The sequence below is a fragment of the Sander vitreus genome, chromosome 17 (assembly GCF_031162955.1).
Source record: "Sander vitreus isolate 19-12246 chromosome 17, sanVit1, whole genome shotgun sequence".
Classification (NCBI taxonomy): Eukaryota; Metazoa; Chordata; class Actinopteri; order Perciformes; family Percidae; genus Sander; species Sander vitreus.
In genome coordinates this window covers 1,721,448-1,793,536 of record NC_135871.1, presented here as the reverse complement: position 1 = coordinate 1,793,536, position 72,089 = coordinate 1,721,448, and the positions used below count along the sequence as shown (strand labels likewise).

The following is a 72,089-nucleotide window of genomic DNA, read 5'->3' as shown; positions in this document are numbered from 1 at the left end:
TAGGACATTATACCTAATTGAGTTAAAAAACAAACAAAAACAGAATTAATGAATTATTTAGACTAATATTAAAAGGCAATATAATCCAGTCCCTCCAGAAAAACGTCTGGAATGCAGTCGCATAATCAGCCAAAGTCCGCATTTTTATGCGGGGGGGCGCATTTTTTCAAATCCGCCGCAAAATATGCAAGTTTTGCATGATTTCATAATCCCCGCATTTTCGTTACAAAATAGGCACATATCTTAGCAGAAAGTTGAAAAATGTTGCGTTTACTTCACACAATAGCAGCCATTTTCCCTTGTTGCCATGGGAACGTTATGAAGTGATGTAATTACGTGACGTGAACATCGAAAAGCTGCAAACCCCGCGATGAAACCGCAAGTTCCCGCAATTTCATCGCATAAAATTGCATAAATATCCATCGCATTTTTTAAGAAAACGTGCCACATAATCAAGGATTTTTGCCAACAATCACAATCATTTTTCTGGAAGGACTGTGGAATGTCTTTTGTAGCTTGAAAGAAGCTAGCGCAGACCGCTGATTATCTTAAATGCTAGTATTCCGGGTATAGGGAAAGTAAAAACAAATCGCTATTTTATACCACTAAAAAGGCTCAAAATATCACCAAACTTCAACGGTAGCATAATGACGGGTCCCAAAATGTTAACCGAAGCATTGAGAACTGTGTAAGTGTACAGACAGTTTATTGAAAAGATAGATTATGAAGACACTCCCGTTCATGTTTACATGCCGCTGCTGTCTTGAAAACCAGTCATGACTTACAGCTGGCGATGCAAACTAAAATCAAAAGCAATTTGCTCAATATATCTGAAATAATGGCACCGATGTAAAACATAACTTGTCTAGTGTACTTACTCAGTGGATAACTGTCCATCTGGTCCCTCTGGTCTGGGTCGCCGTCTTCAATTTATTTTTGGGACATGGAAAAAAAGTTTCAAGTACAGCCCTGTTTATCAGAGAGGGGAAATCTTCAGACTGTACAAAACACTGTGTCTCTTGGGTGTCGCGACGCAACAGGTCCCACTCCGTGCAACACAGACACTCCTGTTTGGTGGCCATAGCTTCACAATGTCCGCAGGTACACCACCAGTTTCCTGAAGTACGAGGCTGTGTTGCAGCATTGACTACCGGTAGCTCTCTCTCTCTCGTAGCCCTTTCACGGAGCTCCCGCAGCTCTTCGTTCAATAAACTGTCTGTACACTTACAAAGTTCTCAATGCTTCTGTTAACATTTTGGGACCATCATTATGCTACCGTTGAAGGTTGGTGATATTTTGAGCCTTTTTAGTGGTACAAAATAGCGATTTGTTTTTACTTTCCCTGTGCCCCGAATACTAGCGTTGTAAGCTAATCAGTGGTCCGCGCTAGCTTCTTTCAAGCTACAAACTCATTGGATTAGCATGAAAACATGTCCCAGAGAACGACAGAGTGGGTACACATCTGTTAATAACCCCTAGGTTCGTTTTGTGCCGGAATTGTCCTTTAAGCAATAGCTCACAAGGCAACTTGATTTATATAGCACATTTCAGCACAGGGCAACTCAGTGCTTTACATAAAACATTAAAAAGCAAAGAGCAAGATAGGAAACAAAAAATAAAGTGAAATATTGACGAATACAAATATAATACAAGAATAAAAATCACAGTTCAGTATAAAATTACGAAATAAAATTAACAGTTAAATATAAAAATTAAGAGTAGGCAACATCAAAAAAGGTCTTTAGCCTTAATTTAAAAGAGTTGAGTCGCGGCTGACCTGCAGCTTTCTGGAAGTTTGTTCCGAATACATGGAGCGTAAAAACTGAACGCTGCTTCCCCCGGTTTAGTTCTGACTCTGGGGACAACAAGCAGACCTGTCCCAGACCACCTGAGAGGTCTGGGTGGTTCATAGTGCAATAACAGATCAGAAATATATTTTGGCCCTAAGCCATTTAGGGATTTATATACCAGCAGAAGTATTTTGAAATCAATTCTTTGAGGCACAGGAACTGAATGTAAAGACTTGAGAACTGGACTGATGTGATCCACTTTCTTGGTCTTAGTTAGAACTCGGACAGAAGCATTTTGAATCAGCTGCCTGATTTTTTAGGGAGACCTGTAAGGACACTATTACAATAGTCAAGTCTACTAAAAATAAAAGCATGGACAAGTTCTTCCAAGTCCTGTTGAGACATAAGTCCTCTAATCCCTGATATACATTCTTTCACAACAGGCCATAGTATGATTATATCACAACATAGGGGCGTTCGGGAGGACGAAGTGGAGGCACTCTAACCCCCTTAGCCAGTGGCGCCGCTAGCCATAACCCTTTTCGTGTGTATATTTATTTTATGTGAGACATGCAACACATCTAATGATAACAATATGTACAGGAGCAGCAGCAAACAGCAGCTCTGTTCACAGTAATCATTTTCTCATAAATTATGTTATTTCAACAAACCATCCACTATTAATCATTAACGTTCATTTTTATGACTCGTTCCGTAGATAAACTGGTTGCTGAGCATCGCTAAACCCACGGACGGAGCTAGCATGTTGTTGAATCATTTGTGTTAACATGGACATGAATATTGCGGTTATGAGGCTTATCCTGTTTTTGATCATATTGGGGATGTGATGTTTACATGGCACAGGGGGAAGCAGGTGGAGTCCAAAAGATTTGATGAAGAAAAAAAAAACCGTACAGGAACAAAGTCCAAAACTGAAAGAGAACTTAACAAAATCCCAAAGAACTAGGAACCCTAAGAAACAGGCTAGACTACAGCACACAAGGAAGTTGCCGGAAAAGACGACGATCACGACAATTCCTTCGGCGGCTCTGATCTGATGATCTTCGCGTCAGCAAGCCATGTTACATTTATGTACAGCAGATTTGTGCGTCTGATAAAAATGACATTTGGCACACCGTCAAAGCTGGCTAGCTAAACATTGTGCCGTTGGCAGGATTCAGGTTAGGCTACCTAACATTAACGTTAGCTAGTGGCTACCTAATACTGGCGACTTTTCTACAGAAAAGTCACCAGATTTGTCGCCAGTCACTTTTTTGAAAAAAAAAAAGTCGCTAAGGGGGTCTAAAAAGTCGCTAAATCTAGCGACAAAGTCACTAAGTTGGCAACACTGACTGCAAGTGGGAGTACAAAGATGTGGTACAAGTTCACGGGTAGTAAGCTACGGGTTTGACTGCCGTTCCAGGGCACTTTCACGGGTAGAAGGTTGTGAAAACACGAGTTACGGGTTGCCTGGAACACAGCAGAAGAATAGAAGCACTCGCGGAAACTAAGAAAGGAAAAAAGGAGCGGGCATTCCTTTGACATCTAACATGCAACATATAGGCTATACCACCTTTAACTCTCCTGAGTGCTCGGTTTGTTTCAGGAATGTATTATAAGTCATTTAGTTTGGGTTTGTTTACATGATGCTGAGCGGGCCTGCCTCCATCACACAAATATCCATCTACTGACGCAACTGTCAGGACCGGTGTCCAAACTGCGAACGGCTGATCTGCGCCCTCCAGCCAGTGTCGCCACTCCTCGCGAGCCAGTTTGACTGGCAGCAGTTCGCGGTTCCCGACATCGTAATTCCTCTCTGTGGGGGATAAACAATGGGACAAAAAAAAAGCACAGGGGTGAAGTTTATTATCCTCGAGGGACCGCTGGGACAGAACAGCTCCGATACCCACATCCGAGGCGAAACCACAAAACTGTCGGGATGAGTCAGGCTGAGTGAGAATAGGGGCTGAGGTGAACCTTTCTTCAGCTCCGAAAAGGCTCCTTCCGTCTCGGAGGTCCAGTGAAACGGTCTAGCAGGGGAGGTAAGTGCGGTTAATGGTGCAGCAATGCGGCTGTAATTTCTAATGAAGTGTCTATAGAAATTGGCAAAACCCAAAAATCTCTGAAACTGCTTCCTCCTCTCTGGCTTGGGCCAATCCAAGACCGCTCTCACCTTCTCGGGGTCCATCCTCACCTGACCCTTGGAGATGATGTGGCCCAGAAACGTGACCGTGGAGGCGTGGAACTCACACTTCTCTGCCTTGACAAATAGCCGGTTTTCTAGCAGCCGCTGGAGGACTTGATGAACATGCTGGATGGGTTCTGCTTGGTTCTGGGAAAAAATTAGTATATCATCAAGGTAGACAAAAACGAATCTGCCCAGCATCTCTCTCAGCACATCATTAACCAAGCACTGAAAAACTGCTGGTGCATTGTGAGGCCAAAGGCCATAACCAAGTACTCAAAGTGCCCAAGGGGAGTGTTAAGGGAGTCTTCCATTCATCCCCCTCACGGACCCGGACTAGGTGGTAGGCATTGCGCAGGTCCAGCTTAGTAAAGACTGTTGCCCCCTGGAGGGATTCAAAAGCAGAGTTCATGAGAGGAAGTGGATATTTATTTTTTACTGTAATGTCATTCAAACCTCTGAAGTCGATGCAAGGCCTGAGCGTTCCATCTTTCTTGCCCAGGAAGAAAAACCCGGCTCCAAGAGGTAATGAAGAGGGACGGATGATCCCTGCCGCCAGCGAGTTGTTAATATACTCCTCCATAGCCGCCCGCTCTGGCCTGGAGAGGTTATACAGATGGCTACGAGGAAAGGTGGAACCAGGCAGCAGGTCGATGGTGCAGTCATAGGGTCGGTGCGGGGGTAAAGAGAGGGCCTGCTGTTTACAAAACACTTCAGGAATTCCATGGTACTCAGCGGGGATTAATGACAAGTCCGGCCGGACTGGTTCAGGTTTCTGGTGGATTACTGAGGGAGGCAGAGCAGACCGCAAACAACTGGCATGACAGGTGGGGCTCCAGTTACTTATTTTAGCTGTTTTCCAGTCAATGTTAGGATTATGTTTAATCAGCCAGGAGTGCCCCAAAACCAGTGGTATGTATGGGGAGTTAATTACAAAAAAGGAAATGAGCTCAAAATGGTTACCTGACAGCTGGAGCTGGGCAGGTGCGGGTGGTGACTCGAGCCAGCAGTCTCCCGTCGAGTGTGTTAGCCTCCAGCGGCTCCTCCAGTAGCTCAGTAGGCAACCCCAGCTGTTTAACATGGTGTCTAAATAAAAAATTCTCATCGGCTCCCGAATCAATGAGCGCTAGGAGCTCCAGAGTCTGGTCCCTCCAGCAGATGGATTGGATGGAATTACGACGCTTCTCCCGTCGCCGCTCACGGCATCGATTGTCTATACGGATTGTCAGAAATAAAATTATCCAAGTCATTAGGCACAGGATGCGATACTAGTTCATCCTTTAGTAATTCACTTAATCCATTGACAAACACTGCCTGCAGGGATGCCTCATTCCACCCACTCTCTGCTGCCAAAGTCCAGAACTCAATGGCGTATTCAGCCACGCTCCGAAGCCTTTGGCGGAGAGAGAAAAGCCTCCTGGAAGCGTCTTTACCTTGGACCGGGTGGTCAAAAACCTTAGTCATCTCGGCAGTGAAGGCTGCATAGGTGGTGGTGGTCTGATCCTGCTTCCTCCAGTGAACCGAAGCCCACTCCAACGCCGCTCCCCGCAGCAACCCAATCAGGTAGGCTATTTTAGCCTTTTCCGTAGCGTATGAAAGGGGCTGGAGATCAAAGACAAGACCACACTGCATGATGAATGTTTTACATTGACCTAGATTTCCATCGTACCTCTCTGGTGGGGAGACCCAAGGTTCCCTGGCGGGGTTAGCAGCAGTGGGTGCAGCTGCGGCGGGTACTGGGGGAGGGTTATGCAGTGCGTTCTGGAGATCAGCCATGCGGGTCGATAAGTTTTGGAGTCCTCCCATTATCTCCTGAAGCGCGGTGCTGTGCTGGTCCAAGATCGCTCCCTGAGTTGAGACGGCATGGGCATGGCGGACAGGCTCAAAGTCTGCTGAGTCCATTCTGGCCGGATCATTCTGTCAGGACTGGTGACCAGAACTCAAATGCAGACCAGAGGTTAGTTGCAATAAAGGTGATTTTATTGAACTGAACAAACAGAATGTGGTTTGAGAGGCAGGTGGTTCGGATGAGTCAGAGAGAGGGAATGGGGTCCGGGCTCCAGAGCTCTGGGTCTAGCGGTGCTGGCAGGTAGATCAGGTTCCAGGCACAGGGCGAGATGGTAGGCTGAGGTGAGACAGGACAAAACAAGTTAGCAAAATGTTATTCACAATAGTGAAAGTGTGTTTTTTTTTTTTTTTTTGATTGGCTGGTGTGTTATCATACAGGCTGATTCAGCAATCCAGCAGAGACTGGAAGGTTGGCCTGGCTTATAAGGGGAGTTGATAGTTGATTAGGAACAGGAGTGCTGAGTGGCGTGATGAGCCTCAGGTGTGTAAGCGGGAGCTCCCGTACCACGCCCACCTGTGGCTTCCAGAGCATGAGGGAGAGGGCAAAACACAGAGACGGACGCCAAACCAAAACACACCAAGCATACAGCAAGCATACAGCAAGCACACCAAAAGGGGAAAAAAGAACACAATAACTACATTCACATACATACTATGAAGGAGGCCAAGGTCACGGTCAGCGGGCCGTGACAGCAACGATGGTTTCAGTGTAGTGTCCGATGTGGTGTAGCCAGATATTACTCCACGTTACAAGAACGTGGTAGAAACTACAGAGCACCTGTTTTATACGTGTGATATGATCCAAAGCTTATGGAAATCATTGCATGGCTGGCTAAGATCCCAAATCCATAAATATAGATTATTTTTATTTCAAAACTCTCCAGTTAGAAATAATCTTAAAGCACAAGAAAATTTGAATTCTTGGTTAATAATGTTATAATAACTAAATACTATATACACAAACGTCAGTTTGCAAAAACTCCCCAATTGTGGAGTTCACTAGGCTACAAAACAAACTTTTTATGCTCAAAAAATGTCTACACTTATGTCTGAATTTAACTTTTTCTAACCCCTTGCTCTTTTATGTCTATTATTATTATAATTATTATTATTATTATTATTACATTATTAGTAGTGGTGTTTTTTTCATGTTTTATACAGTTGGATTGCACATTACTAACATTTTTATTTATTTTTTATTTTTATTGACAAAATGCCATATACAGAGAATCAGGTAAACAGTAATAGCACATGAACATCAAGTGTACAAACTTATGAAAATAAAAATAAAAACATACGAAGCAATACGTATACGAAAACATATAAATGTACAATTAGTCAGAGGTTTCAGGGGGAAAAAGCTCTACAGTTTCCATTACTAACATTAGTGAGAGTTACGACAGCACCCAGATGTCGCAGTGAGTGGCTGGCTGCCGTATGGTTGCCGTAAACACGTGGTTCTTACGACAATGCAATACATCTTACGGCAAAACATGGCGCTACACTGATGAGATCGGATGAGATTGGTGAAATGAACGAGTCATTAAAGTAAAGACTGTTGGCTTCTTCCTTTCCTTTCCTTTCCTTTCTCAGAGCTCCATATACAGTACAGCGGCGCAGTGCCGAGCTCAGGCGGGTTAGTGAGGAGCAGCGGAGGGGCTCGTGCAGTGAAATGGCGGCGCAGGGAGGCATCCTGTTCCAGGAGAAGGTCAGCAGGCTGCTCAGCAGAGAGAACGGGAAACCAGCGCTGAAACCAAACCGGCCTCTGGTTCTCAGAGACGCCGTAGCTAACCGCAAACTCAAGAAAGGAGGTATGAAGACCAGGGTTTCCCCCAGGGTATAGCAAACCTGGTGGCCCCTTACCCGCTCCTAAGCCACTGTGAATTAGTCTGAATCACTTTATTCTTTATTCAGGACACAAAAAAACGGTCCACAAATACAAGACAAAACAGAGTCAGTGGTGTAGTCTAATGTAGAGCTGGGCAATATTTCAATATTATATCGATATTGTGATATGAGACTAGATATCGTCTTAGATTTTGAAGGATTGTAATATCGTTACATGGTAAGTTTAGTCTTTTCCTGGTTTTAAAGGCTGTATTACAGTAAAGTGATGTCATTTTCTGAACTTACCAGACTGTTGTAACTGTTCTATTATTTGCCTTTACCCACTCAGTCATTATATCCACATTACTGATGATTATTTATCTAAAATCTAAATGTGGAAGATATTTTGTGAAAGCACCAATTGTCAACCTTACAATATCGTTGCAATATCGACATTGAGGCGTTTGGTCAAAAATATCGTGATATTTGATTTTCTCCATATCGCCCAGCCCTAGTCTAATGTATATGTAAATACTGTATATGTATGGGCCAGGATGGGGGGGCCATATCATAGTGGGGGGTCTGGGTGTCCTCCCCCAGGGTTATTTTAATCGTCAAAGACTTCATTTCCTGCGTTTTGATACACTTATGCACCAATTTACGGTGGAAATAGCTTTAATTAGCCTATGCGAAGAAGAAAAACAGATGGCAGTTCAAAATATATCAAAATAATATGTTGTTACATGTCATTGCGCATTTGTAAGTGGGTATATGGAAATCCTGGAGCTTTCTTAGTGAGTATACTGCGTATCATGTAGACTACACCACTGGTTTGAATCTATTTTTTAAGACGTGTTTTTAACTACAGTTACAGTGGGGCGGCTCCGTTGGAAACTTAGCTAGACGTTGTCATATTTTCAAATCTCCAGTAAGCTTTTAGCATTGACTTAACGCTAATGTAAGGCCCATATGGAATCTGTCTTTGAAGTTTTTTAAACTCTATTTCATGATTCCGTTATAACAGAAACTATTGGGGTCTACATTAAATCGCAACTCTCGCCAAAATGCAACCTAGGGTCTTTTTGTGAATGGACCCGATCAGACTTTCGTTTAAAAGCATATTTAGGACGGAATCACCACTTTTAAGATTTACCGTATTTTCGGTCAAATGGCCTTTTGAATGGGAGTAATAAGGGGCACTTTTATGCTAGCCTCAAAATATCTATTTTTAAAACACTAAGAAGGCTCGATACATCATGAGACTTTGCTCCAAGTATCACCAGGGACTCTACACATGAACTCCAGCATTGAGAACATTGGTTGTGTTCCCAGAGTTTATTAAAAAAGGTTTTGAACAACTCACCGTAGGTCTTGTTGTTTCCGGCTGCTACCACCTCGGCAGTCAAAACTAGTCGATATCCGAATGCGAATGAACGGACTCCATACGAGGCTCCTTTTTCAACTACGAGGTCAATATTGTTTTTCAATAATGACAAAACAAGAAATAATCCGTGCATTTATACGGAACTAAGCTTTAGGAGCTTTCCATCTTTACTCTCCTCCCTGTTACGTTGCATTCGGAAATCGATTATTTTTGACTCACAAAATGGCTGCGACCCAAAACAACAACTGCTAACGTGAGTTGCTCAAAACCTTTCTTTTTAATAAACTCTGAACACAACCAATGTTGTCAGTGCTGTAGTTAAGGTGTAGAGCCCCTGGTGATACTTGGAGCAAAGTCTCATGTTGTGTCGAGCCTTCTTAGTGGTTTAAAAATAGATATTTTGAGGCTAGCATAAAACTGCCCCTTATTACTCCCATTCAAAAGGCCATTTGACCGGAAAACTAAAATACGGTACATCTTAAAAGTGGCGCTTCCGTCCTAAATATGCTTTTAAACAAAAGTTTGACTCGGGTCCATTCACAAAAAGACCCTAGGTTGCATTTTGGCGAGAGTTACGCTTTAATGTCGCCATCAGTCTGTGACTGGCCCGAGTCAAAAAGACACTTGATGTAGACAGCCAATCGAGAGCCTGTATGAGCTGGCCAGTTATAAACAGGATCTGCCTATTTTCTGCCCTGCTGTACAACAGCAGCTTTTCATTTCCTCTTGAGTGGCGCTGTGTCGACCCAGTAGCCAGCTGACAGGAAGGGGACGGTTGTGACAGGGGTTTTATTTGGGTTTTCTTATTAATTGTGATGTCTTGCCCATACCTCCCTCTGAAGCTGAGCTGGGATTCCATATCCCATCGATGGATTACAAGTAGGGCTGCACCATTTGAAAAAAGTCAAACTGACATTAACAATACTGCGATGGCGATATAATGGTATCATGAGTCGACTTGCTTGATTATCAAGGAAAATGCACAAAATACAAACATTTTGAAATGTGTATTTCTCAACTTGAACATACGAAGTTAAACGAGCATAAGAAGAAATACATAAACAAAAAATGTGCAATACTTTTTTTTTAAATAACTATATTTTACAAAATGAAATGCTGTGTGGACTAGACCCTCCTCTGCAGCGCTGTGGAGGAGGGTCTGGAAATGCGAGACACACCAGACAACAACTTAACATAAGTGAACTACAGCTGAATAAAAGCGACAGTTGTCATCATACACGGTTAAATCAATCTTTCAAGTCCTTCACATTGTTAAGATGCTGTTGGTTATGCAAGACATGAATCAAATAGTTGTTAAAGGGTAACCATGACGCTTGTTCTCCACAGAGGCCACCTGTATCATAGAGATGTCAGTCATGATGGCCTGTTGGAAGCAGAACAACTTTGTGGACGGCCTGTGCTCTAGTGAGATTAACGCCTTCTACACTTGTGTTAACAAGGCTCAGGTATGTGTACGTACAGAGCAACACAACTGTAAATTCTATAAATAAACAGATATTAAGGTCTACTCAGTTCTGCATTTCTGCTGCTTTCAGTATTCTGCTAAGATACAACAAATTAATTGTTAAACTTAAAACAAACGAAAGGAAATAACTTCCAACATTCTTTTATTGAACAAATTCAGCATTGAATTAAATATAAAAGGCACCACTAAAAAAAAGTGAGACGGTTTCTTTTTAAAGTGTAATTTTTTTTTTTTACTGATATTTTCTTTCAACTAACACAAAGAATGTCTTGGGTGTCTTCCGCGATATGTACATGTGGACCTAGTTAAAAGCGCGTGTGGTAAAAACCAATCAGGGATCATCCCTTCAGTTGATGATATACGATCTGATCGCCAATTGGCACAAGCCTTTCCAATCCGCACACTTGGAGTCTTCAGCATTTAAGTCCACATACATCCTGATAGCGCTCCGAGGCAGCATACGGAGTGAAGTATATATCCCACAATTCACTGCGATCTACTGCAGTAACTTCATTTAATTGCTTTATTAAGTATATTCCTCCTCCTCAGCTTCTGAAAATGTTTTTTTTGTTACTGTCGTCTAATTGTAACTTTATTGCCTCAAATCCAAAATGTTGCCATATATAAAAAAAACAACAACATGAACTTTCTAGTAATTAAACACAACTTACGCCATTCCCCCAACCCAGCGCTACCAAATGGGATCTCCTTCATGGACACTCAGCTCGGCAGTAACCAGTATAGCTTACTACCTTTTTAAGGAGATCAAAGTTACTTACAAACTTTGCAGAACCAACATGACCCACGCAGTCCTCCATCCGAGGAAGGGGATTGCTGTCTGGCTTGGGTATGGCATTCACTTTACGAAAGTCCGTACAAGCTCTAAAATTGAACAGACTAGGATGTTCACAAGCAGCTTCAGCAACAGCAGAGCTGAGCGGTTCAATTAATTTACAAACAGTCCACTGGCATTGAGTGTCTGCCTTTTGCTGAGCGGTGGCAGATTTTTACACGCTAAACTGCCTGTAAAAACCCAGCGTTAGAACGTAAACGTATGAAAATAAGTTTTGTTTAATTCTCTCTGCGCCGCCGCTCTTACTCCCTCTCTCTGGCAGGAAAACACCCGTCTCCAGCCTGCAGTTTAGTGCAGCCGCTGGGTAGCCAAATTTACTTCTAATGAAATTAAACAAAGAGAAATGTTCTCCCCTTGTCTTAAAATAGTCAAAAATCGATACCAGAGTAACCTACTTCCTTGTCCAGCTGCTGCAATAAATATGCAGAGGAGAAATCAGTCTGCACAAAATCTTCTGAGAAGTGTTTGCTGGTTATTTATTTGTGCTTTACAACGTAATCATTGCGAAACAATCATACAGTAAGCTTTATTTATCTCTCTGTACAATGAAAGATTCAAGTAGCTACAAAACATGAGTTCTGCTGGTGTACAGCTGGACGGGAGTGTGTGATGTTGACGTAAAGCCCCGCCCATTTCTAGCACTTAAAGGTGCCCTGCCACACACAACCGTTTTTACTGGTATTTGTTGAAATCTGTTAGGTCCATATGTGTTTGTGTTATGTGGTGAATGTGAAAATGAACTGCTACCTCCTCTGTCAGCTCTAGCCACTGAACAGAAATAAGTGGAGAAATCAGGCCAATTCCAAAAGCTGGTCAGTCTGACGTGGTGTTGCCTGAGCTCATTACTATTCATGAGCTCACCCAGTTGTGCTGGGTAAAGGATGCTGATAGCAAGGCTCTCATTGGCTAGCTGTTAGCCAATCAGAGTCAAGCAGCTTGAATATTAATGAGAACTGGCACAAATCTCGTAAACAAACCGGGAACTATATTCTCAGAAAGGCTTGCTGCAAAGCAAATCACTCCGCCAAGTAGCAGAAGTAGCAGAGCTTCGCCTTCTGAGAATATAGTTCCCAGTATGTATACGGTTAGAAGATGGCTGTGTCTCATGTGACCTTGTTATTGGTACACGCTGTGACTATACAAATCACAACATGTAAATAGGAACATGTTGGCGTTATTTTGTCACTTATTGGGAGCAGTAGGATCCTGGTTACCTCCAGGATCTGTGCTAGGCTAAGCTACCGGTGGAACCGTCAGACAGAGTTACAACACGCACGGACACGAGAAGGGTATGTATGGACTTGTCTAACTCTGGGGGTTACGGTGAATAAGCTTAAGTCCCAATAAGTCGGCGTGTTCCTTTAAACTGATCTAGGAGCAAGACGAAGCACTACAGAGCAGTCTAAAATCTCTTTGTGGAAATGGCCCCAGACCTTGGAAAGTCTCTCCACAGAGGAAATGTTAAGTTTGTGCTCAGTACAGAGACCTCCCACCTCATCGTTCACATCAGACATTTAGATATCAACGTTTTCTGACCTCATCTTGCAGAGTGGTGAAGCTTACCATTCTGGGCTGCCAATGTGCAAAAGTGTCCTAGTTGTACTTCTTAAACACATTGCTCATTAAAAAGCACTGGTAACAAATCATCCTTCTCTTTCTCAGGCCGCTATGAAGAATAAATCTGAACAGAGCAGCCTCCAGGGAGGACGTCTGCACCCAAAACAAGCCACAGCCCTGCTCAGGAGATATCCCAACCTGCGCACTGAGATCTAGGAAACAAACTTTTGAATGCATAACTTGTACAGACTTGAAATGTGCAGGTGAAATCTTGGAGTCTTGGAACTGGATTTCATCATGTTAACGAGTTGTAAGCTACTGTATGTTTTAACAACAGAATATCATATACATGTATTACATTATAAAAAAGGAAGGAACAGAACACCGAAAAGGGGATTTCAACGCAAACACACTGAACCACTCCTTTTTAATATGTAAGGTTAGTCAATCATTTCACATCACTGACTAATACTCTGTAATGGGACAGCCTTTGTATTCACAACACACTGCCTTTTATGGTCTGAAATATAATGTGACTTTCCCCTTGTGTCCTCAATTGGCTCTGATGAACGTGATGGCATTTATTCCTAATCCAATTTAGCAGAGTGGTCTCCTTCAGTGCAGAGATGTTATTACTGGATGTGATTGTTCTTCTTGGGTTTCATGGCTCCTGGCTGGCAGCTTACTGTTATCACTGAACTTTGTAAATGCCTCGTCATTCCTGTGGAAGCTGAGATTGGTGGTTAACAGATGTTGAAATAAAATCTGCCTAAAGATTACCAGTAAGCAAAGCTCAGTGTGGTTGATATGGATATTCCTAAATGGATTTCCTGTCAAAAAATGTATACGTTATTTTCTCGGACTGTGCCCATTTATTTCCATACTACACACTAATTCAAAGCAGGTTTTGAGTCTGTAGTGTGTTCACAGTATTAAATGACCGTATGATTACTAAAAACCTGCATTTTGTTGAATGTGCACTGCTGTTCATGTACACCACATGTGTCAAACTCAAGGTCCGCGGGCCAAATCCGGCCCCTCGCAGATTTTGAGCCGGTCCACGTGTCAATTAAGGTTCACAATAAATTTTGGCCAGCCAAGTTTTTGTCACTTTTTCCGACGTTTTGGATGCTTTTTCTACGATGGCTGAGGAACTTTTTTGGGACTTTATGTGGACCAAGCTGTAAGTGAGAAGACTATGTGAGACATGCGATAATACAGTCAAAGATATTTGACTTTTTCGATAAATAAATATAAGCATGTCTGGTCCCTGATATGATTCTCATTATCCAGTGTGGCCCTTAGTGAAAATGAGTTTGACATCCCTGATGTACACCCTTCTCCCATAATGCCATCTACAAAGGAAATGGAAGCGGCCAAATGAATGTTTTCCCCATAGACTGTAAATAATAGACGTAGCATCCGTGACGTCACCCATTGGTATGTGGACTGCCGTTCCAAAGCCTTAAGGTTGGGGGTAGGAGCGTCGTCATCTTGGTTTTATGCAACAAAGCGTGAAGATTTTTGATGAGATCAACTCTTCCAATCAAGAATAAAACACAGACGACACCCTAAATCAAAAAGTTCAGAGCTATTTTAATGTACACCGTGCCATGGTTAGCATTGCTAAGGCTGCGTTCCATTTACCTCGGAAATCGGAAGCCAGAGCAGGGCATGATGTCACACCTCCACAGCGCTGCGGAGGACGGTCTGGCTAGTCCACACAGCATTCTGAGATGGGAGAAAAACCTGCTCTGGTTTATTAGCATTTTTTTTTAAACCAATCACAAGCTAAGCGCTGCTACAACGACGGTGCCGCTGCAAAATAGTCTCGGGAAGGAACTTGTTTTGAAATGTGTACGTTCAAAAGTAGTTTTAATCGTGCAACAGAAAACAGATTGGACAGATAGGCTAGCTAGCTGACTGTCAGCTGAATAGAGTTGCTCCTAATTTCCACCGGTTGCGGACCGGCTCCGCTGCGGAACGGCTCCGTGCTCCGCTGTCCGTCAATACCCACCAGGTCCAGATTTGTTGCGGCACGGCTGCGGCCATGACTGACAGCTGTAGTCACGAGGACCCACGAGATCTCGCGAATTCACGTAGACTAGAACCACAAAACCAACACCAGTTAGTTTCCATCCAGAGGAGTAGAGGGGGAACAGCTCTGTGCTGTGTTGTCAAGGTGTAGTGCAGGGAGATATGATCTGCCGTGAGCACGGTGTATTTTATTTTGAAAATTAACCGGATGTTTATTTTGTTTCTGTGCTCGACTTCCTGTCCCGCACTATCTGCCGTGTTCTGAACTGCTGCGGACGGCGTCCGGCAAAAATAGAAGCTCTGCGTATCTGCTCCGGAGGGCTGCGGACCGCCAGAGCTGGGACGGAGTCGGAACGCAGCCGTTCTGCAGTCAGTGGAAATACACACACTGACTTTAATGGAAACCTAATGACTCCTACGCCGTTCCGCAGCCGGTGGAAATTGGGAGTTGGTCTGTGCCCATATATGATCAGTCTCGTTATTCACAAAAATATATATATTTCAAAACAAGAGCTATACAAAGACTCTCAGGTGGATGTGAGTTTGTGAACACAGTCTGAGAGTGCACACTCACTCACTTGTTTAACTACACATCTACTTGCATTTTTCTTTTGAATTAAATTGTTAATTAAATTAAATTAAAATAAATGATCAGTGGCTGATATGAGATTTTTGGACCAGCAGCAATGAACACATACTTTTCAATTCCTGTTCAAATGCGTCCTCATATGACAAAACAGGACATCCAACTGGATGTAAATCACAACTTTGGAGGTCTTGCTGTCTTTGCGCTAGACTAAACTATATATTTACTGGATGCAAATAGCATACATGAAATTCATATCACTCCTCTCATCTGACTCGATAAGCAGTCAAATTTAAAGTTGGACTCTTCTTTTGATGCTTTATGACTCACCTATATTTTCTTATAATTAGTTTATTTCTGGCAGACATTGACGTTTAGTTAATGACGTTTCATGTTTTGTCTAAGGGACAGGAAAGAGTTAGTGCTATACTTGCACCCAGCATTGTGATAAGGTGGTATGTTGATGTTTCCTCATTTATCTGCCTGTCATTATACAGAACCATTTCCCCACCCTGCTTATCACTTCCTCCCAAACATCAAGGCGGCAGAGGAAACTCCTCCACAACCACTTACTGTTACATACACTTCTCCTCTCATCAAATTGAATATGTTTTGATTTCTCAATATTATCTGATGTTCAGAGAAAATGTTACTCTCCGTGACATCCATCTCCTGAGTCTGGAAGCATCTGAGGCCTCTGCCTCAAGAGGCACACTGAAGAGTTTTTATGATACAATCAAGGTCACGCTTTATAATCATCTGTGTTTGTGAGAGGTCACCAGGAAAAACAATCAGTGCCGATCAAAGTCGCCCAATGAAATCCAGCCTAGCAGGCCTTTTTATTGGTAGAACGATCGTGGACTCGCCCTGCTTATCTCAGTCTAGATCGTCTGAGTGCTTGGTCAGTGTTTCCAGTGACAGGATGTTGACTTCCACTGCTTTTGTTTTCAGAGCCTACATTGTTCCCCAGGTGTCAGATTGTCACTATCAGTAACTGTAACCTGTCCAGACAAAATATTAGTTTAACAAATTAGGACCACACCCTACTTGATAAGATACCTATCAGTTTTTTGAAAGATTATTTTTTGGGGCTTTTTCCCTTTATTAGATAGTGACAGTGGATAGACAGGAAAGTGGGGGGAGAGAGAGAGAGAGAGAGAGAGGGTGTGACACGCAGCAAAGGGTCGCAGGTCGGATTCGAACCCCATTCGGACCCCAGATTCGGTCGCTGCAAAGGACTCAGCCTACGTGGGGCGCGCACTCTACTGTGTGAGCTAGAGGCCGCCCCCTATCAGGTTTTAAAGGCCAGCATGTTCTGTAGCAGCAGTGGCAATTAGCGTTGTAGTCTTAAGTACTAAAGTAGTAGTAAGTAATCGAAGTTACTGTGTTTTACTGCATTACACTGAGAGGTTTTTTTATATCTATGTATTTCTGTATAATGCAATACAGTTTAACAGCAGGACAGACTGCAGCCTCCAACATGAGCAGAAAGTTGCAAGGCAGGGGTCTTCAACGTTTTTTAAGCCAAGGACCCCTTAACTGAAGAAAGACGGAGCAGGGACCCCCCTACTATATATATTGTATAACATTAAGTCACATATTAAACTGGGCCTACAATAATGCATAGGGCAGCCTAATGTTACAGCCTTTATACATACTTGTTTAGTGCATAGAATACTAAGCTATTAAAATAATAATAATTGTTGGCATGATTTCATAAATCATGTTTTATTGTTAATCATACATGTGGCACAGGGAATCTGTATCTGTGGATGACTACCTTGCCTATATGCTAGTAAGCCTATCATCAGTGGGGTTTTTTTTCACAAATAGGCTGATTTATATTTGCCAATAAAATGTTGGATTTATGTTAAAGGAACACGCCGACTTATTGGGACTTTGTCTTATTCCCAATTTATAATAATAATATATTACCGGGAGGTAATTTGATGACAGTGAAGCTGGGGAGGATGACGCGCCCAAACCATTGTTGTTTATGGTTGCATTGGTCTGCGCTAAGCTAAACGCTAAAGGGGGAGAGTTGGCATTTTCAACCCTCCTGAAGCAAGTCATTCAGCGGAGATTTACCGGCTGGTATACACAGTCCTCCGGGTACTGCCGCCATCTATCTGTATGTACGGCAGTACAGAAAATCTGCAAACATTCCCTTTAAGTTACCCCCTAACGCTAGCAGTAGCTAGTTAGTTTGGTTGGCAGAACGCTGAACAAGACATTTTTAGGCAACCAAATGTTTTAATAAACTTTGATGAAGTGAAAACACACAGTGAGAGGGTCAAAGTTTAAGACGAAAACATGGACAACACCCACAAACAAGTTGAGGTCTATTTTAATGTCCACAGTGCCATGGTTAGCATTGCTAACCTTCTGTCCTGATTGATCATACATTTTAAAATAAATGGGACCATAATTTGCACAATCATGCTGTATTGAAGAAGACTTCAAACTAGCGATTGAGACCATACGCTCAATATGAAAATGTTTACCGAGGTAATAAATCAAGTGAGAAGTAGGCTCATTTTCTCAGAGACTTCTATAGAAAGAGACTTCTTGTTGGAACCAGTGGACTCACCCCCTTATGGAAATTATCTAGAATGCTGGTTAAAGGCACTTCCACATTGACTTCCCTTTTCAGTCCTGGAAGCTTTGTCCATTATTTTTACATCCTATGTGTCCAACAGTCAAATGTCTCTTAATTATCTCTACCTCACACAACATTTATGAACAAACAAAGTGTGAAGTTGAACTACACCAAGTGTGGTTAGGTGTCACCATATCTGTATCTCCCGCCCCCTGGATGTCACCTGCACAGCCCTGCGTGGAATGAAATGATGTGGATAACACCCCACAGCTGGGTCTGTTTGTCTCTGGTCAGAGGCTTTGTCTCTGTGGCTGGGACTAACCACAGGACTGGGACTGCTGGGCAGCTGCACTGGGGACGGCCTGCAGATGTCTCCTGTTGCTTTGCATCAATGGTCCATTGTCCATCTTTACCAGCTAAGATCGTGGCTCTCTACACCTGCCAACGACTTTAGCAGGTTTTCCAGCCTTTATCACCATCCAGTTTCACCCTGACGTCCATTACCTATCTCATAAACCTGCCCTTAAGCCTGTTAAAGGTCCTATGACATGCTGCTTTTTGGATAGACCTTTGTGGTCCCCTAATACTGTATCTGAAGTCTCTTTTATATAGGCCTTAGTGGTCCCCTAATACTGTATCTGAAGTCTCTTTTATATAGGCCTTAGTGGTCCCCTAATACTGTATCTGAAGTCTCTTTTATATAGACCTTAGTGGTCCCCTAATACTGTATCTGAAGTCTCTTTTATATAGGCCTTAGTGGTCCCCTAATACTGTATCTGAAGTTTCTTTTATATAGACCTTAGTGGTCTCCTAATACTGTATCTGAAGTCTCTTTTATATAGGCCTCAGTGGTCCTCTAATACTGTATCTGAAGTCTCTTTCCTGAAATTCAGCCTTGGTGCAGAATTACAGCCACTAGAGCCAGTCCCACAATGAGCTTTCCTTAGGATGTGCCATTTCTGTGTCTGTAGCTTTAAATGCTATTGAGGAGGAGAGAGGGGTGGGGCAAGGTGGAGGGTGGGGGTGTGGCCTTGACCAACTGCCATGCTTCGCTCGTTTGCAAGCCATGGTGTCTCTCTCTTTCTCATGGGCGGGCCAAATTCTCTGGGCGGGCAAAGCAGAGAAAGGGGAGGTAACCTTTCCCCTTATGACATCATAAGGAGGAGATTCCTGATTGGCCCATCTGAGCTTTCATTTTCTTAAAGGCAGAGCAGGATACCCAGGGCTCGGTTTACACCTATCACCATTTCTAGCCACTGGGGGACCATAGGCAGGCTGGGGGAACTCATATTACTGTTAAAAAAAACCTCATAAAGTGACATTTTTAACGCCATTTTTTTAATGACTTGATGGCTAGTTATGCTGCCATAGGTTTAGGCTGCCGGGGGACTTCCTATGACACCGAGCTCCTCTCTTCTCTTCTCTTTCACTCTGTTGGTGTTACACATTACACACAGGCCCAAAATACACACATGCACAAACAGGACCTTATACATGCACTAAATGTATAGATGTCAGAGTGAGGGGGCTGCCCATAACCCCCAATTTCCACCGGCTGCAGAACGTCTGCGGATCCGCTCCGGAACGGCGTAGGAGTCATTAGGTTTCCATTAAAGTCAGTGTGTGTATTTCCACTGACTGCAGAACGGCTGCGTTCCGACTCCGTCCCAGCTCTGGCGGTCCGCAGCCCTCCGGAGCAGATACGCAGAGCTTCTTCTAGCTTATATTTTTGCTGGACGCCGGAGAGCTCCGCAGCAGTTCAGAACACGGCAGATAGTGCGGGACAGGAAGTCGAGCACAGAAACAAAATAAACATCCGGTTAATTTTCTAAAATAAAATACACCGTGCTCACGGCAGATCATATCTCCCTGCACTACACCTTGACAACACAGCACAGAGCTGTTTCCCCTCTACTCCTCTGGATGGAAACTAACTGGTGTTGGTTTTGTGGTTCTAGTCTACGTGAATTTGCGAGATCTCGTGGGTCCTCGTGACTACAGCTGTCAGTCAGAGTGACGGACGGCGGAGCATGGAGCCGACACGCAGCGGAGCCGGTCCGCAGACGTTCTGCATTCGGTGGAAACCCCCAGTTAAAGGCGCCCCGAGCAGTTGGGGGGTTTGGTGCTTTGCTCAAGGGCACCACAGCAGTACCAAGGAGGTGAACTGGCACCTCTCCAGCTCCAGTCCACACTTAGTCCGTATGGGGACTTGAACCAGCAACCCTCCGTTGGAGCTTTTAGAATGCAAGGCACCTGTTTTAACAGCCAATAGTGAAGTCAGTAACTGTTTGATATCTATGAATTGCAAACTGTCAACTGGTCGAAATGGCAGTGTTGGACAGTTTTCTTTTTAGGTCGGGTAGAATCTATCTCCCTTGATCCTGTTCGTTTGTTTGTTGCTTTCATGGCTGTACTAATGTTGCAGCTGGGTTTATGTGTTTACAGGTATATCTGGCAACCCGGCCTGGCTGTCAAATTGGGCAGTTGATACCAACACACAGGCCAAAACACAGACAGACATTCTCTCATGGAACGGAAATTTCAAAAGGAGAAAATACTGGCATTAGCATTGTTGTCAGAAAAGATAGTATTTCAATTTAGCATGTTTCCTTAATATCTGATGACGCAGTGGGGTCATTTTTGGATTTAATACTGTAAATATATTACATATTGGACCTTTAAATTGTCAATTGCAAAATAAATACTCAAATTGTATGACAACATTTCTAATTGAATAATATGTCATTTGAATAAAGAAGCCATGTTTACAACCTCTGGCTCCGCCCTTGCTCAACAGGTTTCAGTCTCATGGTTTTCTCAGTCATAATAATTTGAACTCCTTTTCCTCTTACTGTTGACAGCTCTGCTGCTCCTCATGTGGTCTTCAAGGACCTCAGGGCTTTCCTGTACTCTGGCGCGACGGCTGCTCATATATCTGGCACCTTAAGACAGATTATTACACACTCACTGTCATAAGACTTGTAACGCGCAAAGATCAATTATTTACAGAGGCTCTAATGTCAGTCCTTGGTATAAAGGCTAAGTTTGAGGGCTTCACACCTCTGATTTAGGAAACCGAGAGAGAGAGAGAGACAGAGAGAGAGAGAGAGAGAGAGAGAGAGAGAGAGAGAGAGAGAGAGAGAGAGAGAGAGAGAGAGAGAGAGAGAGAGAGAGAGAGAGAGAGAGAGAGAGAGAGAGTCTCGTTTCCTCGCCAACAGCGCGTCATTTTTAGCTCCAGAGCGTGTTGAATGTCTGGAGTTGAGTTAAGAGCGGAGCACAGCCGGGGTCTTTGAATGTGTTTACCCGTCAATTTCTCATCTAATACCGGCCGGAGAGGACAGATTATCAGCCATCAGAAGGCGGGGTGAGCCGGTGAAGGTGTGGAGGAGATGGTTCCTTCTGCAGGATGGACCGGAAGAAAGCCGTGCCCGGGTTCGTCCCCTGCTGTCTCTTACTGGCCCTGTGTGCGTCTGCAGAGGTAAGCAGGCTCCTGCTGCTGCCAAATATAAAGATGATGTTTACGATGTCTCATGTAGCCTGGACCGGCCTTTGTCACGGAGGACTGGTTTAGCTTGGTATAGGCTCTAGTGAACCGGACAAACTGTAGCACTTTATTCTAGGGCTCCGTAAGTTCCTTATCATTGTATAGAAGGTTCCCTGAAAAGAACTGTGCTCTGCTTGCCTTCTAATTTAGAGCTGCAAAATGAGTTTATTAGTTGTCAACTATTAAATTAATCGCCATTATGATAATCGATTAATTGGTTTGAGTCATTTCTCTGATGTCAGCTGGTTAAATGTGAATATGTTCTGGTTTCTTCTCTCCTCTGTGACAGCAAACTGAATGTCTTTGAGTTGTGGACAAAACAAGACATTTGAGGACGACATCTTGGGCTTTTTGGGAAACACTGATCCACATTTTTCACCGTTTTCTGACATTTTATACAGCAATAAATAATCCATTATTCGAGAAAATAATCAACAGATTAATCGACAATGAAAATGACCGTGACTTGCAACCCTATTCTAATTAGGGAAAATAGAGACAATAATCTGAGGCACCTTGAGTTTAGTAAACTGGGTCTGTCAACAAGCCAACAGTAGACCCGAGTGCTTGACAGTTATTGAACACTGGATAAAACAAATAAAAAGGAACAATACGATGTGCATGTTCATTAGTCTGTGCATGTATACTAATGTTTTACCTACTAAAAAGCAATGTTGCTACAACCTGGTGCAATGAATCTCTCCTTGTTCTTACACAAGGTTCATGTTTAATTGTACATTGTTCCAGTGGTGTATTCTAATGTATTGTAGTGGGTATACTGTAATGTATATTGGCCAGAATCTGCATTTGGGGGAGGGAGGGGCTATATCATAGTGGGGGGGGGGTCTGGGTGTCCTCCCCCGGGGAAGTTTTGAGCATCAATGACTTCATTTCCTGTATTCGGATAAAGTTTTATGCACCTTTACCTATGTGAAGAAGAAGAAAAACATAGATGACTATTCAATGGGAGCTGACTGTAATGTAATTTGATTTAAAACAGGGACAAGGCAGTGGTGTAGTATACGTGATACGCAGGTATACTGCGTATACCTGCGTATCACGTATACTACACCACTGCCTTGTCCCTGTTTTAAATCAAATTACATTACAGTTTGACTCACTGTGCAGCATAAGTGAGGGCATCCAATTTCCTTTCCAGGAATCTTTAGAATAATTTACAGTGCCATTCGGTATGTTACGTCCTGGGACTGGAAACAATAAGACCTGTCAAATAATGCAGAAAACATCCTACACACAGTGTTCCAAACTTAAAACAAGTTAAACAGATAGATCCACGTCAGATCCTCACTCTCACTCAGCAGCAGATGAATAGATGGAACATACTGTAAGTGGAACATACGTGTAAAGTTGATAAATCCCTTCTGGAAACCAGAGTCGGGTTCTAATACAACCAAAAGCAGCAGCTTCAGCAGGGGAAAAGAAATCCATGCGCTGGGGAGGGCACAGTGGGAACCCTTGTAACAGTGGTGTAGTCTAATGTACTGTAGTTATATATATTGGCCTATATATATGGGCCAAGAATCTGCCTTTGGGGAAGGGGGGGCATATAATAGTGGGGAGTCTGGGTGTCCTCCCCCAGGACGGTTTTAAGAAACGACTTCATTTTCTGTATTCAGATACACTTTTCTGCACCAATTCACGGTGGAAATACCTTTATTTAGCCTATGCAAAGAAAAAGAACATAGATGACAATTCAAAATATATCAAAAATATAATGGAAAGTATGTTGTTGCGTGTCATTGGGCATTTTTAAGTGGGTATATGGAAATCCTGGAGCTTTCTTAGTGGGTATACTGCGTATACCTGCGCATCACGTAGACTACACCACTGCCTTGTAACCCTTTTACCACCTAACCCTTACCCTTCTCTCCATATCTTTATAGTCTTAAGCAGGCTCAGATAACATATTGAAGAGTATTTACTTGGTGATGTGATCTCCAGCTTCTATTGACTATGTCATACAGATTGGACTGCCAAACAACATGTGCAAATGAAAGCATTTCAGAATCAGATATTTGACTGGGTTGTCATTGTTGCAGATGAGCTGACTTCTGGCTTGCTCCTGATTTAAGTTTTGAAACGAGTCTGTGCTACACACACCTCCCCGCCCTAAGACCAGTAGACTATAGACATGCACATGCAACAAGTGCAGTAGTAATAAGTAAGTAGATGTGTTCTACTTACTTTCTTGTTTCGTGTTCTTCTTGATAATGGATGAGTTGGTTGGTCTGTAAAATGTCAGAAAAAATGGTGCAAAATGTCAATCAGTGTTTCCCAAAGCCCAAGATGACGTCCTCAAATGTCTTGTTTTCTCCACAACTCAAAGATATTCAGTTTACTGTCCCAGAGGAGCGAAGAAACTAGAACATATTCACATTTAACAAGCTGGAATCACATAAGTAAGACTTATTTCCTTTAAAAGTTACTCAAACCGACTAATCGATCATCAAAATAGTTGGCAAATAATTTAATAGTTGACAACAAATCAATTTATCTTTGCAGCTCTAGTAAGGACACAACATTGTTGCATACATTTCAAATTGTGTTTTCCAGAAACTACAGATCTGTGTGTGTGTGTGTGTGTGTGTGTGTGTGTGTGTGTGTGTGTGTGTGTGTGTGTGTGTGTGTGTGTACAATGCAGTCTGTAAGTATTTTAAAGGGTTGACTGTCAGCCTTAAAGTGTTTGAGGGTGTTCACATGTATAGTGGGTGAACAGTGTAGGACATGTACCCATGTTTATACATAGTCCCACATTGTTGGAATATGGTGACAGGGCTGTAATTCCTGCAATTTTACCCAGTATTATAAAGCTTATAAAAACTTTGTTATGGGTTCTTACTGTAAGTCTGTTGGAAGTGCATCCCACCACACAGCACCTTTTAGGCATTTTTCTGTTGTTTGCTAGCAGACGGAATTGACAAGCACGCACCTTTAGGCAATAATAAAGTCAATGGAGAGCGATACATTTTTTTCCCCTCCGGTGTGGATGGAACCTAAATGCCCCCTGTCTCTATGGACTGTCCCTGTTCTAGTGTACGTGTGTTTTAATGGTTTTAAAGGGTGTGTATTTATTTGATGTGTGTTTTAGTGTTCGTGTGGTAGGGTTAGTGTGCACTAGTGTTGTGTGTGTACAACAAGACCTGTGTGTGTGTGTGTGTGTGTGTGTGTGTGTGTGTGTGTGTTGGGTGAGTGAATCCTTCCACGCAGCTTGCCACAATATTACAACCAAATGAGAGCAGCAACCAAAACAAAAAAGAATATGGAGCAGTAACACCAGTGAGCCTCGGCAAAATTTTACACTACAGCAACTAACATTAAAGGAATACTCCTCCAAAAACATAAAACACTCAACACCTGCAGGCTTGAACAGCGGCTCTGAAAAGTTTGCAGCTCGCTCGCACGTGAAAATGTCAGCTGTAGTCAGATTGGTATGAACACAGTTATAATGGATTACAATGGAGACCCAGCTTCTCAGCAAGACGTGTCAAAACATATTACTGCATGTATAGAAACATCTTAAACAACTCATGCAGCATATTGTAGCACCTTATGCGCTGACCATCTGTATGCTTACTATGTGCCAAACATATTTTTTATATAAACTCCAACTCCATATGTTCTTTGTCTTTATAACATTCACAGGCATAGACAGTTAAAGATAACCTATTGTATGACTTTTTCTAGTGCTCATTCCCAATTCCTATAAATCTCTCCACTCTAAATGAGGACTCAGTTGAAAGGTGTGTCATGTGGCCGGGTTGGGTCAGTGGGTGGGGTGGGCGCGCATGTGCTGAGGGGTTTGTGCCTCGGTGCGGGGGTCCAGGGTTCGGGTCTGGCCTGTGGCGATTTCCTGCATGTCTTCCCCCTCTCGCTCCCCTTTCTCACCTAGCTGTCCTGTCAAATTAACGGCGGAAAAGCCCAAAAAAATAATTTTGAAAGGTTATTCAGTGGTGACAAACTCCTAATACATGGCTAACCCAAACTGGCTCATACCTATAGTTGAGGAAACATTGGCATAGTCAGTTCTATAACATATGTATTAAAAGAAGGAAATTCTCGTCATATGGGCTCCAGGGTCTTCAGTCCCTTAGACGAAAGTTGGGTCTGTGGCATGAAAACAGTGTAAAAGTCTCGCAGTATAATAAGTGCCATGTGTTTGCTGCTTGATAACTCCTCTGCATTCTGCTTGTCAATCATGATTTCAAACTCTTATTTCTTCCATGATGTGGTATTTCTTCCACAGGTCACTGAGGTTGGGCACTTGAATATTGTGCAGAGTGCAGGTAAGTGTTATGTTTAAGTCTTTATTAATGTGTGGTCTCAATATAATAATATAATAATACATTTTATTTGTATAGCACCTTTAAAAAGAATAGTTTACAAAAAACAAAACAAAAGCACATACAAATCAATGCACATACACACATGATTTGTGATTGTTTAATTATTAATATGTATTTATTATTTATTTTTCTCAACCCCTGTTCAGACCAAACTGTTTCTGTTCTTATCCTGCAAGTCGTACCATAATTACTAATAATCGACAGTATACTATAGCCTTCATGCTCCTTCTGTCCGTTGTTCTTTCCAGCCCTCCCTGTCCCATCAGCCATCATGTCCTCCAGTCACAGCACGTCTGTATACAATAAACCAGTATGGTTTACTGTTTTACCACCACCACCGGCAGCAGCAGCCTGTGTATCCATCCTGTGCCTATAGCTCACAGTCACAGTTAAAGCAGTGAAGTCCCTTTAGATTACCTGATTTTCATGCTTCATGATTTATGGCAATGAGGCTCCACTACTAATGGAAACAAAAGCCCAGTGACTTCATGCCTGTCAGATGCTCCCATTGAAATATGGATGAGTTGACTGTTTAGTATTTTATGCTTGGCAGCTGTGTTGGAATCTACAAGAATCTACATGTGCAAATGTTGAGTGATTGACTGTAGGAGACTGTTTTGAGTAAATCAGGGTTGTTCTTGCTCTTGTCTGTGTGTGAACTAGTCTCATAATGTCTGCACAGGAAGCAGTTTTATAGATCAGTTTTACAGTTGGCAGTGCTTCTGGTTGCCATTAGGTCTCTCTACCTGCATTTCAGCATTGTCTTGTTAAACCACCATCTGCCCACCAGATGGATGTGGCATGTTGAACATGTACTCCAGCATCATAGAACTTGTTTTTAACAATCACTTCAGGTTCCCATAACCCGAGGAGGAGTTCGAAAGCTGCTTCTCATCCCACTGATGAAATGTGAAAACTGAGAATCCTAATGTAGAAAAAAATAAAAAACCTAATGGAGAAATGCTCCGAGTTAAAAAGCAGTGATCATTTGAGCAGCTGAGCATTTAGTTGATCCCAGACGATCATGTAAATCAAATAAAAACATTCATTAGAGGGGACAGAAAATTAACAAAGCTAAAATAGAATAAGACAGTTACAGTGAAGTGTACGAAAAGTATGTCAAGTAAACACAGCAGTAAAGTCTGTTGTAATTTCTCTCCAATCTCGGATCACATATTCCTGCTGGAACATGTCCGGCTGTGTAGTTTTTGTTGGCAATTTTTTCACGATGGAAAGTGCTCGCTAATCCATTACAGTCAGTCTGTTAAATCATGTTGAAGCCAAAGTGTTGACGCCTGCGCAGTATGCCGGTGTTGACGTCCACACGTCCAGCAAGGGTCATCTAGCATCTACCGCTAGTTAGTGCAGTTGGACACACAGATACACACACACACAAAATGCACTTGTCACCGTGCTGATCAACTGGTCTCAGGGATTATAGTGATTTTTTTAATAACATTTTAGTTTAATTTAACATTGGCGTGAGAGAAAAAACAATCGCCGATCATTCCTTTAGTCGTCAGTATACGATCTGATCGCCAATTGGCCCAGGCCTACACTGCAGTTTCTTTAAGAGGTTATACTGGTATAAGTGTAAGTAAGTGTATGTACAACATTTTCTGTAGTGAGTTCTTATGACAGGCCAACTTAAACACTAGAAGGGGCAAAGGACCCACCATTGGTGCCAAATGCACAGCAGAAATCTACAATGAGAAAAGAAATATGTCAGGAAAAGGAGAACGTCATTACTCCAACTAAACCCCAAACAAAACACATTGCACACATGACACATTGCCTCTACAAATCCAAATCTGGCTCTGAACCAAGATGTTCGACAAAACGAAAAAAATCACCAATGTTGGGTTCCACTGTTTGTGTGGTAAAATTCCTCAATGAGAGAACATTTGTTTGTAAAGAGTTACTTACGCAGCCTACTAGATTTGATCTTGCTTGTGTTTTTAATTATTCTTTCTTATATCTTAAAGCTCATTGTTTTGTTGTTCTTCATGTAATGTGTATGACCTGGTCTGTGTCTGCAGCTCCCCTCTCCTGTTCAGAAGGCTTTACAGATCTGGGCTACTATAATGGCTCAGTTTCCCACACGGACTCAGGTTCCCCCTGCCTGAAGTGGACAGACTTCCCAGACTACATGCAGCAGTACCCAGGCCGAGGTCTGGGGGACCACAGCTTCTGCCGAAACCCAGACCGAGAGGCCAACCCCTGGTGCTTCTTCAGGCAGAGCTCAGGTGCCATCGGCTGGGCCTACTGCGACTGCCATCAGGGTGAGCTGAAGGGGGGAACCTAGGTGATGGATGGATGGATAGATGGATGGATGGATGGATGGATGGATGGATGGATGGATGGATGGATTTGTGGATGGATGGATGGATTGATTTGCAGATGGATGGATGGATTTATGGATGGATGGAGGAATGGATGGATGGATGGATGGATGGATGGATGGATTGATGGATTTATTTATTTATGGATGGATGGATGGAATTTCGAACGGACGGACAGTCGACAGACCAATGACCAATGCACTCATTATTAAGGTTACCAAACTATTAACGGTTTTTTTTCTTCACTGTATTGTAACAGGTTTACTTGTGTGTCATTTGCAGGTGCAGCCAGATTGGTGGGGGGGTCATCAGGCAATAGCGGGCGCCTGGAGGTGTATCTGAATGGCCAGTGGGGGGCAGTATGTGATACACACTGGACCAACCGTGATGCCAGCGTCATATGCAGACAGCTCGGACTGGGGTGAGGGCAGTCTCACAGAGCCAAACATGTTTCTTATGACAACACACACATGGAGTCGCTGCTGACAAAGCTACAACCAATCAGACTTTTTTCAATTTAGTTGCAGATTTAATTTGAATCACTGCCTATACATTTCAAACTTGGTTAGCAGTAACTATGAATGACCTGTACGTGTTTGTTTTTTTGCTTCACTACATGTCAGAGTGCAATCTTGTACCTTTTACACAGATAAACTGAACTGTCCCATATTTGCCTGTTTTGATATCTTTATACACTCTCTATATCAAATTCAGAATGGAACTACAAATCCTTGTTATTACTGCTCAGTGACATTAGTGAGAGGTCATGGCATTATTAAGAAACCAACACATTTAGCATTTCTAGCTATGCCGTAGATTAGGGTAGATTAAAACTACATTTTGGAGCTAAGAGCTACGGAGACACCACACAAGGTGCGGAGACAGAACAGGGATTTGTCAGCTTGGGCTGCTTGTGTTTTCTGCTACAGGCCTCTAATCATGATAAAGAGTGAAGACAACATGACGCATGTTGAAGAAAAGCTCGGTTATGTTCTGCTTTTCACTAACATGTTTTTTTCCTGCTTTTTTGGGAAAATCAAATCACGTCAACATGTTTGCATTGTGCTGCAATTTCATTGGGCTTAGTATGAGTAGACACAGTAGCTGCCATTCTTGTAAATACTTGAAAGTCTTTTTAACCTGACTTTTCCATTGCCCTGTAGGATGTTTGCTGTGACAGTAGGAGCATTCATGTGTGTTTAAAAGAAGAGTCTCTCTGTGTATCTGCTGTCCATGCAGTGAGATCGGTACAGCCCTGCGACAATCCTACTTCGGCCCAGGTTCTGTCTTCCACTATGAGCGTCTGGGTTGCCGTGGTAATGAGAATTCCCTGCTGGAGTGCCGGAGCAGGAAGTTTGTCACCAGCGACTGTAACCATGGCAACGAAGCAGGGGTGGTTTGTGCTGAGCCTGAAGGTGAGAACTAGGTGTCACCTTAGATTATATAAACCAATACATCACTGATAAATATTACCAAATGTATTGTGGATACATTATAAACAGTTTGCCAGGGGGGGTGGGGAATTTACATATCCCTTCCTCTGCTGAATTATTTTGTCTCTGGTGGGGGTGCGCGGGCCATCCCATTGATTTCCTATGGAGAGAGCGGTGCTGCAGAACCAGGCGCTGCGCTACCCCTGGCGCTCGGAATTGCCGCGTTGCGCTTTAAGTTAAAATTATTTCAAATTTGACCTAGTTGCCGTGAACCTTTCAAGGCGCAACCATGTCCGCAACCAATTCCACTTTGCCTCTTTGCTCTGCGCCCTACCTCGTGGTTTTGCTGCGGATCATGTGTAGGCGGCTTAATACATATTTCAACTGGTAAAAATGACTGGACTGGTTGGCACAGAGCAAGTAAAATAATGTAGTCATAAGCATAATTGCAAGAAGGATAGGCTACTTTATTTGATTTAACCCAGCAGTAAAACGTGTTGATTACAGGCTAGGCTAGTATACAGTCCGTTTTCCAAATATAAACAAGGATATTAGACATAGGGCTACCAAACACAAATTCCATTGGAAAAATAGGCTTTTATTATTGCCTAATCACGTTATTGTCGTCACTGGTTACACTGTAAACAGCAAACACTTATTTGGTCATATTGTAGAAGTAAGAAGTAATTATTCTGTCACACGAAAGGTTAAAGTTTCACAAATGCATACCTTTGCTATTACCACGGACAGAAAGTGTAGTTGCATGTTATGGTTGTTTGAGCCAGAGAAATGCAGCTGTAGACACATAGAAACTGGGCGATACAGCCTTAACATGCTGCACGCACTCCCGCGGACAGCAATCAGTTAATGGCAGTCGATCACTTTTTGGCACACCTGTTGCACTACATCCCTGCTCCTGCGTCCCGTGCATACAATTTAACCATGCTAAGCAAACTGGGAAGAGGAACAACTGGATATGCAACCCGGTCTCACGCCAGTTCGTGAAATGGTCACGTTATTTTGATTTATTGATTGTCTCGTTTATTTCGTGTACAGGTCAAGATTTTCAAACGTGCCCATTTCACAAACTGCCATGACACTGGGCTGGGACGCCACAACTGGGGAAATGAAACGCCACACGCCAGCGACAACAACGGGACGGACCACCACACGTGGGACGCAATCCCCGGGCGCAGGGACACGATCCGCGGTCTCTGTGGCACGCAACAACGGGTACATGAAACGCCACTTGCCGGCCACAACAACGGGACGGTTATGGTTAGGAAAAGAAGAACGGGGAAAGGTTGTGGTTAGGAAAAGAAGAACGGGGAAAGGAACCGTCACACGCGGGATGCGATCTCCGGGGTGAAAGTCCTGTGTTGTTTGACCCATCCACCACCCCGACCAACCTCCCTGCGCGGATTTTCGCCTTATCAGTACTGTAATCGTTCTGTGATCACGAAATATGCTTCCCATTGAAATACATTACTTTAAAATGTGTGCTCACCACACGAAAATAACCACATTAACGTGTTCAGTACACACATCAATAGATTCAATAACGTGACCATGTCACGAACTGCCATGAGACTGGGCTGGGATATAGCCTACTCTCATCTCCTTCATCTAAAATGCATGTTTGATGCTTTCCTGTGTCAACACTTCGAATAATGTTAGCTTGGAGAGCTAATTTACCTGTTGGGCCAAAGACTAAAGAAAATGACACCACCCAAACTAGCAGTCAGTCTGACTGGCGGAGAGATGTTGCTCTTCCTAACGCTAGATTTGGTTTATCAAAGACGCTAGCAAACAAAACAGGACAGAAAATAAGCACAGGAGAGATGTCAGATAGGTCGGACCTCCGCTCCTGTACAACAATATATCTTCAAACATTACAGCTGAATAGGACAACAGAAATTTGCCGATTTCACATTTCTTCCAATTCAAATAACCTTTTTTAGGAAATTCAACCTATCCAAAAACAATATGTGTCTTATTGGTTTAAGTTTTACCTTTTGTTTCTCAGGGACTGGCATCCCTTTGAGGCTGGTGGGAGGCCTGGAGGACTTTGAGGGGCGCGTCGAGTTGTACCGTGATGGTAAATGGGGAACAATCTGCAATGACCGGTGGGATGACACTGATGCTGAGGTGGTGTGCCGACAATTGGGCTTGGGGTAAGACACAACTGCTATGCTACTGCTACACCAATAATGTCAAGAGCAAACTATTGGCATGTCTTCTGACGGAAATCCCTTTCAGTTTAAAGCTTTGGTGCGTAACTTTATGATATTAATTAACGTCCGTTCCATTCAAGCCATTACCAAATGAGTTGCTACAAAGCTAATTAAGACTATCAGCTCCACACAACTCTCTCTGGATTTCTCAGTGTGACTATGTTCAGAAGATTGTGGCGTCCAGTGACTTTCCCAGGCAGAAACGCAAGTGAAGATAATGATCTCTTCTGAAGAGTCCATGTTTTTTTATCCTCTGTATCCTCCTTGTTGGGGGCGATGACGAAAGCCTTGTATCATGTGGACGCGCCGACAGTTTTGTCATTACTTAGAATTCCTCATGGGGGCGACACAAACTACGCACTATAGCTTTAAAAGTGTAGACAGTCTACCTGCCTACCGACACAAGTGCCAATGATTAACTTCATGTATCAATATCAATATATTGTGGCAAAACTACTTTGAGAGCAGTGTACAAAAGATGAATAGAATAAATGGTAACACTTTACAACAAGCGGTACACAAAAAGTTTCAATAGTTACTAAGGAACGAGTGAGGAATGAATCAGGAATATCCTAGTCTATATCTACGACGTTCCACTTCCGGGATTGTTCCGTTGCCACCGAAATTTTTGCCAGATTTCACTCTTTTTGGCCGGACTATGGTTAACTGCTCCTCAGAACTCTGCAGGGTAAATCCAGACAGCTAGCTAGACTATCTGTCCAATCTGAGTTTTCTGTTGCACAACTAAAACTACTTTTGAATGTACACATGTTCCACCAAAACAAGTTCCTTCCAGAGGCTATTTAGCAGAGGCAATGTGGCTCCGTCTGGAGCTTAGCTCCGCCCAAGACGATTGTGATTGGTTAAAAGAAATGCCAATAAACTAGAGCACGTTTTTCTCCCATCCCAGAATGCTGTGTGGACTAGCCAGACCTTCCTCCGCAGCGTTGTGGAGGAAGGTCTGGCAAAGCGAGACTAATTAATCATGAATGAGTAATTCCTGGATAACTGGTTCGAGGACTACGTAGTAGGAGTGCCTAGTGAACAAACCAGGAGATACTATATTAATAATCATTAGGTAATGATTAGTTCATAAATATCTATATATGAATCAGTCATACTGACCACTTTCTTCATGAGTCGTTCAAGGTTAACTCCTTAACCTAACCAGCCACTGAGTGGTACAAATTTAGTAAGGACTGTTTTTGTGCATGTTATAGGTTTACAAAGTGAAAAAGTCCAAATTCCACCACAAAGGGACTTACCATCTCCAACACAAACTGCTCCAAACAGCTCTATTGTCGTCCAGCCTTTACTTCCATGATAATGCTCGCCTAGCTGCTAGCATGGCACGCCCTCATGCTCTGCAACTGACAAGCTAGCAGTACTTACTGCGCATTAAACCAACAAAGATTGAACAGAGGTGAGATGTCTCACTCTGTAGCTAAAACAGAGAGCTCAACACACAGGGTGAAAAGAGAAGCTGCAGCAATGAGCAGTACAACAAAAATATGGTGTTTTTTGAAAAGTAAACCATGTAAACCTATTCTGGTACAACCTCTAAATACAATTATGAATCTGAAAATGAGCATAATATGAGCACTTTAAGAGTTTGTTGTAGCGTCAACATAATAAGATTAGATTTACTGTATATGGCGTGTTTCATAAAACCCAAGGACGCTTTACACAAGTTGTCAGTGTTGTCAGACACAGAATATTAATCTGAGTCTGTCAGCAGCAAAACAAGCACTTTTGTGAAGGTAAATACAAGCTGGACAAATGTCCTATTAACTTATATTGTAGCTTGTTTCTCCGCTGCCGACTGCAGAGATCTCTCTTAATACTGGACCAATGTCAAAGATTGTTGTTCCGATTGTTGTTTATGACATTGATTTGCATAGATGTTGTTGCAAAAATGCTCCCCTGATGTCCCCTTACTCCTAGGAAATGTTATCCTTATACTGTATTCTGTTTCTGAAATATTTTAGCTTATATAACATCCATAGGCCTTTGTCCGTGCCATGATTAATTCTCCAGTTTCTTATGCACCAGCACACACAATAATACAACTCTGGAAGTATTCTCCTGCTGTCTTTAAATTGTTCATTACTTTATTCGAACACCTACTGTATATTTGGCATGCTAACATACTGTACATTTGCATTGAGACACACTTGGATGTGTTTTGTGTTGCACAATTGCATGCTGGGTACTTTTCCCACTGGGTGTTTTATGGTGGTTTTGTGATATACCCACAATGCTGACTGAGTCGAAACACCAGGTGCAACAACATACAGTATTAAATATAGTATTGTAGACTACATATGAAGTGCACATAGCCCCACATGATAGCATTCATCCTCACAGTATTAATATAAGACATACTTTATTTTGTAATTAACTATATGCTACAGCAGTGGTTCTCAAATTTCTTTAAGAAAATTTCTGGGGGTCGCCAGATAGTTGGGGAGAAAAAAAATGAAATAACATATTCTAGACTGGGGAATGGTTTTTACATTCCTTTGTGAGTTTGGTATATTTCATGTGGTATATTCAGAGCTTCATTTGTAAATCAGGAGGTCCTGGAACACAGAAAGGGGTCTGAAGGTGGGTCGGGGGAGAGAACAAATCAAACACACATCAAAAATCCTCAGAGCCGTGGCCGGTTAGCTCAGTTGGTAGAGCGGGCGCACATATGTAGAGGTTTAAACTAAAACTAAACTGTCATTAAAGCAAAGCATTGTTTTTACATGTACTAATCAGAGCATTCACAAAAATCCGTTGAAATCTGCAGGGGGAGGTGTGCAGCTCTCTCTCGTTGTTGAGCGGGGTGGGGGGTCGCGAACACCAACTTCATTGTTCTGTGGGGTCGCGACTCAAAAAGGTTGAGAACAACTGTGCTACAGTAAACATAAATGTGGTGTTTTTTTTGTCCTGACTAACAGGGGCGTGGCCAAGGCGTGGACAAGGGCCCACTCTGGCCAGAGAGCGGGTCCCATCTTCCTGGATGGGGTTGAATGTTCAGGCAATGAACTCTCCCTGGAGGAGTGTCCTCATTACATCTGGGACCAACACAACTGTGACCAAATGAAAGATGCAGGGGTGTCCTGCAACCCATACACAGGTCAGAGCCAAGGAAAGAAACACACTAACTCACATATTCATATTACACGACACTGTAATCAATCCTGTGGGAAGTCAAAGGCATTTGGACTGTCCAGTGCAAGTGTGCCCGTGCACATTGTGTCCGAGCCCGGTCCGGCCCGACACATTAACTGTAATTATGAGCCCGAGCCCAATTTAAACTCAAAATCTTTTTATAACCGTTATAACTGACGTTCTCAACTACAATTCCGAGTTGTTTGAATTGCAGAAATCTGTTTAGAAGGGGTATGCTTGGAGAAGTAACAAAAGAGGATATTGAAGCACAACAAAGTAGTTAATTTAGAAAGAGATGTGTTTCTTTTCACGTTTCTCATTTAAGTCCCAGTAGTTTGTTAAAGTTTTTGTGTAGAGAATCGGTGCAACGTAGGAAAGCTTTTTGCGCACCTCTTTTGTCGGGCAGGTGCGTAGGATGTGACCAAAGGTAATGTAGAGAGTCGGAAAAGTGATGATCAAGTTTTCCTCCAATCTGTTTCAAGTTCTTTAACAAAAAATAACAAAGAAACCAAAACATGTACGATTTAAGGCAGGTTTAAGGCACTTTTGCATTCACTTTTCATACCCGAAAGCTTCTTCCATTTTTTTTTTTACAGTCAATGGTTGAACCTTTCTCAACTTCCCCAAGTTGCACTGCTGATTGACTTTTGAGTCTTGATTTCTGGGCGGCCCCAGGATGTTATTTAGAGGTTCCATTCAAATGTCTGTCAGTCGGTCACTTGTTTGGTTGGTCGGTCTACCATTTTGAAATATCTGAGACAGAAATATCTCAACAACTATTAGATGGATTGTCATGACATTTTGTACAGACATTTATGTACCCCAGTGAATGTATCCTGCAGACTTGGTACATCACTTGACTTCCCTCAAGCACAACCACAAGGTTTACATTTTTGATTTTGAGTGACAATTCTTGAATGGATTGCCATGAAATTTGCTACAGACTTTTATGTTCCCCGCAGAATGAATTGTAATAACTTTGGTGAACCTTTAACATTTCCTCTGATGCCATCATTAGGTCAAATTTTGTCCAATACTAGAACCAAATATTTGCAAAACTAATGACATTCCCATCAGCCTCAGCTATTATGTGTGTATTGCTAATTAACACATGTGAGCATACTAACATGTTAAACTAAGTTGAACAGGGTAAATATACCTGCCATACATCCCTTTGTTAGAATTTTGTTGCCCTGCTAGCATAAACATTTATCCCAAAGAACTGCGTAAGTATAGCCTCACAGAGCCACTAGCATGGCTGTAAACCCTTAGTCTTGTTGGTCTTGTTGGGCTTGTTGTCTTGTCCGTTGTCTTCTCTGTTCAAAATGTGTACGTTGTTGTCATCAAAGATGTCCTTTACATGTAGGTAGACTGCTGCGTCTTGACCCAAGGAGTTGGACCTCCCATGTTGGGCCATGCACTTGTTCAGTGGGTGTTTTGTGGCTCTAGTGTAAGGGCCTGTGTATTCCTTGCTGTATGTTAACAACCCTACATAGATTTATTGCCTGGGAGTGGTGGTGAAACATTTTTAAGAATCTACAGCAAGTTCATTTGCATTTGACTGACGACTTCTACATATCCAATGACTTTAAAGATTGACAATTCTCCCAGACACATTATGATCTTAACAGATGAGATTTGCCATACACTGCCCTGAGTATGTGATCTAATAAAGCATTAGTGTTTTCCTGTGTGGCAGCAGACGGTGCAGTTCGTCTGGCGGGTGCAGACAGTCACTGGGAGGGACGCGTGGAGATTTACCACCAGGGAGAATGGGGCACTGTGTGTGATGACAACTGGACTGAGCTCAACGCCCAGGTAGTGTGTAGGCAGCTGGGCTTCAGGTCAGTGCATCACTACATCTGTGTCACTACAAAACACCTCTCTGCCTTAGGAGATTGTGTACTTCCCTATGTTTTTAAATCAATCTAAAGTAGGGATGAACAACCATGTCTGCAGATGACCATTCTTACCAAGAACTATTGGTTTCTTTTCCCTGATAAAGCAAAATGGAAGTCTTTTTTTTTTAAACCCCACAAACATTGAACAACATATTTGTACTAAGCCTTATCAATCTAGCCATCTATTTTTCTGCCTCGTATCTGGGTTCCGGAGGTGGTAGCAACAGGCTAAAACCCCTTCGTACTGAGGGCTCAACCAGGGTTGAACCAGGGTGCGATATTTTTTTTCCCACTATGGCCACGCCAAGACCCGCCAAGCTTACGCAAGGTAACGTAACCTGATTTGTACAGGTCCTATCCCCTGACCAATCAGCTATCCTAACCTTAACCACTCGAGGTCAATGCCTAACCCCAACCATTCGAGCTGCTTTTGAAGAGCGGGTCTTGGTGTTGCCATAGTGGGAAAACATTTTTTGCAACCAGGGTTGACTTTGTGCTTAAAAAGGTCAATCCGCGTGGACCGACTCGGCTTGGTGGGTCGATTTCAATGGGAATTGCAAACCACCGGGTCACTCAACAGCCTGGACAGGGCAGATCATGCCATTGGTTGGATATGGGAGCACACAGTCATGACACAAAACTGCTGTAAAACAATCAGAAGAGAATGTTAACTTCTCTGTCACAGCCACGCTCTCTCGCTCGCACAACACACAGGTCTACAGCCGGTAGTTTAGTGTGGCCACTGACTCCCTCAAATCTCTCTTTCTGTCGAGAAGCCAACAGGAAAGCCTAACTTTACTTTAATGTTATCAAACAAAGAGAAATGTTCTCCCCTCGTATTAAAATAGTAATAAATTGATACTAGAGTAGTCTACGTCCTTGTTTACTGCTGCAGCTACAATGAATGAAATGCATAGGAGGAGAATTAAACTTGCAGTGTCTCCACAAAATCATCTGTTGAGTGTTTGATGGTTATTTATTGGTGCATTAGAACTTAACCGCTGTGAAACAATCAGACAGTACTGAATTGAAGTACAAAACACTAGTTCTGGTAGTGTACAGCTGGACTGGAGTATGTGATGTTAGCTGTTCACTGAATATGACGTGTAAACTGCCTTGCCCGTTTCCAACAACGTGGGGTAATTAAAATGCATCGCTCCCCGTTGTGATCCAGGTCGTATACATGAATTGTCATGACCAGGGATCCACCCGTGTTGACTCGGTTTGGTTTGAATTGACAAAAGAAGAGTTGAACACTCGTCAGATAACTCAGGTCTGACCCTGGTCATTGGTGTGAAAGAGGTCAATAAGGTAGTCCAGGTGCCCCCCTCCAACTTACTCTGTGAGATCTCAAGCCATTCCTTGTGATACCATTTAAACCCTAAGCAAGCACAAGGGGTTACTGAATGAAAATGAACAAAACTAACTTATTACATCATTTCAACTAAAACACAAATCACCAGTATGCCCGAGGCCTTGAAATCCTTCAAATTCTGGAGAAAAGCAGTACCAATTGAATCAAACTTAATCTGCAATTAATAGGAAATTATACTATTTCTGTTTTCACACACTCACATCATTCACTCGTCATTTCTGCAACCTAAATAAAGATTTGGCAAAAATAGTTGTTTCTATAAGTGTTTCTCACATTAACCAGAGTTTTGATGATGTTGTTCTTCACACCATTAAAATGAGTGTCGATAGACAGATAGATGTTCTGTTGTTGTGCCTTGTCTGCAGAGGCCGAGCGGCGGTGGCTCCTGACGGGGTGTATGAAGAAGGTCGCGGGCTGATCCTGCTGGATGAGGTGCAGTGTCGGGGAACAGAGGCCAATTTACTGGCCTGCACCCACTCTGAGTGGGGCCAACATGATTGCTCCCACAGTGAGGATGTAGGTGTCCGCTGTGAGAGGGGAGGTGATACCAATGAGATACTCAGCCTTTTGCCTTCTATTGGTAAGTACACACATTGGTGGCTATTGAGTAGGGTTGGGTAACGAGACCCGGTGCTAATACTTAACGACTGGTATCTACGGGGCCGAATAGCAACGCGGTGCCACTTAAATGTCTGCGCTGCTCTCTGATGCTCCGAAACACACGTTAGAGGCAACAGAAACATCGCTGCACGTGACGCTAGTTAACACTACATGTTACACAGGTAACGTTAGCCTACCGTTAGCTAGCAGCTGGATTAAACATGGTTAAAATGCTGACAGCTAAACGGTGTAAAGTGTGGCTGTATTTCACTGTAGAGGACTCCCATCGCCAGGCCGTACAACAGTCTGCAGCAGCCGTTGCTGGAAAAACAACACAGACGGTGCGTTCACTTGAAACTCGCCTCGCCAGCCTCGTGGTGCATTCAAAGTTATTGTAAAATACCCTTTTCCCATCTAGTGGTTGTTTTTGTCGTTTACCAGTTATTTACTGGTAAAATAAGTTATTTTTATCACATTTTTAATAAATCATTTAATTTTGACCATATGGCCGTAGCAATAAACAAGCTGTTCTTGAATGTCGCCAACTGTCGTTTTGTGCTCCTTTAAAAAAAAGAAAAAGTATTATTGTTTTAGCACAGGTATCAGAAAATATCCAAACAATACCCAACCCTACTATTAAGGGAATGCAGTTACTTTTTCTGCTTCAGAGATCTGTGTGTATTACCCTTGTAAGGGGTAAAGGGTAAATCTGAAAACCTCAGGGCATGAATAACTTTAATCAAGGCACGTTTTCTCTGTAATGTTTCTTTGCAGGCCCTTTGGTGCGTTTGGTTGCTGGAGAGAGCAGGAAGGAGGGTAGAGTGGAGGTCTTCATTAACGGCCAGTGGGGAAGCGTGTGTGATGATGGCTGGAATGATGTCAATGCGGCTGTAGTTTGCAGACAGCTGGGATTCACGTTAGTATGATTACACCTCTGATGTACTTGGCTAAGGAAGCTAGACAAAAGCTCATGCAGTGTCCAAAAGGGAACGGGTTCATCATCTTGGGAGCATGATTGTGCTAAGAAAGTTTCATGGAAATCTGTCGTGTGATTTGGATATTTTTGGGCATGCTAGCAGCATACAACAATTAATAATGATGCTGTGTGTCTTTGTGTGTTGATCTCCCAGCGGTGTGGCTAAAGCTCGATCCATGGCGTACTTTGGTGAGGGTCAAGGTCCCATCCATCTGGACAACGTTCGATGCTCAGGCACTGAGATGTCCTTAGGCCAGTGTCCAGCTGTGGGTCAGGATAGCCATGACTGTCGCCACAGTGAGGATGCAGGCGTCATCTGTGACTACACCCTGGATCCTTTGGGAGACGCTGCCGTGGCAATGCAGACCTGTGGCCAAAGACTAAATAACCAGCGTCGTCGACGCAGGATTATAGGAGGGGATAAGTCACTGAGGTTAGTATACGCACGCAACACTCTCCACTGGAAGATATCTAGATTTATACACACTTCCAAATGTCAGAGCTTGATTCAAGGTCTCTTTAAGCCTGTACATCACCAACACAGGTGTAATTAGTTTAGTTTATTCACACATTATTAAAAAATAAACAACAATAAGGCTTGATACAAGGTAAAAGATTGTGCAGGGGAGGTTAAAACGCTTTAAAGATAGGGCGCCTGGGTAGCTCACCTAGTAGAGCGTGCGCCCCATGTACAGAGGCTCAGTCCTTGTCGCAGCGGCTGCAGGTTCAATTCCGAGCTGTGGCCCTTTGCTGCATGTCATTCCCCCTCCCTTTCATGTTTAAGCTGTTCTATCAAAAAAAAGGCCACAAAAAAAGGATCTAAGTAACCCTAGTTACACTAAGCAGCAGCAGTGCCATTGTTGTGTGTGTGTGTGTGTGTGTGATTTCAGAGGCGAGTGGCCCTGGCAGGTGTCTCTGTGGCTCAGGTCTCAGTCTAAAGGAAACCATCCTCTGTGTGGAGCATCACTCATCAGCCCCTGCTGGGTTGTGACGGCCGCCCACTGCTTCAAGAGGTAGGAGACAGCTCCCTCTAACGGTCACCAGTTATCATGTCTCCCTCTCGTTGATAGTCTCACATGGTCCTGTCCAGCTATGCATTAATGAAATCTGTAAATGTTGAAATTTTGTATCCAACATTTATGTTTTTGATTGTTACCGCATAATGTAATAATGTCACCAAAATGGACACACATTTTGGCAGGATTTGTGAATCTGGTCACTCTGTAAACTGTAAAACTTCTTTAGTTGCATTGCTTAGCCTGTACATGTTATTTTTTAACCAAAAATGAAAAGTAATTTGAGTCACTTAAATGTAAAAGTAATTAGGAATCCAATCACTTGTATTCACCTCTTGGCAGTGTTTATAATTTTTATCATATTTTATTTTTTCTGTTACATTTAATAGTCTTCACCATGGGTGTCTATTTGTCAACATGAAATCCCTCCTGAGTTGTTGTAACATTACTTTGTGAGTTATGCATGCCATCTAATATAATGGGTTACATACTAAATAATGGGCATTTATCAAAACTATCATTTCCAAATTTGCTTTGCGTCTCCAGATTTGGCAGAGACCCGACCCGCTACGTGTTGCGCCTGGGTGACTACCATACTGAGGAGCAGGATGACTTTGAACGCACCTTGTCACCGGAACGCATCGTTATCCACAGGAAGTACCGCAGCCAGGGCTGGGAGTACGACATCGCCCTGCTGCGGCTCAAAGGCACAGAGGGCAACTGTGTGGCATTCAACCCTCACACTGGTGCCGTGTGTTTGCCAGAGCCAGGCAGCAAGTGGGAGAAGAGGCCTGCTGCCTGCGTGATCACTGGCTGGGGCATCACAGGTAAAGTCACTGCCTGGACCATCGCATGGCCTCTACGGAATCACATTGTAGAACTTAATTCTTCATCGGTGTGTGCGTGTGTGTGTGTGTGTGTGTGTGTGTGTGTGTGTGTGTGTGTGTGTGTATGTCCGTGTGTGTGCGCGTGTGTGTGTGCGTGTCCGTCCGTCTGTGCGTGCGTGCGTGTGTGTATAAAGGCTGATTTATGCTTCTGCGTCGAATCGACAGCGTATCCCCGCAGACCCCTCTGCGTCACCGCGAACCCCCCTCCGAGCCCTCCGCCGCAGCTCGACGTGTACCTCTAAAAATGCAACGCAGACCGCAAGCACTGTGATTGGTCAACTGGTCCTGTGTGTTGACAGTCGGTGTTTCAAGCAGCCTACTGTTGGGGGTAGCAACATGCTAGTTCACTGACGGGGTTATCAGTTTGTAAAGTGTCTATATGTCAGTAACGTTTTGAAATTAGCACTTCGCCAGCAAGCAGTACTTTGTGGGCAGTTGTGCTAAAGTCTGCTTGCTAACATAACATAAACTGGAAAAAACACCTTGCAAATACCCTCAGCCTTATCGCCCCCTAGCGTTGTGGCGATGAACTGCACCGCGATGCAAAGCAACCCCCGACGCAGAACTCTGATGGGTCACGACGCCATAAGAGCGACGGCGTAGCTACGGCGTGGAGTTGACGCAGAAGCATAAAACAGCCTTTAATGGGAGGGGTTAGGATTTTGATCACATAGCTTTGTTGGGAAAGGGTGGGGGGACTGGTTTTAGGATGTGGGAAAAATTGAGCCCATGATATTGTATTGATGCAATTTTGCACAAATTTGTATTATTCTAAATCATGTGTGCGTGTGTTTGTAAAATTGTATATTCTGATGGTTGTACTTCACCTGCATTGCATATTTATTGTTTTACCTACCTGCCCAGTGAGCGGAAAAAATAAGTTTAATCGTGCATTGTCCCCTTTTAAATGAAATCACATTACATTACATTAGGATTTAATCTTAATGTGTAAGAAATATTTTATCATTAGTATCTAAATCAAACATGATGGCTCATTGACGACAACCAGGCAACAACTTAAAGGAGCATTACATCATTTTGGTATACAGGCCAGTTTGTTGTCAAGCCCAGAGTCAGATGAAGAGATAACAGCTTCATTTCTGTAAGTCCTGCACAGAGATACAGCAGGTCTTCGCAACCCTTTCACCTAGACATTTTATTTATATATTAATAACTACTATGGGCGCCTGGGTAGCACACCTGGTAGCGCATGCGCCCATGTACAGAGGCTCAGTCCTCGCAGCAGCGACCACAGGTTCGGTTCCGACCTGTGGCCCTTTGCTGCATGTCATTCCCCCTCTCTCTCCTCTTTCATGTCTAAGCTGTCCTATCGAATACATGCCAGGAAATCTCAGCCCAGAGTAGTTTTATTCTGCCCAAAACAAGTTTCCTTTTTATTTTGTAAAGAACCATACAAAAGACATTTTATCGCAATTTTTTACAAAAGCTCCCGTGAAATCGGGCATTTTGGGCCGCAACAATCTCAAAAAAAGGCCGCGAAATCCTGGAGGGACTGGTTGCTCTGGTTGGTTGTAGTGCTATTGCTATTGCGTGCAGAGGGAATTTGAAAGACAACCGTTTATCCCTCCCTCGGATTGAGCCCTGCCAATGGTGAGTTCCCAGACCCAACATCTGGATGTGGGTCTGGATTGTCAGGCTACATTAACTAACCAATCGCTTATCATTCGTTCCTCAGTAACTACCTACATTTTTGTGTACCTTATTGTAAAGCCATTATTTGTATTTCTGTTAGATATATTCTACTCAATAATTTCACATTACTATACTCTTGTTTAAATGAGACTTTATTTTTTTTCAGACTCAGAGTACTCCCGGACTCTGCTCCAGGCTTGGGTCCCCCTGCTTCCAGCCTGGAAGTGTAAGAAGCGATACAGTGATCGCTTCACCAGCCGCATGCTGTGTGCCGGGAGCCTGTCGGAGCGCCACCGTGTGGACAGTTGCCAGGGTGACAGTGGGGGTCCACTGGTTTGCCAGGGAGAGGGGGGCCGTTGGGTGCTGACGGGAGTCATCTCCTGGGGTCATGGCTGCGGTAACCCCTCATTCCCTGGGGTGTACACGCGTGTTAGCAGGTTCCTGCGATGGATTGACAAGGTCATCAACAAACCCTACAAGACCTAATAACGGAGAACACTTAGAGTTCTTTACCATTGGCAACACACATTTCTCTTCACTGACATTCAGCTCAGCACAACCCTTTCACCTCACATCCAAAATGCTCCGATGCAACCAAAACACTTACTACACATCTCAGAAGCAACTCTTTTGTCATTTGTCTCCCAACAGCAACACTTGTCCCTTTCTGACCGGAGGGATTTTTGAAGTTCCTAGAACATAACGTTCCTAGAACCCTTTTTTTCTTGTGTTCTGACTGGACCAATTTGGGGATTTTTAAGTCCCTCTGACTGCAGTTCCTGTAACTCTATCAGCTCCTACTTCAGGGCAGGGTCTTTTCCCTTTTCCCTTTTCTGCATAGGAACCCTTAAGGTTGTGACACACCAATCAGATGATCCTCGGCAGAAAAGCCAGTGTGACTGATCAGTCTCCCCGAGTTGGTCAAAAAAATGCCTCGGAACACACCGAAGAGACAAGACGTAATACGTCTCCATAACAGCAGGCGGCGCTAATCTGTAATGTCGGTCAAAAATTAAAACCGGCAGCTGATTGGACGAACGCGTCACGTGGGTCTTGTTTCTCCGGAAATTCAAAGCCAGACTGTCATGGTGGCTTGTTCAGAATACGATCTCATATTTTACTAAAATAGTTCACTGAAACGTGTTTCTGAAAACATTTGAAGAGAGAAATAGGCCGTGCAGTTGCTGAATCTGTCTTCATTTCAGATCAACAAAGGTCAGTTTAAAAAATTTTTGTCAGATTTTGAGAGACTCTAGTCACGCTCATTCCGCTCCCATGTTTCCAGGTTAGCTCTCCACCAATCAGATGGGTCATTTGAGTCTGACTGCCGGCAGTGCCCACCTTCCGATTCAACATGTCAAATTGGCCAAAATGAAGGCCGACGCCCCCTTGACGACGGCACGGAACACACCGAACAGACTCGAGTCACCGACCTCGCCAGACTGTCCAACGGCCGATTATCGGCTTAGTGTCTCGGGCTTTAGTGACCTAGCAACGTCTGAAACACAAACAGTACATATTCTTCACTGTCTGTTGCAATTCGCCTCTGTATGCTAACTCATAAGACAAATTGTTGTGTTGTATGTGGCGCTAAAGTCAAGTGACGATGCTATAAAGACCGTAGTCGTGCTTGCGTCACTCCCTTACCCCTCCTACCAGTCCCTATGGCCACTTGGCCAGTGTGAATGCAATTGGGAAAATCGGTTTTGGGGGAGAGTAGTTAGTAGAACTGTTTAGAAGTGGACTACGTTCCTGTAACTACTTGGTCGGAAAGAGGCTACTGTGTCACTTATTATTACACGATGACCTACAGGAACACTAACAACAGGCAGCATTACACTGTATAATTATATTAATTATATAATTATATTAATTTCATTAGCATGAACCAAGATTCCACTACAACAAAAAGGACTCTTCTTTATTGCATGGTTTGTGCTAGCTCAGTATAACTCACAAAAATGAATCAGAAATGCTCCAATATGCTTCCAAAGGCTATATCTTTTTATGATTGCTATGACAATTTGTTCAATACTTTTAACAACTTTCCTAAACTCTTAACACAGTTAGCACAACATCCGTCTGTGTAGGCTACACAACGAACACAATGGATCTTTACTGTATGTCAGAACAGATAACATCATGTTCTAAACCTATATGCTTAACCCTTGTGTTGTCTTCGGATCAAATTTGATCAGAAATATGTTTTTTTTATTTTTTATTTATACCTTATTTTGATTGCCCAAAAATAACACGGATGGATGATTCCTTACAACGTGCTTCACAAGTACACTTTCATTGAATTTTGGGTGTTTTGTTTAATTTTTTAGCATTTGAGAAAAAAATTTAAAATGTTTCAAAACAGTATCAAACGTTGACCCTTCTGTGATTATCCTTCCTTTGATATTAGTCTAAATAATTCATAATTTCTGTTTTTTTAACTGAAGGATTGGCATTTATTGATCATGAATTCCAAAAATAAGTGTGAAACCAGTGGTAATAGTGTGCTGTTAGTGGTGTTTATACATGGTAGTGAAAAGAAGCGTTAAACTTCAGAAAATGCCCCAAAAACATCTGATAAAAATGTATATTTTTTCAGTTTTGACCCGGGAGGACAACACAAGGGTTAAGTCAAGGTGAACAGCTGTTCATCTTTTGCGGTAACTGTGTCATTTAATTCCAGTAATACAGTCCAAAACTATACTCACTATACATACATACATACAGACAGCTACAGCTATAGTAACAACAGTGCTAGTTGAGTTCTCATCCACCACACCTGCATGCCTGATCCATCCCTGGCAATCTTCTGCAAATGTGTCCAGACATCCAGAAAGGGACAAATGATTATGCGGATGGGGCTCCTAAACTTTGACCGCCATGAGTAAAATAGTTCCACTGTGGAGTTAAGCACTGGGTAGAAAGGTGGAAGAGAAAGTGACTCCATCCTTAGATGGGCAGTAAACCTGTCTGTGACTGGGAGAGATGGTGAAACGCCACATTGTTCCATACAATTACAGAATGGCCCCTTTCCTCACCTTTCACAAGTCTGTCATAGAGCTCATCAGAGAATGAACACAGGCGCTCAGTGATGTACAGTATGCCCCAATTAGGAGTTAATACATTTTTATTTATTTTTGTATTTATTTTTAGATATAGATGTGGCTGAGCAAGCTTGAATGGTAGGGTTTGAACGTACATTTAACAGTTTTTACTATAGTATGTTACCGTGCAAAATGGAGTGTAAATACGCAGAGGTTTGGTGGTTAAGTTAGAGTGAGAAAACAGTTCATGAGTTTTGAAAAGGTGTGGTCATTGAATGCATTTTGTGGCGAAGGATGAAAAGTGATCCATAGTTCAGTGCACACTGACTTCTGTTGTGCTGACTGTAGAAAGAGTTCAGAGAAATGCGTGTTACCAGGTGTAAAAACTAAAACAATAACCAGTGTTATTTAGTTAATTCAGGGCTCGTGGCAGGAAGTGTGTATCGCCCATTAGTTCTGTGTTGTGCCCAGGGGTGATTCTAGGATCAGACCTTTAGGGGGGCTCAGCCTTGCAAAAGTGTTGACGGGGTTACAGGTGCATAGCATTGGCGACAGACACACAGGATAATAAACCTGTTTTATGCCCTTTGAACCTGTACATGTCCTCTGTCACTAACAGACAAGTTCGAAAACTCTCACTTAAAGTACTAAAATACATTTCTTTTTTTTAAGTTTTTATTATAATTTTTAGGGGGGCTGATATGAAATTTAGTGGGGCTTGAGCCCCCTTAAAAAGGGTCTAAAATAGCCAATGGTTGTGCCTCCTGCACTCCTACACTAATCCATATATGCCGTTGTATTATATTCTCGCAGTGTGAACAAATGCCAAATGTCCACATAGCACATGACACCTGTATTGTGTCATACTTTGAGGAGAGCCCCTGATGAGCGTACAGCAAAGTGGTAAAAGGTTGCTTAGTTTAATGATCGGTTGTAGATTTGACATTTTGCCAAACTGCAATATGGCTGGACAATACAGATCTTTATGGGTCCAGAATTCTGGACCTGATTTAAAGTGGACCAGTGGAAAAACCTGCCTGAACCCAACATGCATGAATACATTTTTGATTCATCTATGGGTACCATTCCGGATAGAGAATAGTACCCATCCAAACGGGAAATAGGGAATAGAGAAAGACATATTGACACACAGGCTACTAGCAACCAAGTTAACCCATGAAGACATCTACTGAGTACATATGACACAGTTAGATAGTGCTATACTAAGCCAGTCAGGTGAAAAGGTGAATGCCATTGCACTAGAATTGCATGCCTTACAATCACAGGGTTGTCTGTTAATGAGAAGGCCGGAGCCAGTGAAAGGATGACAGTAATGGTGATACATATATGATACCGAATACTGACATTTTATATCTTTTATTAACATTCCAAGTGTGCATCTCTGAACCAAAACCACTGGTCAAACCATAACTCATTATTATGCTAACCATTAATGACATCAAAATGTATTGCTAAAATGTAACTAATTACAGCTCCTTATGATAACATTTACTGTCTACGACTCTACAGTACAAAGTGTAAAATGTGCAAGACTATTGATAGGCTGTCTACGTACACATGGCTTAGAGAGGCTTATAACCAAGGCTGACCATTAGCAATCAGCAAAACAGGCAACTGCTCTGGAGCCTGCAAAAGCCTCAGCTTCACTGTTTGGCAAGTGGTTTTTGGGTGATTTGATTTACTGTGTTTGGGAATATGTATATTATTAAAGGGTAACTACCGTTTTTTTCAACCTGGACCCTATTTTCCTATGTTTTTTGTGTGTAAGTGACTGATGGGAACACCAATCTTTGACATTGGTCCAGTATTAAGCAAGATCGCTGCAGTCGGCAGCGGCGAAACAAGCTACAATGTAAGTTAATAGGACAATCATTGTCCAGCTTGTAGTTACCTTCACAAAAGTGCTCGTTTTGCCGCTGACAGACTCAGATTAATATTCTAAGTGTCTGACAACATTATGGAAAGGATCCCTTCAGAGATAGACCTTTAAAACCTCTTTGAGACCTTTCTGTTTAACCAGAAACAGCTCTGAAGTCACTAGTGCTAAACCCACCAGACTCCATTTAAAAAAACAACACTTTTAGCGTGTATAGATCCAACATATTTTGTTGTAAATCGGTAAACTATGTGTTTATTTCAGCCAAAACTAGAGTTGTGATGGTTGGAAAAGTGGAAAGACGACTCAAAATGGTATTTATAGTTTTATTTTGTTTTTGTCGACTTTGAATGAAGTGTATTTTACGATGCTAAAATTACTGTTTATCTTGTCTTGATGTCCTGTCTTGGAGAGGGTCTAAAATGTGTCAAAATATAGATTATCTCAGCTGATATTGTGCTTAGGTAGTGGATAATCTGAAATAAATTTGTATTTATTTCTGAAATACTGTACATGTTTACAACTGTAGTGTATAAGGTATACTTTTTTGTGTTCTGTTCTGCATTGGCCAATGCAATTTTTCGGTTTTAATTTATTTGGAAAAACACATCTATGTTGACTTTGTTAAGCTGTATTTATTAGTGTCCATTTTAACATGGTTACATTCCACTATGACGCTAGAAAGAACACTGCTGGGGCGTTAACAGAATGTATCTCAGACACCTAACAGAGACTAGCTGGCTAGTCTATTCTAAATTGAAGCCTTTTGTTCATTTTGTAGATACCATTTAAAACATGTCTCAAAACAAATGATTACATTTTCGGAAGGCTTGTATCATGTGGATGCGACAGCGTTGTTGTCATTATTTCTCGAATTCCTCATGGAGGCGACAGAAAGTACGCACTATAGCTTTAACTTAATGTAACTGTTCTCCCACGTTCTCCAACATAAAGTTGCTGAAGGGGTGATAGAATGATGATATAGGGTATTTCACACTGTACCTTAAGGTCTCCTAATAGGGTATGTAACATTGATTGGGCTGAAAATGGCCCGGGTGTTCTATGGGGCCTAATGCATCCCTGTGGAATGGCTCTATTTGCAGCGAGAGCTTTTCTTCCAAATATGGTATGCTCATGAATATTTAGATGAGCTGCGCGCTGATTGGTTGAGCGAAGCATATACACATACAGTGGAGAAGAGACAGCAGGTCTCATATTTCAGACACTGCAATGTTATACATTGTTCGTCTGCTATTTCGTTACTATATTCACTTCTGACACTTTTTTATGCGAGAAATCAACTATATAAAGCTCAAATATGGGCTGTTTTATGAAAACTGATGGCTAATTGCAAATTTTGTCCGACTGTGAGTTCAGGAGCTCGGCAGGCTAACGTGACTGTCCTTTCACAGACCCCGGGAACACTTTCGGCATGACTATAGTATATTTACAGTTTGAATTTCGTCACGGCATGTATACCACAGCTACCATAAGGCCTTAAAAAGCTAATTCTTTTGTCCGATTTCAATTTAATGCATTTTTGTGAATTTCAGAGGTCTCGTTAGGAGGAGGCTAGGTAGCTCGGGGAAATAAACGCCTCTTGTCTGCGAGTCTCATTGATAGAGCCCGCGGTGAGCTGGACGGCGCTCTATCAATGAGACTCGCGGACAAGAGGCGTTTATTTCCCCGATCGTTTATTTAAATAACTCAACACACATATCCATTATAAGATTAACTGGAACCTGTGGTAAGAGATTGCGGGCGTAACGAGCTCGCTGACCGAGCTCTCACTCACACACACCGGCCATTTAGCAGGAAGAGGGGAGTTGCAGGCCAGCTCCGTCAGGGCCTTGGCGTTTGGTAGCCCAGTAACCCAGAAACGGTTGCCGGCCGTGACAGAGCTCCATCTGGCTCACAGCAGGCCGGGGTCTGTGAAGGAGGACAGGCCGGGCGGCGAGGCAGCAACACAGGCAGCACTGGCCGCTGAACTCAGACACACAGTCGGACAAAATTTGCAATTAGCCATCAATTTTCGTAAAACGGCCCATATTTGACCTCTACGTAGTTGATTTCTCGCATGAAAAAGTATCAGAAGTGAATTTAGTGATGACATAGCAGACGAACAATGTACACAATTTCTGAGATCTGGGTGACCTAGACTCACAAGACAAACTGGTCCCAGATCAGTCAGTGGCCTATGTAAATGTTGGGGTGTTACAAAGATAGAAGGTAGAGCCAAATCAGGTAGGAGTTGAGGAGTTGACGTCAGCTTCGTTGAGATTTGCCCGTTTTCAGCAGCAGTTTCAAATTGTGAGATTTGCAGAGGAAAGAGGTATCAATGGGATTTTGAGCTTCTATGTATGTCCTAGTTACCCTCCAAACTGTCGTTATTCAACTATGACAAGGTAAAATCGGTTTAACATTCTATCACCCCTTTAATGACACACAGGCCTTACAGGAAAGGGATTACTGCCTTATAAATGCTGGAAGACTTTTAATGTGAAACATGAAGCATTACGTTTGCAATAACAGTAGACAGCACATTAACACAACAATGTGTTATGTTAACAATATATTTAGTATTATTTGCCTTCTTGCTATGGTATCAATAACACACGTTAAGGCACCGATAAAAGAAACAACTTAAACACAGAACTAGTTGCTACTCAGACACAAAAGAATCCTTTTATACATTGGTAATAATAGAATACATCTAAATTGAAAATGAACGATGAACTTCACATAGTTATGATACTGTCTGGAAAGCACATACAAAACATTTTGCTGGGTTTATACCCAGGAGAATTCTTTCCTCTTTATTATCTATCAAATCACCTCACAGAAACAGTACGTGTCCCCATTTCCTGTTTCTGACAGAAAACGTAGTAGCATCTGCCTAAATCATTGTTCAACACTTGGCTGGTTAGTCTTTTTCCAAAAGAGTGCAATTAGTCATTTAGCATGCAGAAAACTAAGATTTACCGTTAGTTGCTCCCTTTGAATAAAATGGTGTTCCTCTGGATACGACCCTGAAATAAAACATTTAGGATCCATGTTGTCACTGGTGTAGTCTAATGTATTGTAGTGGGTATACTGTACTGTACAGTATATATATATAGGCCAGACTCTGCCTTTGGGGAAGAGGGGGCCGTATAATAGTGGGGGGTCTGGGTGTCCTCCCCCAGGGATGTTTTGAGCATCAAAGACTTCATTTCCTGTATTCGGATACACTTTTATGCACCAATTTACGGTGGAAATACCTATTTATGCTATGTGAAGAAGAAAAACACAGATGACAATTTAAAAATATATCAAAAATATAATGGAAAGTATGTTGTTGCGTGTCATTGGGCATCTTTAAGTGGGTATATGGAAATCCTGGAGCTTTCTTAGTGGATATACTGCACATACCTGCGTATCACGTAGACTACACCACTGCTTGTTTTTAAAAAATAGCTTCATTGTATTTTTTCTGCATTGCCAAAGTGAGACTAACAATGTCCTCTTCACTTCTGAGCATTTAGTGCATACATCTGGAATGTTTCTAGGTTAATTTATTGATTTCTTTTTAACCGGAGTAACATGTTAATCTGAGTCGAGTAATTACTGACTGAGCATGAGCATCAGTGCAGTCAGATTTTCTCCATTGTTATATCAGGAACTGTTGTTGGATGTTGAACACGTGTGAAAAAAGACTAAAACTACAGTAGCTGGAGTTTTTATTTGAACCAGTGCATGATCTGCTAACCTTGTTGTATTTTAAATAGTCACTGTACAGTAAAAGTGTGAGAAATGCTCATGACTCCTTATTTTGCACCTATAGGCTCCTCAGCTGGAGCTTATACACTGACAACACTTCCAGCTGATCATATCAGTGTGTCATACATAATAAAATGTATGACACACTGGTATCAGATCAGTACTCGGTATCGGCCGATACGCAAGTTCAGGTATCAGAATCAGTATCGGGAAGCAAAAAATGGTATCAGACCATCTCTACCTATTAGTACTTTTATGTTTATACTTAAGTAAAAGATCTGAATAGGGTACTTCTTCCTTAAAAGGTAACTACCGTGTGTTTTGTTGTGTATGTTTTTGTGTCTAAGTGACTGATGGGAACAACAATCTTTGACATTGGTCCAGTATTAAGTAAGATCTCTGCAGTCGGCAGCGGAGAAACAAGCTACAATGTAAGTTAATAGGACAACTGTTCAGCTTGTATTTACCTTCACAAAAGTGCTTTTTTTTGCTGCTGACAGACTCAGATTAATATTCTAAGTGTCTGACAACATATTTTTTTTAATGTGTATGTAACCGGGCCCAATAGAGGGCTTAGCCAAAAATGTAGCAATGTAACAGTCGACAACAATGAACTCCCCTCAATACAAACATAAAACCCGCTCGTAAAGAACATACAGATAAGTTAAAATTAATAAAACAGGTAAGCTAAATAAGTAAGTGTAAAACTCAGACTGGCAAAACAGCAGCGGCGCTGCGCCCTGCACGGACAGAAAAAAAACAAAGGTCAATGTCTGTCCTGGCATGGCAAAAACACACAGTAAGAGTGACAAACAAAGCAAACGTACCTTGGCTGTCTCCTCCAGCGAACCCGCAAACCACAGAGCGTAAATGTTGGACCACAGAACACACGAGGCACACCAGGCAGCGACAACAGCAGACAAAGGGAAAGTCGGAGCTTACCGGACGGGCATTTATTTCCGTGTGTCTCACGTGATGTCTCACGTGACAATGTACTTAACCTACTGGTTACATGTAAATAAAGGAACAAAGAACAAACAAACACATCACAATGTATATAAAACAAATATTGGAAAATGGGTCAAAAGTCATGGACCAGGAGTCAGTGGACAGCCAGAGAAAGATGGAGGGCATTCATATCTGACACCAGACACGGTCTTGGAGGCAGCTGTTGCCATCTTGACTTGAGTTCTGTACTTATAACATAATGACAACTGGAAGTGCTGTTAAATGGCTCGCAAGCCTGTAACCTAGTGCCTCTCCCTATGTGCTGCATTAAAGCTTTAGTGCGTAACTTTTTGATATTAATGAACGTCCGTTCCATTCAAGCCATTGCCAAATGAGTTGCTACAAAGCTAATGAAGACTATCAGCTCCACACAACTCTCTCTGGATTTCTCAGTCTGACTATGTTCAGAAGATTGTGGCGTCCGGTGACTTTCCCGCTCAGAAACTGGAGTGAAGATAATGACCTCTTCTGAAGAGTCCATCATGTTTTTTTAATCCTCCGTGTCCTCCTTGGCTACTAGCAACTGCGTGGAGGAGGGGTGGGGGGGCAGAGCATGATCACGGAAGGCTTGTATCATGTGGACGCGCCGACAGTGTTGTTGTCATTACTTTGAATTCCTCATGGGGGCGACACAAACTACGCACTATGGCTAACGTAAAATATGTGACCTGGACTTCCCTGTGTGAATGCAACCTTTTTTTTGAGAGACAGGAAAGAGAGAGAGAGGGCGGGGGGGGGGGACTCGGCCTGGATACATGGTGTGTGCTCTCTACCAGGTGAGCTACTAATGTGCCCCATCCCACAGTGTTTTTTAAACAGAGCAGTAGACTGTTCATTAGTGTTCAGTGTTTATAATATAAGCTTTAGTGAACAAAATATATAGTCAATAATAAAAGCAGTAAGACCTCTTACGTTCTGACTAATTGTTTCATCTTCTCAAATCCATCCCTCAAATGAGAAGAATTTGACTGTATCAAATGCTTTGTAACAGTGAACCATTGTCAACACTGTTGCTTCTTATTTCTATATCTTCAGTGTTATTGTATTTAATATTTTTGCAGTGGTTCTCATCCTGACCCCCAATGGGGTTGCAAGATCATTTCCAGGGGTTGGCTACATGGTTGTGGAGAAAAAGAAAAAGAAAACATAAAAAATGAAATCATATCGCCTGTACAAGTGATATAGTTTGTCTTAACCCTAACCCTTACCCTTTTATTGAGTGTATTTTTGCGAAAGAAAAAGTGTTTCATGTTCATAAAAGAACACACAAAGAACATGTGAAAACATGTAATTTTCAGGATATCGTTCCTGCTCAGAGGCCGTCTGCAGACAGGATATCTGAAATAGCAATCATTAGGATTTATCTGATATCACATTGGCAAAATAAAACCTACAACAGGTTTAACACAAGGATAAAGTACAATGCATACCGATGTCAGCATTTTGTTCATAAAAGAAGACCACAGAAAGCACATACAAGAATGGACTGCATTTATATAGCGCTTTTGCTAGTCTTAGCGACCATTCAAAGCTCTTTACATTATAGGCAGCATTCACCCCATTCACACTCGTATTCATACACGTATTCATGAATACACTGACCGAGGCTACCGTACAAGGTGCCACCTGCTCATGAGATAAACATTCACACACATGTACACACCGATAGCTCAGCATCGGAAGCAGTTTGGGGTTCAGTATCTTGGTCAAGGACACTTCGACATGTAGACTGCAGAGGCTAGGGGATCAAACAACCGACCTTCTGATTGGCAGATGACCGCTCTACCTCTTGTGCCAGAGAAATGCATATATGTATCTTTCAGGAATCGCTCGGACAGCAGCTGGCTTGACCACCATTTATCTCTTACCGGCTCACGGTACTGCAGTGCTGTTCCAGCGGGTCAGACAGTTGCTGTACAGCAGACCGGCGTTGACAATAGTGCTCCCACTGCCTAGCTAATTGCTGTAGCTCTGCACTGCGCACTACCTGGGTCCATGAAAGATCAGTGCTCATACGGAGCTCATACTGCTAACCAGTGGATCACAAAGCCCGCAGAATCCCAGCCCGCGCAGCGTGCAGTGCAGCATGCAGAGCAGAGCGGCGGTGAGTCGTAAGTCATAAACTTTGAAACGTTGGTTCTGCAGTTCCTTCATTTCCTGTGGAGTCAACAAGTGGAAATACAGACAGCGCCACTCTGCCATTTGCAACCCATTTGTTCCTCCGTGGTCGGAGGGTGTATTATTCTCAAATCTTAAAGTTCTCATATTATGCTTTTTGGCTTTTTCCCTTTCCTTTATTGTGTTATATATCTTTTTTGTGCACCTTATAGGTTTACAAAGTGAAAAAGTCCACCCACAGGGACTTACCATCTCCAACAGAAAACACTGTTCACAAACTGCTCCAAACAGCTCTATTGTAGTCCAGCCTTTACTTCAGAGACAAACGTGGTCACTTTGGAACACACGTTATAATGCTCGCCTAGCTGCTAGCATGGCACGCCCTCATACTCTGCTTCTGACTGGCTAGTAGTCCTTACCTAGGTACTGTCAGGACACGCCCTCATACTCTGCTTCTGACTGGCTAGTAGTCCTTACCTAGGTACTGTCAGGGCACGCCCTCATACTCTGCTTCTGACTGGCTAGTAGTCCTTACCTAGGTACTGTCAGGGCACGCCCTCATACTCTGCTTCTGACTGGCTAGTAGTCCTTACCTAGGTACTGTCAGGGCACGCCCTCATACTCTGCTTCTGACTGGCTAGTAGTCCTTACCTAGGTACTGTCAGGGCACGCCTTCATACTCTACTTCTGACTGGCTAGTAGTCCTTACCTAGCTACTGAGCATGTGTGGCTCCCAACAAAGATGAACAGAAGTGAGAGGTCTCACTCTGTAGCTAAAACAGAGAGCTCAACACACAGGGTGAAAAGAGGAGCTGCAGCAATGTGCAGTATGACAAAAAGATGGTATTTTTTGAAAATTAAACCATGTAAACCTATTCTGATATAACCTCTAAATACAATTATGAACTTTCATGTTCATAATTGTATTTAGAGGTTGTACCAGAATAGGTTTACATGGTTTAATTATCAAAAAAACACCACATTTTTTTGTTGTACTGCACATTGCTGCAGCTCCTCTTTTCAAGTGAGCATAATATGAGCACTTTAAAATCCTGTCAACCATGCTGCCACCTACCATCTAAAGTTATCAAGTGCAGCCCACACTTAATCCCTCACCATACTGTCACAGCAGTAACACAAAAGTAATGCATTTAAAGCCCATGTTGCAGGTTAACCACCACTGTCGATTAATGGGTACAGTGTTTCCCACAGATTAGAAAGCAATTTGTGGTGTGGTGGGTGGGGGGGAATACTTATTTTCGTAACAATCAAGTATCAAAAACTTAGGAGGACACGCTGTTGGATGCTATAGAGGGTTTTCACCGACGTCACGTTCTGGGCGGTAACCTGGATGCGCGGCCATATTGGAGGCACTCGGTGTAAAGAACTGAATGGAGTAATGGAGTATTGTGCACTTTGGATACTTTAATACTTTATGTCTAAACAACAGAAAAGCTCATCAAAACGCGTCCAAGATGCAAAGGCATGGAAGGACTTGGACCACAAAAAAGGCACGATAGTTCGAGAAATTACGGTTTACTGGCGGTGCAGATCCCTACAAGTTGGCTCCCTCTTCTTGGATCCATGGTGACCCGGTGAGTCTTCCTTCAGTTGCATATCCCGATATAGTCAACTACCTGGTGTTCTCGCCGAGCCCATACACAGGGGAAGACCTTAAATCCTACAAAAGTTTGGAGGCCTATAACCAGATGGTGTGTGGATGGGTGAGGGAGACGCAGTACCAAGTCATCAACGACCAATGTGTTGTGAAGGCCAAAGTAAGTAATGCAATAACGTCTTTAATCAACCTAACCTTAACTGTATGATATCATTGTGATACTCAAGATGTAGCCAAGTGACTCTCAATAGTTTTTTTTCATTTCAAAGACTGAACGAGACAGAGTTTTCCCTCGTAGATCCTGGTTGAGCTTTGCCAACCACAAGCGCCTCCTTTCCTCTGATAACTTCTGGCATTCCTCTCCCTGGTTTTTAATAACTTTTGGAAGTCGATAATATTCCAAATGTTTTTCTCGGTCTGACCTATTGGTACAACCTAAAACACGGCAATAATTAACCATTTTCCTTGACGCCGTTCGGGATCTACTTCAGTGCCTGTGCTTTGTTGTGATGCGGAGTACCTCCAACATGGCGACTTCTGGTCTGATGACGCGTCGTGAAAACCCTCTATCCTCCTTTCCTACTCTTTCTTCAATGCCTAACTAATCTATCTCTTTCTCTCCCAGTGACCCTGTCTTTCTGCTTGAGCAGCACTGGTTGAAGCCCGAAAATATTGTAAAGAAATGAATAACCTAACTAATTCCACTGGTCGGACTGCTCAGCTCTGTTTCAGACTGATACCGCTGGTTCAGGCTGGTTCTCATCCTCAACACGTGCCTTTTTCAGCCTTTTTCAATAATCATGTGGATTGAAGCAGCAAACATTCAGTGTAAGAGTAAAAAAAATGACATAACATTGTTTATAATAAGTTTATTTGATTCACAGCTGCTACATATAGTGTTTTGACCTCGACAAACCAACTGCATTTTACCGCAAACTTGCTCTAAAGCGGGCGCAATCGCTTGTTTGCTAAGAGTCGGGTCGGGACTCCAACATTAACACACTGACAACATTGTATTCAGAATATAAAATATTTTTGATAGCACTTTTTAATGTGTGATTGTGTAAAGGTGTTCACGAGATACCGACCTTTCGTGAACTTGTGAATTTCACCAGCCGTCTTTCTCTCGTTTTGATGGAGCCAGACGCTGTGTGCACGGAGGGGAGGGGCTGTTTGTGTATCTGTGTGTGTGTGTATGTGAGAGAGATGCGTGAGCGACAGAGTGACGGAGGGGTGCAGGGAAAGGAAATTCAGCTGAACGAATACGCTGCGTGTTTTAAATAGCGTTAAAAATAAAAAAATGAATAACGAAACGCAATATGTGGCGGCCGGTGTTGATTGTATGGCGCACCGCCACAAATTAGTCTACGTGTGGGAAACACTGGGGTACATAAAGCACTCAAGATATGTATATCATTTTAAAAAATGTCTCAAAATGGTGTTAACGCAATTCGGTGATGACGTCACTTTGGGGAGACTAGCCTCAGCCTAGTATTAGAACTATGGCGACTGACTGGGATGAGGAAGAGGTGGCAAGAACCACTAATAACACGTATTATGGCCCGCAGCCGTATCCTTTAGAACCTGTCAGACATGAGATGGCAGCAAGCAAGTTAAATGGAACCCGTAACTATGCAGAGCCGTTTAGGCCATATATCAAGAATGCATGCACATACTCCACTTTTACCTCGCGCACACACATAAAAAGCATGCACATACAACACTATCTCACGAACATATACACATACACACCAATTTCACCATGCACATACACATAAAAAGCCTGCACGTACAACATATACATAACAACGTAACGTCTGTATTGCTTTTTATTTTACCAAGCAAATTGCAAAACGTATAATTGTATAATATGTTAATATTAATTTGGCAAAATTGTGTTTCTAGTATTTGTGTATGTATGGTCTTATGGAGCCCATGTATAACAATAAGAACATCAACATAAACTTAAGGCACCGAAACACCAGTCTACTCACATGTTTCTGAACACACCGGTGCATGGATGACTGACAGATGGAAACGATTGCAATTTACATCAATACGATATGTCTCAGCCACTTTCTTCGCTATACTAAAAAGGAAACACACTGGCTGGTATAGGCCTACTGGTGTTTTATCTCTACCCAAACAAGGGCGCTGATTGGCTGACCTCGCCACCCCGACTATAAATGACCAAGTCCAGAATATGAATCGACTCATGTAATATCCTTCTAATCATACAAATTATGAAAGGTTCTATTTCATAATTAGCCTAACACATTTTCTTTTGATTTTTATGCATTTTCCTCATAATATTTCTGTAATTTTAATTTGTGGTATTGCTACTTTCACTTAAGCTAAGGATCTGACAACTGCTCAGATAATATGGCCCATACTCACCTTGACAACAGGGTACATTTATGCAGTGTTCCTCAAGTAATGTGGCCAGTTGCTTTTAGATCAGGCCATTATTTATGGAGTAAGGTCATTTAAATAAATCAAAAGTCAAGAATCTAAATGTCCAGAGTCTGGTTTGAACTGTCGCTCTACATGACGGTATGACTGGGTGTAACCTATTCGGTTTGTTGACACCTCGCATGACTGTACTCTTTTCCACCCGAGCTGAAAGCCATCTGACCGACTGCCTGTGTACCGTGTAGAGCTGGCAGCCGGAAGGTATGATCAGCTGATGGAGGAGGAGCTGCGAGAGAGGTGAGCCATCTTCCCCCGGCAGAGTGAGAGAGCCTGGACGTGAGGGATACGGGAAATCATCTGGGGATCCCGGTGTCATTTAGAGGCAAAGACGATTATAAGAGGCCACTGACAACCAGTGTCAGTCGGGAAGGAGGATATCTGAAGGACTCATCAGAATTTCTGCACCAGAGCTGACTGAGGAATATCCCAGATTTTAACGTCAGAGAGGAGGCTCTTATACTAATACAAAGAAAGGAAAACATTGAGCTAGGAGCGGGGATTAATATCGAAATATGAACCGTATGTGACCTAAGAAAATGCAAAAGTCCAGAAGATTTGCGATATAAATAAGCATGTAGTCCTTACAGTACGAAAGGTGTATAGCATCACCAGTAAATGTAAACAAACAGCTATTCAAGCTAGCTGAAGTTAGCCGATTGCATGGTAGCTTTCTAGTGCTAGCTAATACATATAGCTTAGCTAATATAAGGTAGTTGTATCGAAGCAGAGCGAAGGTAAACCGACCTGAAGAAACCTGTCGTCGGTTTAAAACTAAATCTAACCTCAATATAGTCGTCTGCAGCGGATGACAGTCGTTTGTGGTATCACAGTATGCAGTTATTAGCATAATTAGCCGTTCAGCTAACCTCGGCTAAATGTTTTGCATTAGCAGCCCAGCATAAGAACATAAACTAGCACACTAAATGTAGAACAAAGAAGACATTTGGCAATACTAAAGCGACGTGTGTTTTTGACACTGACTCGTTTAAAATATGTTGCTGTGAGAAAGATTAAACACTTTCAGGATTTGGTGTAATTTAACTGTTAATACTACATTAGATAATCTAGCTAGCTAGATACCCAGTGTAGTTTACCAGTGTTGATTGGCTGGAAAGAGTAGGACGCCGGGATGAAGGAAAACAACTGACTTCTTAAAGAAAACAATTGACTTCTTAAAGATTTAATCATATCCCTAGCCAGCGTTGTTGCAACTCTATGTGCATAACGTTAGTGGGTGGACATTTTCAGTTTTTCACTCCATACTCTTCGGTCTGTTTGACAGTAACTTTAACAATACTTAGATGGTGAGTTTGGCTCGTTTGTCCTCTCAGCGGCAGCAGTCGTTAATAGTACGTTACAGTCAAATAGACGACCGGGCCTGCTGTTCATAGTAATAGGCTGTAAAGGGAGCTACAACTCAGCCAGGCAGCATGAAGGGAATTGTTAAATCGGTCTAAATGACTAGTAGTTTGATTTGAATATATAAGAAACCACCTCTAAACATAGGAAAAGTTAAGTAAATATACTTTTTAATTGTAGTTTTGTTGTGTACAGACTCCTACGGACTATTTAAAGTAGACCACCGCATTGTCAGTTTGTATTATGTAGCTGTGTTTGAGGGCCCAGCGGTAAGCCTCTCAGCTGTGTTTTGGTTGCTAGTGGCCTCCCCTCCCCCAGTCTTGAGACTTGATTCTCCCCGAGTGTTGGACACTGTCCGCCGGGATTCCCCTTGCTTTTTTTTTTTTTGGATTGAAGAAAGGCCGTGGCCTCAAGTCGCAGTCCGCTGGACTCCGAAGCAGTTAAAAAGTGGATGTAATGGAACTGATGTTCGCCGAGTGGGAGGATGGGGAGAGGTTCTCCTTCGAAGACTCGGACCGGTTCGAGGAAGACTCTCTGTGCTCCTTCATCTCAGAGGCCGAGAGCCTCTGTCAGAACTGGAGAGGATGGAGGAAGCAGTCCGCTGGACCCAACTCTCCTACTGTCAAGATTAAAGGTTGGACAAGGATTTATTTGTGCACACACACACACACACACACACACACACACACACACACACACTTCCATTCATTTTAAATACCTTGAAATATTCCGTGTGAAAGGCTTTACTGAAGTTAATTACAACAGGGTTAAAGGTCATGGTCAGTATTACCTGTTGCTCAAACCTTTATATTGTTCTAACGTACAGATCAATTGGAGTAATACAATGGAGAAACATGCTGGTTAGTGTTGTACTATTCCAAACACTGGCTGTTGCTGATGTCTATGTTTCAAAGCAGGACAGAGAGATTAGTCACTGACCTTTTTTGGACTTTGAAAAGCATAGTGGCAGTTTTTCACAAATTAACCCACAAACTACTACTCCAGTCACAATCTCAAAGTCATTTGGAAGAGCACTTGTGCTGTGTATTTGAATGATTATATGGTTTGTAGTGACTAGTCAGCATAGTGTGTGTGTATGCTCCCCTCTGAGGTGATTCTCCCTAAACTCCTCTATGTTCTTGTTTACTTAACCCATCAACAGGCAGAAAGCCATGTGCTACAGGAACGGCAACCGGTGAAAGTGAATGACACTAGCTGCTTTTACATTCAACTACATTTTATTTATAGCGTCAAATCATAACAGAAGTTATCTCTAAGTTAGTGTCGTATTGCCAGACCTTCCTCCACAGCGCTGGGGAGGAAGGTCTGGCTAGTCCACACAACATTCCTGGATGGGAGAAAAACGTGCTCTGGTTTATTGTCATTTCTTTAAAGCAATCACAATCGTCTTGGGCGGCGCTAAGCGCCGGACGCAGCCACGGTGCCTCTGCAAAATAGTCTCGGGAAGGAACTTGTTTTGGTGGAACGTGTGCACGTCGAGTCTGTGATGAGAATTCAGATAAATATAACGTCATTGTTGGTTCTAGCACGGAGGATGTTTCCTGAATCGACTGGAGTTTAGAATGCCAACACAAAGAAAGTGGAAGGTGAGGGACATCCGGCCGAAAACGAGGGACATCTGGAACTATCCCGTAAATGAAACGTCTCTGACATAGACCATCTTTAAATGAATAAAAAAAGGGTATACACACAACTTAAAACTAGGGTTGGGTACTGAACCCCGGTGCTAATACAGCACCGGTGACTAAATGATAGCTGGTATCTACCGGACCGAATAGCAACACGGATTTCGGTGCCTCATTTCGTTGCCACTTAAATGCCTGCGCTGCTCTCTGATGCTCCGAAATGCCGTATTTCTATCCCAATGGCTTTAACGAGTTCACCTGCAACTCCCAGACCGCAAGACGGTCTGTTTCTCTCTGCTGTTGTTTTTCACAGTGAGCCTAACATTAGCGACGTTAGCGCTTGTTAAGGCCCTGACACACCAAGCCGACGGCCGACGACTACCGCTGCCGACAGCCACCTGTGGCGTCGCCTCTTGTCGGCCCCCGTCGCCTTTGTCTGGGCCAAAAATTAGCACTGGAACACACCGCACAGACTACAGCTGACCGCCAAGTACCACGTACGTTTTGCGCATGCGTGCAATGAAATAACTCCCCATACCAGCAGGCGACGGTAATTTATTCATCATTCAGCAACACAAGGGAAACCGGATACCTTTGCTATGATATCCACAACAAACGGCATTTGCTCTAGACAGCAGCGGCAGAACCGAACAGAGTCTACGGTCCCTCTGCTTCACTCCCCGCCGGGAAGACGGCGGTACTGGTACGGGCTGTCATCCGTTTTCTCGGCAAAGAAGTCTCCCTACAGTGGAGGGACCGAATGGCCCGCTACTGGCCCTGTTAGCTAACGCTAGCTTGCTTCTTTCCTCCACCCAACATGCCTTTATCAAACACTGGTTACCTTAAAATAAGCCAAACAAACATGTCACTCATCTGGCGATAACAATGTGCTTTAACGAGATTTGACAGGAGCGTGTGAATGAAACATTAAGTTCTTACATTTTACTAATTTAGAGGCTGGCTGGTAAGCTAGCTTGCTTTCTTGCTAGGGGCTGATTGTTTAGCGGTGCAGAGGGCGCAGAGAGAGCTCTATTACTGTCTTAATATTAAATATCACGGTGTAGGATATTTGTTTATTAACATTAGTTTATTTTGTAATGTGTAGGTATGTAGAGATCTTTTAAAAGACATGTGCCTAAAGTAGTTATGTATATCTCGTCGTATGCTACGTTTGCCATCTTATGGACATAATGTGCAAAAATAGTTATTCCAATAGTTCGAACCTGTGTGTTTTTAGAAGGAACATTCAAACATAGTCTTTGACAGCTCTCTGTGTATTGGATTGATCGGATTGTTGAAAGCCGTGCCTGTGTTTACATCTCTCCTCTCTCACTCTCCGGGCAACCCAACCCCCACTTGCTCCCTCATGGTCTCGGATTGCCAGACCTATGTCCACAGCACTGTGAAGACTCAGTAACGCGAGCTATTTAAATTAGCTGGATACATGGTTAAACATCATTTGCTCGCCGTGTGTACTTCGTCCACAGCAATCCCACCAATCGTTCCCAAAACGTCCCAGTCAGAGATTAAATGCTGTAAACATATTCTTTGTCAATCTTTACAATCATTCATTGAAGCAGGTCTGTCTTATTGCACGTTCCAAAACTCAGCATGTGGCTAGGTAGCCAGAAGTTTGTTGCTAGTTCCCGTAGCAAAGGGATTTTGAGAAGGACAACACAAAGAGAGCGGAAGGCATGTCAGGCTTTATACTTCTATTATCCAGACTAGCGCCCATGCACAATGGAGGGAGACACAGCACCACATTGGGCTACAGTTTTAGTTGTTTATTTGCACAGCTGTATATTTTGTTAAGAAAGAGAGGAAAACCTGTAGTTGTACCAGTGTTTTTGTTGGTAAAGTTCCCTTGGCGAAAAACACTGAAGGTCAGTAGTTAACGGATGCAACTCTAACTTCAGTTCTATGAGTAGGAGTGGGTGAGAGATGTGACCCATGGCTATCATAGTTTATTAAAATGCAGCGCAGTGACAACACACATTTCATACACGAGAACTATAACGGCGATGGCCTGCACATTCATCCCGCGCTGGACTCGTTCATGTGAGTCAGCCCTCACTCTGTGAGCAGAGAATCCAGTCTGCAGTGTAGTTCAGACACTTCACTGATAAACCAGAGAAGTGTATAGTAACAGTCGGCTTCATGATCACAGAAAGTTTTTGTATCCTTCATACTTTAGTCCATTGTACTCCCTCTCTCTCTTTATCAGTCTATTTTTGTTGAAAACAGCTGAAGGAGCATTCTCAGAGAAAGGCCTGTTTTTATTCAATATAGTCATTGTAATTATGTAATCCGTTACATGTGTTGCAGCTGTATATTTTCAAAAAGGGAAGGGATGTGCTTGTGACATCTCACATGTTGCCTTGACTTACAACTTAACATTTATCCCACTTTGTAGAAAATATCGAGATATATATATTGTGTATCGCTGTTCAGCCTAAAACATATCAATGCCATGATCTTTGGTACATATCGCCCAGCCCTAACCTCCCCTGGTTAACAGCAGAACAGCTCTGTTTCACCCATTCCATGTTTAATTTCATTTTAATTTGATAGGGGCAATGCATATCAATAAGCGTTTCTGTAAATACGCGAGGAAAAGCGAGAGGAAAAAGAGATGGCAAAGATGTCAAGTGAGTTAAAAGTGAACAATAAAACAACAATCCTATACAGTATAATGGACTGTCCATCCTCTTGTGCGAAGCTGAAGTGACGAGCAACTTAATTGTTTTCATCCATAATCTCTTGAATGTAGGATAGAAGCCAGTCGATGAGGATACCTACACAATGATTATTGCTCTCACACGACATCTATTCTCCCCTTGGCCAGCAAAAATTAAAAAAAAAAGAAAAATGTGATGCGGTGATCGTCGCAGCTCTAAAGCTGCCTACTGCTGGGGTTGAAGGTTTTTTCGTCATCGATAGTTTGTATAGGCCAACTGACGAATCTGTCAAGTCAATGTTAGTTATCTAGCCCAATTTGCCTCAGGGGGCTTTACAATCTGTTCAGCATATGATCATAAGATTCACCTTCTCAACAGTAGAGAAGGAAACAAGAGGACAAGAGAACTACCAAATGCAATGTTTTTAATTCTTATAAAGGAAAGGGAGCACAACAAAAGAACAGGGAAAGGTGTGTGCAGAGCCTGTTGACCATCTGCTGAACAGCTGCTGAAATAATGTGGGGGAGGGGAACGGTAACAAGTGTGGTATGGGCAGGTATATGCTGTGGGGTTTCATCAGGTGAAATGCACGGCATATTAATGATTGACTGAGAACTTCCACGACTGAAACTAAAGCTGTAGGTGCAACTGCATGCAAGCATAACTTAAAGGAACACGCCGACTTATTGGGACTTTGTCTTATTCCCCGTAACCCCCAGAGTTAGATAAGTCCAGACATACCCTTCTCATCTCCGTGCGTGTCGTAACTGTCTGACGCCCCCACCGCTAGCCTAGCTTAGCACAGATCCTGGAGGTAACCGGCTCCATCTAGCCTAGCTTAGCACAGATCCTGGAGGTAACCGGCTCCATCTAGCCTACTGTTCCCAATAAGTGACAAAATAACACCAACATGTTGCTATTTACATGTTGTGATTTGTAGAGTCACAGCGTGTACAAATAACAACAAGGTCACATGACACACAGCCGTCTTCTATCTGGGGATACGGTGAATAAGCCAAAGTCCCAGTAAGTCGGCGTGTTCCTTTTAACAAAGTACGTAGGGTCATATTTTATTCACACCTGCAACTCGCTTTCCTGCAACATTCACCATTTTTAGTGTTGAAGGCTGGGCGGTATAGCCCAAAAAATTAAATCTCTAATTGTTTTTTCATACCACACTAAAAACACATCTTATAAAAATAACCCAAAAAGACTTATTTCTACAATAAAAACAATTAAAAAAAAAAAGCAAACCAATAAATATCTAATCAGACTGTCCAGTGTTGCAGATTTGCGACGAGATGAAACCGTTTTAGAACGTTTTACAACAGGGAAAAGTTTCAGCGGTCTGAACCGGCTCGTCTCAGCTCGACTCAAACCAGCTGATGGTTTCGCTGCGACTCAGCTGTTGAAGTCGCAGAGGCTGGCTTTAGAACGTAAGAGACGTCCGCTGTTTCAACAGCCAATAGAGAAGTCAGCTGGTATAGTCAGCTACAAACTATAGAAATAAAATGATCCATAATCCATTTTCTTTTGTGTTACAAACAGCTGGTCAAAAGTTTTAGACAGAGGGTGCCCGGATAGCTCAGTTGGTAGAGCGGGCGCCCATAGGTTTACTCCTCGACGCAGTGGACCCGGGTTTGACTCCGCCCTGCGGCCCTTTGCTGCATGTCATTCCCCCCTCCCCTTTCATGTCTTCAGCTGTCCTGTCGATAAAGGTCTAAAAATGCTTTAGAAAGTTGTAGACGGAGCCTCAACGACCGCCCGAAAGCACGGTAACGTTATATGGTCAAGCGAGATAGAGAGACTGAAGAGAGAGAGAGAGAGAGAGCCCAGCTGCACTTGAACAAGGTAATCAGAGAAATAAAAAGTGTTTTTGCCGATTCATAACTAGAAATGCAACTGTAGCGAGCATCTCACTATCACTAACGTTATCCACATTCATATTTAGACAAAACAAATTTGGCTACAAAAAGTCTGGAAAGTCTGAAGTTATAACGGAAGTACAAAGAGGCGTTGTTATGGAGATGATGCACCGTCTCGTCTCATTGGTCAACTGGCAGCTTTCAGAACGCTGCAGACTGGCTCGTTGCAAGAAGTTGCAAGTTTCAACTCGTCTCGTCGCCCATCTTTGGTCTGAACTGGGCTTTGTTTGCAAGTGATCAGATTGGATTTGTGTGTCATCACCCACCTGTGTGGTAAGGGTCCGAAATTTGGCACCAATTGAATTAACTCACCTGATTGCCTTTGTTGTCACAAAACTGGAAATGAAAAATGGACTTGCAGCACACAAAAAAAAGCAGGATCTGTAACACATCAAATAAACATATATTTGGACAGGCGCTTTTAAGAGCAGCTAGACTGGGTAAACCCAGCCCGATCTGCCGGAGATTTGATTTCTCCCTGCAGCTCAGGCTGGAAACCTGTACATTTATCTATACTGCTTCCGTTAGAAATCTGCGGGAACCAATCACAAACTGGCTTATCCACCTGGCGCGCTATTGGCGGGTTTAACACGATGACGATGGAGAAGTGACCAAGCAACCCGTTGATGCCGCTGTTGCTGCTACGTCCCCCGGATCGTTGGTCTGATTGGTTGAAGGACTATCCAGTTGCGTACAGAGTCATTTGTACTATGCCCGTTGATCACGTCTCTTGTGCAGAGAAAATACAGAGCAAACTCCCCAGACTAATTGTCTTGGTCTGGTGATGGCCAGACTAAAGAGCAGCCTGAGTATGTGTTTGAAATGGTGGAGGAATCCTTTATCTGTGAGAGAAGGGAAACAAAGAAAGCCTGGTACAATCAGCAGAACTGGGGAGCAGGGAGGGAATGAGGAAGTCAGCGAGGCAACTAGTGACCCAGTGAAAAGAGTGAATGAGTCCTCAGCTACAGGAACAGCTGTCGTAGCAGCTTCCCTCTGTGCTTGCAGCTGATTGGTGGACAGCTTGCTGTCATTAAGCTGCAACAGCCAATCATAGGCTAGCAACATGGATTCTGTTACTACCCAGCCAACCCTCTCTCTTCAGGGTTTAGCTCTTTACTGTTGAACAGTCAGACGGTCCCAGTTGCTGAGGATTTTGCAGAAATTATATTAAGGTGTTAAGGTGATGGAGATCAGTCAGGCTGCAGTTTTACAATACTACCTCCAAATTCAAAAGATCTACAAATGATGACATAAATGTAATGTAACAACATTTAGTAGTTTACTTTTCTTTTTTCATCCTTGACACAAAAGGAAATCATTGCATGTGTGGAAAAAGAGTAGTTAATAGAAAAATAAGTAGTAATACAACAGTATTGACATTATTAGTGACAGCAGAAGTAGTAATAGTGAGTGGTAAATTGTTTGCTTGAAAACCAGTTAGTACAATATAAAACATCTATTTTAAATGAAGGTTAATATGGTTCCTGACATTTATTTCATGAATTAGTTACATTGTAACTGCCTCAGCGATACAGGGCTGCAGCACTGAAACCTTATCAGCACACACACAGTTACTGTAGCTCTAAGATAAAAGCACCAAAAACACGACTGTCTAGAACAAATACTGGCACATGCATATAGTTTTATTGGTATGAATTATGTAATTTAACAACACAAGGCATCAAACGTTCTGATAAGTTCATAGTATCAGCAGAAAGTCAAAGATAAAAACAAGAATATACACATTCACACACAAATATTGTTTAGTAGTGTGTCTAGTGATACATGTTATGGTGAAAGACAAGACAGTAGTTGAGCTTACAGCTCTGTAAAGTTTGTCCTCCTCAAACTCTTAGTGAGTACATCAGGTGAGTGCAACAGCAGCTACGCACTGTAAACCAAATACTCAAATTCATTTCATTGGAATAAGTACCGTTAACTTAAAACGTGTTAAGAAGTTCTACTTACTTAAATCTGTTGAGTGCCAGTAGCATATACTATCTTTTGGGTTTAGTAAACTCTAATGTTTTGATTTAATATGAAGTTTAGTGAACATTAATTACTGAGTTTTTATACTTAAAATTCAGTTATGTTAATTTTATATTGTTCGAGTTGCATATACTGATAATATTTGAGTTGGCTTAATTAGTACTTTAATTTAACGGTAATCAAGAAATGTCTACGTTACTCCAAATATTTAAGCTAACAACCTCAGAAGTTTGAGTTAATAAACTCAATAAATTGTGGCCTTTCTTTGCGTACTGCTTGCTTATTCGGGTTTACAGTGCAGTTAAATCCTTTTGCCACTTAGGACTGCGTTTCAGACCGAGCTCACAGGCTCACCTGGCCGCCCACAGGATGACCACACTCTGTAACCTCTTTTACACCGAGATTTGACAATACTGCCGTAAAGAAGATCCGCCACAACGCCGGCTTTGCTCTTTTACGCCTAATCAGTTGGCGGACTGCGGGCCACATCCGGCCTAGAATCAACCTCCGAGTGGCCCAGCAGAATCAGATCATTTATATAATATAATATAATATAATATATCCTTTATATCATTATAATAGATTATCAGTGCGTTCTCTTGTCAGATTCGCTTGCAGAGAAAATAGAGTTGAAACAATGAGTTAGAAACAGAGTTATCAGCAGAGGGAAGACATGCAAGTTTTCTCTGAAGTTTATGTCCGGTCCAGTGTTGTTGTTGTTGTTGTTGTTGTTGTAAGTCCACAAGAGTTCGCCGGGCACCTGTTAGTGTTAGTGGGTACCTATGACCACTGTATGTAGCTGTTGCCCTGACATAACGCACATGCACGCACGCACACGCACACACTCTTTGTGTTTTTAATACATGGCCCGATTGAATTTGTAATAGAATAACCCTGCTGAAGAGCTTCTTCTCTGTTTGCGTGACGCTGCTGACCCAAACCTATAAGTGTCGGTTTATGCTCGATCAGAAAAGGGTTCGCAAGACATTTTCCACCACGTTGGAAATCAAAAGTGTTTTAGAGTTGTTCCGAACATCTATACAAAAGCCGGCCGTCAAAGAGAGGGAGAAGATACAATATCTCTCCGTCTTATCTGTCCCTCCGTCTGTCCTGGAAGGCATTCATAGTGACATAACGGGCCCTATTTTAATCATCTAGGTGTAGAGCGCCTGGCGCAGGTGTGTTTAGGGCGTGTCCAAATCCACTTTTGCTAGTTTAACGGCGATAAAAAAGGGTCCGTGCGCCGGGCGCATGGTTCAAAAGGATTGTACTTAGTGTCTTCATTAATCAGAGGTGTGTTTTGGGCGTAACATGCAATCAACCAATCGGAGATCATCTCCCATTCCCTTTAAAAGCCAGGCGCGTTTGGACCTTGGAGCATTGCTGTTATGATGGAGGATCTGCACCGTAATATTTTTATTTGTAATCTTCTGCATGTGTGTGTGCTGCTGTGCGTCCCTGTGTGTGTAACAAGCATAGTGTGCGCGCGCTGTGCACGAGCCTAGGAGCATTTTACTAATCCATCTTCGTCCGCTTATCCGGTATCGGGTCGCGGGGGTAGCAGCTCCAGCAGCATTTTACTAATGCTCTGTTAAAATAACAATGAAATGCTGCGTTATTGACTTCAGACCAGGTTTTTGTTGGTCAATGGTGCGATCACTTCCCGCTGCCTCAAGATAGCAATATGCCCAGAATGCACCTGAACACACTTTCCTGTAAGACCAGCACGCCCAGAATGCACCTGAACACACCTCCCTGTAAGACCAGCACGCCCAGAATGCACCTGAACACACCTCCCTGTAAGTCCAGCACGCCCAGAATGCACCTGAACACACCTCCCTGTAAGTCCAGCACGCCCATGGGCGTATGCTATTTAGAAAACATGGGTGCTAGACGGTCTTAAAATAGCAAAGACACTTGCGTCAGGCTTTGCGCCGCGCCGGGTGCAAGATAGGGCCCAATAGCTTCTGTCCTAGAGATAGGACTTGATCCACTATAGGACTATGTCTGAGAGTCCGACCCAGTTTTCCACTCTGTGTAGGGATGTAACGGTATGAAAATTTAACCTCACTGTTATAGTGACCAAAATGATCACGGTTTTCGGTATCGTCGCAGTATTTTGAAAAGTGTGTTTAATACGTTCAGAAAGCACTGATAGGCCTACACAGGCTGAAATAGTTTCAACAAGTGTTTATTATATTAAAAAAATATAGGCAATAGGCTTGTAAAAACTATTAAACTGGCTACTGAAACACTGGGCCGCTGTAGGGGGTCCGGTAAGAACTGGAACCAGAGATGTCTGACTTTGAGATCCAGGAAGATTTACTTCTGGAACTCCAACATGTAGTTAACTATGACGTTGTATTTGACGTTACATGTGAAGTTGGATGTGGGTCTGAAATATAAGCAAATAATAATGCACATTAATAAGCATCTGACTTACTATGAACATTATTTACCAAAACTAAATGTTATAGCCAGCAGCATATAACAAGAAACAATACTAAGAATTACATTCATTTCTCTGTAATAACATAAATGTAACATATTGTTCAGTAACACAGACTGAGAATAAGCCACATCTATTACATCACACATATCCATAAGGGAGCAAACAGTGTAATACACCTTTAATAGCTGAGCACGTGGCTCCACAGGCTAGTCTGTTTACTGGAGATTGCATGTTGCTAGCAAATACCCCTACACAACCTGAACATCAACACGTGGCTGCATAAGTAATATTAAACAATCTATCAGCTATGCAATAAGAAACACAGCAATATTATCAAGGCGATAATATCTCTCTCTCTCTCTCTCTCTCCAAATAAATGTCATGTCGTAACACGGGCTAAACTTCGCAGCAGAACACTTATTGAAATATGAATAAACGTGGCTTTAATGTTTACACAGATAACGAGGCAGTGAAAGCCATGACCGTTT

At 42.7% G+C, this 72,089-nt stretch overlaps 3 protein-coding genes across 12 annotated transcripts in view; all 3 read left to right on the top strand.

The window, feature by feature from the left end:
• The first annotated feature begins 7,284 nt into the window (after positions 1–7,284).
• On the top strand, positions 7,285–13,892 carry chchd1 (coiled-coil-helix-coiled-coil-helix domain containing 1). The gene is made up of 3 exons (XM_078273535.1): positions 7,285–7,634; positions 10,382–10,500; positions 13,036–13,892. Exons 1-3 carry the CDS (start codon positions 7,496–7,498, stop codon positions 13,144–13,146), a joined length of 369 nt encoding a protein of 122 aa, XP_078129661.1. The 5' UTR covers positions 7,285–7,495; the 3' UTR covers positions 13,147–13,892.
• Positions 13,893–21,272: 7,380 nt separating this feature from the next.
• Positions 21,273–48,439, top strand: LOC144531967 (neurotrypsin). The gene is made up of 14 exons (XM_078272376.1): positions 21,273–21,630; positions 25,961–26,000; positions 28,100–28,342; positions 28,685–28,823; positions 29,642–29,817; positions 31,862–32,009; positions 35,015–35,193; positions 36,931–37,072; positions 38,870–39,084; positions 39,879–40,020; positions 40,235–40,513; positions 40,971–41,093; positions 41,643–41,923; positions 43,803–48,439. The coding sequence occupies exons 1-14, from the start codon at positions 21,559–21,561 to the stop codon at positions 44,120–44,122; spliced, it is 2,499 nt and encodes an 832-aa protein (XP_078128502.1). The 5' UTR covers positions 21,273–21,558; the 3' UTR covers positions 44,123–48,439.
• Positions 48,440–59,750: 11,311 nt separating this feature from the next.
• zswim8 (zinc finger, SWIM-type containing 8) overlaps positions 59,751–72,089 on the top strand; it is a 60,514-nt gene continuing 48,175 nt past the window's right edge. For all 10 annotated transcript variants that reach the window (XM_078273636.1, XM_078273634.1, XM_078273632.1 and 7 more), the window contains exon 1: positions 59,751–61,545. In XM_078273636.1, coding sequence (XP_078129762.1) covers positions 61,368–61,545 — 178 coding nt within the window. In that variant the 5' untranslated portion in view covers positions 59,751–61,367. The remainder of the gene's footprint in view (positions 61,546–72,089) is intronic.

Bases quoted from the DNA above. Each gene is read 5' to 3' on its own strand.
- LOC144531967 (XM_078272376.1), top strand. From the start codon at position 21,559: ATGGACCGGAAGAAAGCCGTGCCCGGGTTCGTCCCCTGCTGTCTCTTA. The intron at 28,343-28,684 runs GTGAGCTGAAGG...TGTCATTTGCAG, and splicing joins CTACTGCGACTGCCATCAGG to GTGCAGCCAGATTGGTGGGG. The intron at 29,818-31,861 runs GTGAGAACTAGG...TTTGTTTCTCAG, and splicing joins GGTTTGTGCTGAGCCTGAAG to GGACTGGCATCCCTTTGAGG.
- chchd1 (XM_078273535.1), top strand. From the start codon at position 7,496: ATGGCGGCGCAGGGAGGCATCCTGTTCCAGGAGAAGGTCAGCAGGCTG. The intron at 7,635-10,381 runs GTATGAAGACCA...TGTTCTCCACAG, and splicing joins CCGCAAACTCAAGAAAGGAG to AGGCCACCTGTATCATAGAG. The intron at 10,501-13,035 runs GTATGTGTACGT...TCTCTTTCTCAG, and splicing joins CTTGTGTTAACAAGGCTCAG to GCCGCTATGAAGAATAAATC.